Source organism: Amborella trichopoda, chromosome 12 (assembly GCF_054954075.1).
Source record: "Amborella trichopoda isolate Santa Cruz 75 chromosome 12, AtrichopodaSantaCruz75HAP2 v2.0, whole genome shotgun sequence".
NCBI classification, from domain to species: domain Eukaryota; kingdom Viridiplantae; phylum Streptophyta; class Magnoliopsida; order Amborellales; family Amborellaceae; genus Amborella; species Amborella trichopoda.
Genome location: NC_142347.1, coordinates 8,735,307 through 8,807,395, shown reverse-complemented (window position 1 = coordinate 8,807,395; position 72,089 = coordinate 8,735,307). Strand labels below are relative to the sequence as shown.

At 37.2% G+C, this 72,089-nt stretch overlaps 1 protein-coding gene and 1 long non-coding RNA gene across 13 annotated transcripts; one reads left to right on the top strand and one right to left on the bottom strand.

The window, feature by feature from the left end:
• Positions 1–7,584: 7,584 nt before the first annotated feature.
• LOC148779423 (uncharacterized) lies at positions 7,585–10,829 on the bottom strand. Its single transcript, XR_016045147.1, has 2 exons — positions 10,750–10,829; positions 7,585–8,827 (listed from the first exon to the last, which is right to left on the bottom strand). It is a non-coding gene; the product is annotated as an uncharacterized LOC148779423 (long non-coding RNA).
• Positions 10,830–27,750: 16,921 nt separating this feature from the next.
• Positions 27,751–63,713, top strand: PAPS1 (poly(A) polymerase 1). 12 transcript variants are annotated; one of them, XM_088853451.1, is made up of 14 exons: positions 27,751–27,950; positions 28,586–28,647; positions 28,833–28,910; positions 28,999–29,106; positions 36,940–37,002; positions 37,100–37,261; positions 57,396–57,509; positions 57,729–57,791; positions 58,131–58,460; positions 59,227–59,391; positions 59,485–59,703; positions 62,002–62,550; positions 63,283–63,356; positions 63,494–63,713. In XM_088853451.1, the coding sequence occupies exons 6-14, from the start codon at positions 37,127–37,129 to the stop codon at positions 63,537–63,539; spliced, it is 1,695 nt and encodes a 564-aa protein (XP_088709577.1). In that variant the 5' UTR covers positions 27,751–27,950; positions 28,586–28,647; positions 28,833–28,910; positions 28,999–29,106; positions 36,940–37,002; positions 37,100–37,126; the 3' UTR covers positions 63,540–63,713. The 12 variants fall into 12 exon arrangements, 10 of the variants coding, with proteins under 10 accessions (XP_088709577.1, XP_088709581.1, XP_088709579.1 ...); XM_088853455.1 differs by having other exon boundaries at positions 63,245–63,356; XM_088853453.1 differs by having other exon boundaries at positions 28,999–29,126.
• The last annotated feature ends 8,376 nt before the right edge of the window (positions 63,714–72,089 follow it).

Here is a 72,089-nt window from a genome sequence, read left to right as displayed (position 1 = left end):
TCACTCACTGTTTGATCTTAGATCCGATGTCTCAAAGTATTTTACTTTTATTTGTTTTATATACAAATTGTATGAATATGAAATTTGGTATGTGCCATCTTCTCAAGTGGGCGCACCTATAAAAAATATTAAAAATAATATTTCGATAAAATATAATGACCAAAATACCCCTTGAATCTTTCAGGGGTATTTTATCATTTTATTTCATTGGAAATATGCTTTTTTATTTTTCACTAGTGCGAGTTTAATAGAGGATTGGACATCCAAAATTTGGTGTCAAAATAGTTTATAAAAAAATTAAAAATAAAATAGTGTAGAGACGTGACATTGTGATTGGGGCAATCATAGCCCTCCACTTAGAATGGACGATTGGATAAGGGGAAGTGTATAAGTTTTACATTGTAAGGGAAGCATAAAAAGCTTGCCCGTTAGAAATTTAGTTTGAGATTCGAATTTTTTAATTTGCTTAAATATTTTGTTGGTTTTTGTATTAATAGAGAATTTTTATTGTTATTTTTTGTTTCATGCCGGTTGGACTGCATTTCTACAATATGAGGTTTAGAGGTATAAAGCATCCATCTTAAAGATGGATGCAAATAGGTGGTCCATCTAAAAACAATTGTGACTAATTGTTCAAATGTTTTCTTAATATAATTATTATTTTTAGTTTTCAATTATATTTTTTTCATATTCATGATCTCCATATTAAAGATTATATATACTCTAAAAATTAGGATCAAATTATATTTAAAATATATAGTTATCGCCAAGCTTGCATTTCATCAATATGTAGGCTGGCCACATAGATACCTTGTCCTTTATTTTTTATTTTTTATTTTTTATTTCATTAGTGTCTACAACATAGCATTTTGGATGGACCACTATTTTATATATTTGGGCCTTTGTGTTATTTTCTAGTTAATTGCAATTCTATATTGATTATCTTTTTCGTTTCTACCTTAGAAGAATAATCTTATACCTTGGGTAACAGTTCTTGTTATTTACTAATGTTTAGTTCTTGTGTTTAATATTGTTATTGTTGTTTCGTAATATACTTGCAGTAAATCCATGATATGCTTTGTGTTGTGACAATAGAGTAATAATGATGGATTTATTGAAAGTTTAGACAACAATTTGTCGCCTCTAATAATACTAGGTAAGGATATAAAATTATTGTTCAATGGCTTTAATGTATCTATACAATAATTGTATATCATAATCCTATATTGTGTCATTTTTATATATCTGATTTTTTCACTTCCTTTTTTTGAGCAAAATCTAAAATATTCATGATTCTTTAACCCAATTTTTGGGCCTCCTTTTTCGAATAAAACTGATTTATTAGCAAAGTTTTGCTTTATATTATTATTCGTCGACTAGTTAACTATGGTATTGACAACCGATAGGTTCTTGCCTAGATCACCCGATAGGATTGGGCGATCTATCTAGTAGAATTGGTAAATTGATCTACAGTTGGATCAACCAGATCAATCCACCAATAATACATTTTGGCAACCACTTTTCCCCATTATTTACAGCTTCATCAGTGTAAAATTTGGATATTTCGTTCAATAATTTCCCTAAATTACTCATTGATTAATCTATATAATGCAAGTATAATGCATTCTTTTGGTCAATTCGCTCTTTTTTAGAACAATTTGAGAGAAATTGATCAATAAATAAAACACATTTTGTACTCTTTCAACTAAATCTGCTACAATGTTGGTTTCTTTCACGATTTCGATACAAATCTCTTTTAGGTATTTTGAAGATCGAATCATCAATTTAAGTAAAACATGCTGGGGTTTGTGGCCTTTTAAAGGCTTAGAGAGCTCGTAAATAAAACCCTCTAAAGTGATTTGTGCATTTTAATGGGAGTAAAATATGGCTGACTGACCTAGATTGGGAGGTCTATGAGCCTAAGTTATATCCAAAACCTATACCCTTGGGTTTGTGGTGCTATTGTTGAAGGTTTACTGTGGGCTTTTCACTTACTAAGGTCAGAGAGATACTCAAGTATATTGGGTCATCTCTTATTAAGGTTAGAGAGATACTCAAGTATATTGTTTGTAGGCTAGAAGAGTTGTGTGATCTCCTGTTTGCGATAGAAGGCCTTGTGAGAGTATAGGCCAAATCTGCAACAAAAATTTCACACGACATGTATATATGACAACTGTATTTTGGGAAGTAACACTATATAGAGGGACACGTGTACATATGTATAAAGAGAGTAACCCCTAACATTTGACTTGCTCTTAGAGGGGAATTTGGAATCCACATACTGCGATTGTAGTTCTATTATTTATTGACTAACTTTAATGGGCCAATTTGAGTTAGTTTGAGAAGTCAGTAGTAGATCATGGATCTTGGCACTGGTGGATTGCCCTGATATTTGCTTGTTTTGAACTATTAGATACCTATCCACTTCTAAATTGTATTTTTGTGTGTTTTAGATTTTGTAAAACTCCAAAAATAATATTTTCAAGAAAAAAAGTGTTGCTGTAATTTTTTAGAATTTTTAGATTGTAAAAATAAATTTTAAATATGTAAAAAGCCTAAAAAAGTATTTTTTGAATTCTAAAATCTCAAGGGTATTATGAAATTTTTTATAAATTGTGTGGGGCCTAAGTTGAGGGGCTAAGGGCCCAACCTCACATATGTGGGCCCCACTATAGGGTATCACGTGGAGCCTAGTAGGGGCCACACATCCCATTATTTGAGACGGCCACATGTTTTTTTGGCAATCATGTTAAATTTTCTTATTATGTTTTTTAAAATATTTTCTTAGTGAAAATATTCTTCTTGATTAACAATACTTTAAAAATTATCTTAGCAATTTTCTCATTATCTAGTTAGCTTTTACCAAATTTATATTATTTGATTTCCTAATTATCTCTCCGTAAGAAAATAGGATTTCAATATTATTATAGATTGTTCTAGATAATTCTAGATAATAAGTTCTACGAAGTCAAAGTTCTAAGTATATTAGAAGAGGATATAGGTCAAATCTTAGGAGGTACTCTAGATCATGATGGCCGGTCTTGAAGATGATTGGCTCAGATTAATCTCTCACTTATAGATCACCTAATAAATTGTAAATAATATTGAACTCCTAATTTGACTCGGACTCTTAGCCCTCAAGGCCTACAAATAGGGGGATCTTTCTCTTATTTCAATACACAGATCTCTCTCTCTCTCTCTCTCTCTCTCAAGGGTGGCATGCCACACCCCCACCCCTCCCATAAGCCCTCCCATAAGTTCTCTCTCCCCCCCCCCCCCCCCCCCCCCCCCCCCCCCCCCCCCCCCCCCCTCCCCATAAGTGTAGGGGTGGCAAGAACCTCTAAGAAGAGTTAAGGTGGGGGCACACCCAACCCTCTTGGTTTTAAAATAGAGGCACTAGTTGTGGAATGCCCTAAGGTAGAAAAAAGATTTTTAGCAAAATCCTAATTGTGACCCTAGCTTTCTTGTCTCATAACTTCCAAAAAGGGAGTTCTATAGGTGCTTCTCAATTTCAGATTGGTGGATTCAACAAGTTCTAGGATCAAGTACACCATTGGTTAGGTGATTGGGCGTAGGGTCTGCAAGGCCTTAAGGGGGTAACCTTAGATAAAAGTCAGTAGGTCTTTCCATTTTTTTTAATTATATTTAGCATTTTTCTTGTTTATTTTACTTCCTTAAGTTGTTATATTTTATTCAATTTGAATAAAATTTATTTTTGGGAGTAAGGTATTAAAATCCTATATTGTAGTAGGCCTATTTTATAGGAAAACGTTTATTACAATTGTGAGGCTCTAAACAATCAAATTAAGACATAAAAATTTCACTAGAAGAAGTTGTTTTGATGCCAAAATATCCTCAAATTGACCATCTCGACCTCAAGATGCATGGACATGAGAAAAAAAATGGATTTCAAGTTTTCGAAATAATGCATCTTGTAATGCATTTTTAAATTGTCAATTTTCAAGTTTTTCAAGTTTTCATAGATCTGCTCGATCTACACTATTTTTTAACCGTTAAATTTTAAAATTAGAGATAAAAATATATTTTAAGGCTATTTCAAAGATTTTCAGTATTAAAACCACATTTCTTGACACTATTTGAAGGTGTGTTTTACTTTAATTGTTTAGAGCCTGCTCTATACAAACCACACCCATTAGTATAATTGTGGCACTTATCAGTAGAATTTTCAATAATTAATTAAAGAAAAGAAACAAATTTTAGAATTTACAGTATGGAATTCTATATTGCCAATACTTTCAATAAACTCCACATATTCAAGATATCGAACCCAAAAAAATTTAGGATTTCCTTGGATTTTTGGTTCTTGATTTGGAGAAACACTTTTTTTATTATGATATTCTTCAATTTTCAGTCGGTTTTTTAGTGTACATATCCCTAGAAATAATTTGAAATAGGTAATATTTCTTATTTTATATTTTATTTATGGAATAACTAAATCTCTTCATATTTGATTCAAAATAATCCCCACTCATCTTTCTTCAACATTATGATTTGATACAAAGTACAAAACCCCAGTTTTATGTGGATCTACCAAAAATTGGGCTTTTTCCCCCTCTCGTTTTGGGGTTCTTGAAAGTGTTTATTTTTTAGAAAATATTGAACCAAATATGTTGGATTTCATGCTACGAAGGATGGATGTACTATTTTGATTTTTTTTTTCTTTTTTATGATTATACTTTAGGAAAAATTACATATATATCTGTTATAGTTTCCATTATTACTAAAATACCAAATAGTTTCGGTTATTATTGGAATGTCCGTTTTTTTCACTGCATAAAGAAAATTTAAAAAACAAGACTTTTTTTACCTTTTTTGGTCTTTGAACAACCGAAATGGCTGGATTTTTTGTTGTTCAAAAATTGAAAATAAGCTAATTTCGGTTCTTGAACAACTAAAAATAGCAGGGCTCGTTTAATCTTTTGGAATACGTAGGTCTATTTTCGGTTGTTCAACATCTGAAAATATCATATTTTCGGTTGTTCAACATCCAAAAATGTCCTATTTTCTGTCCAAACTTCTGTCCTATTGTTCAACATCCCAAAATATCCTATTGATCAACTTCTTAGAATACAAATTCCAAACTTTTGTCCTATTTTGGGTTGTTCAACAACCGAAAATATGACATTTTTGGATGTTGAACAACAAAAAATAGGACTGCATATTCCAGAAGCTTGCTGGAATACACAATCCTATTTTCGTTTGTTCAACAACCGAAAACAAGACATTTTCGGATGTTGAATAGCCGAAAATATGACTGCGTATTCCAGAAGATATTTTCGATTGTTCAAAAACCGAAATTAAAAATGCAAATTCCAAGCTTTTGCCTATTTTTGGTTATTCAAAAACCGAAAAAGGGTAAAAAAGTCTTTTTAAAATTTTTTTGTTATGAAGTAAAAGAAACGGACATTTCAATAATAACGGAAACTATTTGGTATTTTAGTAATAACGGAAATATAAATAATATATACATAATTTTCCCTATTTTTTATTTTTATTTTTTGGAGAATAGCTCCCATGTGTTTTAATGAGAATCTATATATATTGATATTAAATTGTGCAAATGTTTTTTTAAGAATTTTAAAATAGAAGGTCTCACCTATTTTTTGACTTATTGTTTTTCAATATTTACTTTGTCGTCCTTAGAAAATTCTAATTTTCATAAAAGTTTCTTTGGAAAATAATCATTTTCAAAATTAAATTATGAAGATAATTGTGTTACTTCATAATTTCCATATAGGAGGTCGTTTTCTTACGTTTGTTTCTATGTTGTTTTATTTTTCCTTTGAAAATATACCGACAGGTTTAGTACTTGTATAATTATGTAGAAATATCAATTTCTAAAAATTATAACTATTTAGAATTTTGTTATGAGCAAAATTGATTTTTCTTTAAAAATAAACAAAATTATTTATATGTCAAAAATAGAAATAAATACAATTTTTAACATGAAATTTCTTTATTATAATTATATAAGAAATAAAAATAACATTGTTTTATAATTATTAATAACTACTATTTATTAGATAGTGATAAAATTTTTTGTGATTGTTATATTTATGACAAATTCACAATTGAATGTACATATTTTTTTAAATAGTATTATCCTCTAATTTTTATGTTATTTAGAATAGAATGTATATAATAAAATGGTTCAAAATAACAAATTTATTTATTAAATTAATATGTATAAAATTTTAAATACTAATATTTCCTTTAAATTTGTTACAATATAATTTATGCAACTTTCTATCCTGTTCATATCTGATTATAATAAGTTCTCTTTTCGCAAACTTGGTTTTATTTGCCTTAGGGATTTAGTTAGTTTGCCCAAAACTGAACCATTTGGGTTCTACCAAATTTCCATGTTGATTAGGACACATGCACAATATGAGTCCTACTCTAATGCCTATTTTTCTCTCAAGAATAACTCACAATATGAGGAGTCTTACTCTCACGCTCATTTTTCTCTCAGGAATAACTGCCTATTATTCTCTTGTATATTATATCTCATATATATTTATGTAGCCTCGCATTGGTCCCACACGCAAAATGCTCATGACAGGCCTACTAAGGGGCCGTCCAAGTCTCTAGGAGACTATACTCCATGGGTCACCCATGCATCATCATCATCATCAAAGCTATTTTTTTTTTAACTATTTGGCGTGGCTATACGAATCATAATTCGCCATTTTATTCTATTAAAGGCCATATCCTCAGTGGGGCCATAAGTTCCCATACATTTCCTCACTACTCCCAATCATATCTTTTTGGGATTACCTCTTGTCATATTTTAGCCTTCTACTTGAACTAGTTCGTACCTCCTAACAGATACTGTACTGGGTTTGCACCACATATGGTCAGCCCACCTAAGTTTAGTTTTTGTCATCTTATTGCCTATTGGTACTACATCTAAATTCTCTAATCTTATCGCCAATTGGATGACCCATGCTTCGTTGAACGACATATGTTTGCATTGGCACCAAAGTAACCATTTGCATATAATTGATGAATTAATCCAGATGTCTAAGTACTCTATTTGTAGGTTCGAGACCCTAGGATATAGATGCGTTTATTACCCCTCTTGCTCATATTCATCAATTTGCTCCCACTAAAATCTTTGAAATAACCTCGGGGCAAAAGTAAAAGTGCTTTAATCCCTTCAGCAACAAAAGTTCTTACCTCTCTTTAGACAATAATAATGAAGTCAAGTAAATTATCTTGGGCAAGCTTTCTATGTTTCCCATATAGCATAAACCTTATGTACTTTCTCTTATCCAACCGTCTATTTTGAATGGAGGGTTAAGATTGCCCCAATCACAATGTCATGTCTCTATTCTATTTTATTTTTAATTTTTTTCTATAAACTATTTTGACACCAAATTTGGACATCCAATTCTCTATTAAACTTGCACTAGCGAAAAATATTAAAAAAATATTTTCAATTAAATAAAATGACCAAAATGCCCTTGAAATTTTCAAGGGGTAATTTTGGTCATTATATTTTATCGAAAAATTATTTTTAATATTTTCTATAGGTGCGCCCCAATGAAAAGATGACATATACAAAACTTCATATTCATATAATTTGTATTAAAAAATTAAAAATAAAATACCTTGAGACGTCAGATCTAATATCAAATGGTGAGTGGCTCTCTTGATCAAAATTGGATGGCTGGATAGTAGGAAAAACATAGATCTTCTATGCTGTAGGGCAAGTATAGAAACCTTTCCCAATTATCTTATCTCCAATTTTAAGGGTTAGTGATTATGAAGTACTCTACATTAACTATATTACTATATTACAATTCATCATAACGTAGTTGACGCACAATCTTGAAAAATCATTTTCTTAAAAAGTCGGGGCCCATGATATGGTTGCCACGAATGACAAAAAATTCATGGAGATTACTTAGTCATCAATCTTATTTAACACACAATCCCTTATTGTAAGCTTTTAGGTAGTGGTGATGGCTGTTGCACAGTGGAAAACCTAACAAACTGTCAAATGCTTGAACGCACGGTTGATAGTTTGAACGCACGACCGATGGCTTGACGCACGGTCGATAGTTTGAATGCACAATCGATGGCTTGAACTCATGGTCGATAGCTTGAACGCACGACCGATAGCTTGAACTCACGATCGATAGCTTGAACGTACGACCAATAGCTTGAACTCACGGCGGATAGCTTGAACACATGACTGATAGCTCAAACTCATGGTCGATAGCTAGAACACACGACCAATAGCTTGAACTCATGGTCGATAGCTTGAATGCATGACCGATAGCTTGAAGTCATGGTCGATATGCACGACCGATGGCTTGAACTTAAGGTCGATAGCTTGAACATGCACTCGATAAATTTGACTGCCGCCTCATAAGTGGAACTTACACTCAATAAGCCTTGCACTAACTCACATCCAGGGCAAAATTCAACAACACCTCCTCTATACCGTGAAAGCTTGGATTGTACCAGAACGCTCCTAGTACCAGTCGGACTATCATTGAAATCGGAGCAAGATTCAAAGGTTATATCTAGAAAAACAAAGTACTTCTAGTAGCAGTTGGATTCCCGTAGGAATCAAAGCAGGATTCAAAACTAAAATACTCCTAGTTCCAGTCGGATTCCCGCAGGAATCAGAGTAGGATTCAGAGGTTATATCTGAAAAAATTAAACATTTCTAGTACCAGTTGGATTCCAATAGGAACTAGAGCAAGGTTCGGGGGTTATACAAGGCGCAACAAAGATCGGGATCTGGAGGCACGATAGGAGCTCGCATTCTTCGAAGTGTTGATCACCCCCCTTACTTGGTGCAAAACCAAGATGCAATACGGTATTTGGTGAGCACACACCCAAGATACAGTCAGATCATAAACAATCAGAGTTTCTGAGTTGCACGCTCAGAAAACTCTCTAAAAATACAATAATAATTGGGAAATTATCATAAATATACATTAATTTTCGTCTATTTAGAAAAAAACCTTTAACTTTCATAAACCTCGTCCACACCCTTTTTCTTTAATTTTGGCATTTTTTTGCCTAAAATAACTTTCACGGTAGTCATATTACCTTGAAGCACAATTACGGTACTTAAAGTACTGTAAAACTAAAATATTATATATTATTTTAAGAACCGTAAAAACTAACCCATGTTTTACGGCATTTTAAGTACCGTAAAAACTAACCCATGTAATACGGCATTTTAAGTACCGTAAAAACTAACTCATGCAATACGACATTTTAAGCACCGTAATACGATATTTGAAAGGCCGCAAACCCTTTTCTACTGTTTATATTTATCTCTTTCATCCTATTTATATTTATCTCTTTCATCTCTCTAATTCTTTTTATGTTTATCTATTCTTTCTCATTCTAGTTCTTTTTAGGCCAGTGATTTCATGCAACGGTTGTATCATAGTATAATGCAGCCACACTTCTTAAAAACCATGTTTCTAGTATTTGTATGACCCAAAATTTTGCATACACACTCTCTTTATGTCAATAATGAATCTTAAAAAAAAAAAAAAAGTTCGATTTTAACCCTAGATATGGTCAAATGAGTCTCACTCTAACAACAAATCTAGACCATTCATTTAGTGAATTTCAAGATCTTAACCTTTACAAACTTAAAATTATTTTTTTATTCTTTAACATTGTTCATCTAATAATAATAAAGCCATCTAAAAAAATTGGAAAAGAAAAATTCCTTCTAAGACCTAGATCTAAGCATCTTATCAAGATGGATGGCCTATGTTAATTGGGCAAAAAAAATATTTTCTAGGTTGTGTTTTCAAAATTTTCTTTTTTGTAATTGTTCATTAGAATTAAAAGAGTGTATATTTTAAAATTTGGATCAAACAAATAATATTAACATGATTTTTGAAGATTGTTGCATTATACTATGATACAACCGTTGCATGAGATCACTACCCTTCGTTTTAATATTTATCTATTCTTTCTCTCTAATTCTTTTTTAATATTTATATCTTCTTTCTCTCTCTAATTCTTTTTTATCTCTTTTTTCTCTCTCTTTCTCTCTTCAATGAGATTTGTATAACAACCTATGTGTACCTTACCATCCTCTATAAAAACTCCCTTCAAACCCATCCCCTATGGAAATTAGATGGTGTTAGATTTGTATATCGTTGGAATCGTGTTTGTTGAGATGATGAAGTAAGTAGAGAAAGAAAGAGATTTAGTGAGAGAAAAGTTTTAGAGAGAGAAAGAAGAGATAAATATTAAAAAGAATTAGAGAGAGAAAGAAGCGATAAATATAAAAAGAAAATTAGAGAGATGAAAGAGATAAATATGAATAGGAGAAAAGGGTTTATGGCATTTTGAGTGCCGTATAACATGGGTTAGGTTTCACGGTACTTAAAATACCGTATAACATGGATTAGTTTTTACAATATTTAAAATACCGTATAACATGGGTTAGTTCTTAAGGTACTTAAAATGTCGTGTAACATGAATTAGTTTTTACGGTAATTAAAGTACCGTAATTGGCTTCACGGTAATACGACTACCGTGAAAGTTATTTTGGTAAAAAAAGATCCAAATTGAAGAAAAAGGTATGGGCTAGGTTTATGAATGTTGAAGGTTTTTTTTTCTACATAGACAAAAAATAATGTATATTTGTGATAATTTTCCATAATTAAACTGATCTTATTTAAAGGAAAATGAAATATCAAGAAGAAATTTTATGAGTTCATTTTTATTGAAAAATACCTCAAATCCCTCTTCAAAGTGTTGCTGAAAATTTCCATTAACTTCACTTCCTTCACTCACCCAAATTCATATACCTCCATATGCTTTCTCTCTCTTGCCCAAGGCTTATATAGTAGAGAAACAATATAATATAAGGAGGGTAGAGAAGTGGCAACTAAAAAGAGAGAGAAAGACACATGAAGAATGTGTAATGCCAAGTGCATGAGTGTGTAATGCCAAGTGCATGGACACTTGTCCCCCATGAAGGCAAGGAGGTGAGGTCATCATCATCAAGTAACAAATAAAAAGCAAAAAAGACAGTACAAAAAGGTGGGAGGAAGAAGTGATCGTCCATGCATACTAAAAGAGCATGATGGACCATCACCAATATTAATATTATAAAGAATTTTCAAACTCCAAAACAACACCCCACCAGTTTCAAAAACCTATCAGATGAGAAGAAAAGAAGTAAGATCGAGAAAGAAGATATATAATTGAAGGTGTCATTCAGACTTGAACCTCTACATAGTGTTATACAAAATACTTATCAGGACAGTGAGTGGACGAACCTTGAACTTTGTTCATAAAAGATAAGCCTCCATATACCACATATTTCCTTTCAAAACTTGTGATTTTCTAAAAAGGTTGTGCATTAAAGACCCTACGCTCTACCTGATTTTCATGAGCGCTCTAGGGAATGCCCAGTTCCCATAAGAAGCAACCTCCACTTCCACACTCATATAAGTGAGTCCATGGAAGATGTTTTGCAGTGCAACATCCCAGCCTAGGCCTTACATCATCTAGAAAAATGGAATCATTAAGATTCGTACTCAACCTCTCTACTCATTGCAATAATTGTACCAACAGTAGGGATGATGCAGAAATTAATAAATTTTCATTAAATAAAATTTGGTACAAACATCTATCACACATCACATGAGTGACTTATTCCCTTTGAACCTTAGACTCGGTACTACCTTGTCCTTAGGTAGGGTTCCCCTCACACTACAGAAAAATGCTAATAGGCATCAATCCCATCCCTCTAGTTGTCTTCTAGAATTGGTCCCCTATAAGGCCTTTAGTTAATAGATTGGCCAAGTATTAGTTTGAGCGAACATGGAGTATTGAAATAACTCCATCTTCTAAGATAAGTATCAATTAACTGTACCTCAAGCGACTATATCTGGATTTTCCATGATAAATTTTACTTTTTGCTCGATATATTGTAACTTCACAGTCACATCGAATTGAGACTACAGGCGTGGGCTCAGAGACAAGTGGTACGTCTACCAATAAGTTCCTTAGCCACTCAGCCTATTTACTAGCAACTTCCAAGGTTATTAACTCTGATTCCTTCATGGATTTGGAGATACAAGTTTGCTTTTTGGAACCCCAAGTGATGGCACCCCCACCATAGGTGAAGAACCATCCACTAGTGGACATGGATTCTTTCGAATCCGTAATCCAATTTGCATCATTGTATCCTTCCAATACGGTGGGTTCACCCACATAATGTAGGCCATAGTCTATGGTTCCTCTGAGCTATATTAGTACCCTATAGACTGAATTCCAATGCTCTTGACCTGGGTTACTGGTATATCTACTCAGTTTACCCACAACAAAAGTTATATCTGGTTTAGTGTAGGACATTGTATACATTATACATCCAATGACTCTGGCATAGTCCAATTGGGAAACAGGACCTTCGCGGTTCTTTCTGAGTTTAATGTGAGTATTATAAGGGGTTGAAACTAGATTGGAATCAAAGTGATCAAATCTTTTAAGTACTTTCTCTATATAGTGGCTCTGGGTTAAAACATACCAAGTTGATAGTCTCACTATTTTAATTCCAAGTATCACATCAGCTAGCCCCATGTCTTTCATATTAAATTTAGAAGACAATAACTTCTTTGTGTCCTTAATGCATGCATTATTGCTGCTTAGTATGAGCATATCATCTACATACATGCAAATTATAACTCCTGCACTATCATAAATTCTAGTGTAAACACATGTATCAAAATTGGTGATATGAAATCCGTGTGAAGTAACAATTCTATTGAATTTTTCATGCTATTGCTTGGGTGCTTGCTTCAAACCATATAAGGATTTTACAAGTTTACAAATTTCGTGCTCTTGTCCCTCAAGAATAAATCCCTCTGGTTGCTCAACATAAAGTACTTCATCTAGTTCACCATGAAGAAAAACTGTTTTGATATCCATCTGATGAATCTCTAGATGGTATATTGAGGCCAACGCTATGAAAACTCGAATGGTAGTTATAAGAGCAACTGGTGCATAGGTATCAAAGAATCAACACCTTCCTTTTGTTTAAATCCTTTCACAACCAGTCTTGCTTTAAAATTTTCAATTGTACCATCTGCCTTTATTTTCTTTTCGAAAATCCATTTACATCCTAAGGGCTTAACATCAAGAGTTAGATAAACCAATATCCAAGTGTCATTCTTCAATATTGATGTCATTTCATCGTTGACTGCCTCCCTCCAAAAAGGACTGTCACGTGAGGACATGACATCTTTAAAAGTTTTAGGATCTTCTTCCAAAAGATATATCTAGAGGTCAGGACCAAAGTCAGTTAGTTTACTGATTCTCTTACTTCTCCTGAGTTCTAAGTGCTCGGGGATTTTACGCTTACAATGTCGAGCTTCATATTCATTATCTCTCTCACCAATAAATGTGTATTAAAAAACTTTTGTATCCCTAGACTCTATGATTACATTTGACTCTAGGTCCAAAAGTCTATAGGCTTTGATGTGTTCAGTATAGCCTACAAAAACATGCTTTATAGATCTAGGTCCAAGTTTGGGCCTCTTAAGGTCAGGGAGACTTACCAAAGCTACACATCCCCAAGCCTTAAGAAAATCCAAATGAGGTTTCCCACCTTTCCAACTTTCATATGGTGAAGCACTAGAATTCGGATATGGCATACAATTTAAAATGAAACAAGCAGGCATAAGGGCTTCTCCCCAAAGATCAGCAGAGAGTTAGAACTGATGAGCATGGCATTGACCATGTCCATAAGTGCGATTTTTCTTTCAGCTAAGTCATTCTGTTGTGGTGTGTATGGGGTAGTAACTTGGTGAATAATTTTGTTTCTTCACAATAGTTATTAAAATAAGTGGAATAGCATTCACCACCTCTATCACTTCTAAGAACCTTAACTTTATAATTTAGTTGGTTCTCAACTTTTGTTTTGTAAAATAAACATAGGTGCATCTGGAGAAATCATCTATGAAAGTGACAAAATATTGCTTCCCGGCACGAGTTTGTACCCCTCTTAGATCACAAACATCACTATGGAACTGCAAAATTTCTGCACATTGCCAGTTTTGCCACAAAAGAAGCATACCAATGGTTTCTTTCCTTTATCCTGGGTTGTCTTTGGGTTTACATCTTTGGTGTCTTTCTTTTCTTCTTTCTGTCCTTCCATCTTGATACCTTTATGAGTTGTTGATTTCTTTCTTCTCGGATCTTCAACTGTGTGAGCTCTAACGACCATATGAGATTTGTATTCTTTGGCATCTCGGAGTTTGTTATCTTCTTCAATTATCAGATGGGTCATTAACTTCAAGGCTAAAGTCTTCGCACTTATGCATCAATGTATTTATGTAGTCTTTCCATTAAGGAGGCAATTTGTCAATTATTGCCCCGACATGGAATGCATCATCAAGTTTAATATCATTCGATGCAAGTTCATTTGCTATGATATGAAAATCATGAATTTGAGCCAAGATCGGTTTTCTTTTTGTAATTTTAAAGTTTATTTGCTAATGAGATACTTCTTTCTGCCAGCATCTTCTTCTCTATATTTACTTTCCAGAGCTACCCATATATAAATCAAACAACGAATCACTTAGAGCATTTAGGATATGCCTTTTATAAATATAATCATTTTTGTCCCACGTTGTAATTTCTTCAGTAATCCGATCTGCAGAAGTTTGAACACCGGTAGGTGTCAAGGAAGTACTTGGAGCAATAGGACGTGGTTCTCTTAGCATATATTGTACTTTTAAGGTCTTAAGTTTTCGACTGCCATCGTCTGAAATTAAGTTCATCAAAACGGTCTAATCTAACAAAATCCTCATAGCTTGAAGAGAGCTTCCAACAGCCATCACTTTTGATCAACACTTCGAAATTGTTAGCTTTTGGGTAATGGTGATGGTTGATGCATGGTGGAAAACCTTGCAGACTGTAGAAAGCTCGATAGTTTGAATGTACGACTGATGGCTTGAATGCAAGGTCGATAGTTTGAATGTACGACTGATGGCTTGAATGCAAGGTCGTTAGTTTGAACGCATGGTCAATAGTTTGAACGCACGATCGATGGCTTGAACTCACTATCGATAGCTTGAACGCACAACTGATTGCTTGAACTCATGGTCGATAGCTTGACCATATGACCGATAGGTTGAACTCACGGTCAATAGCTTGAACGAACGACTGATAGCATGAACTCACGGTCGATAGCTTGAACACAAGACTGCTAGCTTGAACACAAGACTGATAGCTTGAACTCATGGTCGATAGCTTAAACGTACAACCGATAGCTTAAACTCACGGTCGATAGCTTGAACGCACAACCGATGGCTTGAACTCATGGTCGATAGCTTGAACATACACTCGATAAATTTGACTTCCACCTCATAAGTGGAACTTACGCTCGATAAGCCTTGCACTTACTCTCATCCTGGGAAAAATTTGGTAGCACCTCCATGAGACTGTGATAAAGCTTGGATTGTACCAGAACATTCTTAGTACCAGTCGGACTCCCGTAGGAGTCGAAGCAGGATTCAGAGGTTACTTCTGCAAAAAAAGAAACATTCCTAGTGCCAGGGAGATTCCCGTAGGAATCAGAGCAGAATTCATGGGTTATATAAGGGGGTAATAAAGATCGGGATCTGAAGGCACGAGAGGAGCTCGCTTTCTTCAAAGTGTTGATCACCCCCTACCCGGTACAAAACCGAGATGCAATAGAGTATCTGGTGAGCACACCCTTAGGATACATCTGGATCATAAACAATCAAAGTTTATGAGTTGCGCGCTTAGAAAACTCTCTAAAAACACATTAATTAAACTGATTTTACTTAAAGGAAAATGAAACATCAAGAACAAATTCTATGAGTTCATTTTTCTTGGAAAATACCTCAAATCCCTCTTCAAAATGTTGCTGGAAATTTGCATTAACTTCACTCCCTTCACTCTCCTAAATTCATACATCTCCATATGCTTTCTCTCTCTCACCAAAGGCTTATATAGTAGAGAAATAATATAATATAGGGAAGGTAGATAAGTGGCAACTAAAGAGAGAGAGAGAGAGTGAGAGTCAGGGAGAATGTGTAATATGAAGTGCATGGAAGGAGGTGAGGGCATCATGACCAAGCAACAAATAAAAAACAAAAAAGACAATGCAAAAAGGTGGGAGGAAGAAGTGGTGGTTCATGCATACCAAAAGAGCATGATGGATCATCACTAATATTAACATTAAAAAAGATTCTGAAACTCCAAATTTTTTTAAATAAAAGTTAACAATTATCCAAAGTTATCACAATCTTAATATACTATGTCATGGGAGCAATCACACCAATTAAAGCCAAGTTCTCATTTTTATGGTTTCTTTTGTCCTCTTGAGTTCATGCTATTAAGGTCAATAAATCTTTGAGAACCAGGCTTTAAATGTTGCCATCTTTTGGCCTATCTCTTTTTTTTTTTTGGGTAAGTAAAAAGTGGTAAGTCATCAATGATTTGGGCTTTTGATCTTGACATAGCATGCATACTAAACTTCGGTTTTTGAAAATAGTGAAAATAATACCCCTTTCAAGAAAAATATTTTAGCTAGCTCAACACAAAATGAAGATCACCGAATGCCATTCACCATCACAATCCATATATAGGATGTGACGAGACCTAAGCATCACAAATTTTACCATAGTTTGAGAATTTAATCCTTGACTTCATGGCACATAACTATTATTTGTCATTTTGGAAAGCACACAATAAAAATATGGGGTATTACATGTCTCCTCAAGGACTAACCATTAACGCTCATCCATTGATAATACCGAATATCCATGTACAAGGTTCTCACATCACACATTGTTCATACATGATCCTCGTATGGTCCACACATATGCTATTTGCTTGATTTAGCTATACCTTTTTGTTTTCTGAAGCAAGGATAATAGATTTAGAGTCAACACACGTAAGTTTACTCCTAGTGTCCATCACATCATAAAAGGATTGTATACAAGCTACCATATTTGACATCAAGTGTATATTCATATTTTATATCAAGTGTATATTATTCATAAGCTTATAGCGTATGAAATTTGTCTTCACCTTTCCAAAATTTATAACTGTTTATTTTATGCAAAGATATTAATCCATAATATACTCTAATGATACATCAATTTTGAAATCAAAATTGTTTCTCTTAGTTTTGTGCTCATTAAGTCCTCTTTGTTTATTTTACTCTAGAATCATACATAAAGGTAAGAGATTATACCTCTTGGTCCTCCAATGTTGCACTGTGAAATACCATACCTTTGATTCTCCATCCACCTTTTTCTTTCATCCTTTGGGTATTTAGAAATCTGTTGCAACCGAAATATCACGTTGGATTATCTAAAGCGATCGGAACGTGATCAGAAGAAGAAGAAGAAGAAATAAATATGAACTTGTCTGATTCTTTTTTTTTCCTCATCAGGAGTCCATTCTTTCAAGAGTGAGGATGAGTTTGTTTACTTTGAAAGGGTCTATCTTTTGCTAGGTTTTTGGTAGGACCGTTTGTTTAAATTCAAAAGAGTTTGTCTTTGAGTTGGTTTTAGGTATCTTTTTGAAAACTTGCCTTTGGTAAGATAAGGAGACGTTTTTAGTATGATAATTGTTTAAAGAAAACAAGAGAAGCTATAAAAGGAAAAACAAGGGGCATCCATTGTATGGAGTTGTAGACTATGAATGACTGGAAATTGCAGTTAATGTGAGAGAGAGTGGAGTTTTAGACTGTGAATGAATGGAAATTGCAGAGAGAGAGACTGTGGTTTTTGTTTTTTCTTTTCTTGCTCTTATAGTAGTATGTGTTAAGAAAGAGAGAATGAATTGTGTAGAGCATTATTTCATTCTTTACCCTCAACAGTAATTCTATATATATATATATATATATATATATACAAACCTTAATTTGTAAATGGTTTGTGTGTTGAATGAATGAATGAATATGGGTGTATCCTTTTCTCTCTCGTTCTCTCTCTGTCTCTCTAGGGTTTCATATTCTATCATGGTATCAAAGCATTTGATCTTCTACTTCTCTCAATAGAGGTGTAATCTGTAAGTGCCTCATCTCTCTCTATAATATTGTTCTTTCTCTCTTCAGATTCTCTGTCTATTGATTCTCCTCTCATCAACCTGTAAGTGCCTCATCTCTTTCTATGATATTGTTCTTTCTCTCTGCAGATTCTCTGTCTATCGATTCTCCTCTCATCTATCTCTACAAAATTGTTTCGTCTCTCTCTATTTCTACAAAATTTAGATATGTTTTCTCTCTTTATTTCTTCATAGATTTTCTTGCTACAAGTAGCACTTTCTACTTCGCCTCTACCCTGTCTTGTCCTCTTCTATATTTCTCTCTCTTATATTTCCTTGTGGATCTACTTTGCCTTGTCCTCATCTTCAAAAGCTTGGCCTTATCCTCTCTTGGTCTTGTGCTCATTAGTTTGTCTTCATTTGGAGGTGTAAATTGAATATCCTATGTGAATTGAAAACAATGCCATCTTTATGTAGTGGCACTCTTGCAGTCTTTCTTTCTCTCTGTCTCTCTTTTCACCCAAGTCATAGTTCGACAGAAGTTCTCTGTTTCCTCAAGTAATAGTTTGACACACATAGCGTCGAAGTTGTCTTTATTTCCTCAAGTAATATTTCGGCACACAAGGTGCCAAAGTTGTTTTTGTTTCCTCCAGTAATATTTTGGCACACACAGTGCCAAAGTTGTCTCTGTTTCCTTCAAGTAATAGCTTGACACACAGCACCGAAGTTGTCCCTATAGTGCCAAATAGTAGTTCGGTACTCGATGTTCTGAAGCAGTCTCTGAAAGTTGTTTCAAGTGCTAAAGTATTTTTGGAAATCATCTAAAATCATCTTCTTGGTCATGGCCTCACTAATTTTTTCAGCCTTTATATCCATTAAACTAAGTAGAGACAACTACTCAAATGGAAGGCTAAAGTCTAGAATTTATTGAAGGCTTAAATCTTGATGGTTGTTGGGTTAAGTCAGCTACAAAATGAATTTATTTATGAGGAACCAAAAGATGATCAAGGATCTAGAACCATCAAAGAACCCCAAATTTCTAGAATGGAGAATGAATGATAAAACACTATTGAGTTGCTTGCTTTCTACTCTCTCAAATGACTTGCTCACTGAAGTGATGCACCTGCAGACAACTTAAGAAGTATGAGAGACGCTTTACAACACATATCAAAGGGAAACATTTGTCAACGTTCTTCAACTTAAAATAGAATTGATCAGTTTACAAAAGGGCTCTTAATTAGTGACTGAATACCTGAACAAGTTCAAAACTATATGTGACCATCTTGATGTTACTGGTAGCTCAGTAAGTGATCAAGATACGGTCATATGTACTCTCAAAGGTCTGGGTCTAGATTTTAAGTCATTTGAGACCTCCCTAATGGCCAAACCTTCATTACCGTCCTATTCAGAACTTTGATCCTCTCTCCTCACATGTGAAGCTTAGTTTGTATCTTCATCGGCAGTTGAAAGTAATCCTCAAGCTTTGGTAAACACATCATCTGGGCACAAAGGGGGATATGGTCGAGGATGTAGCCGTCTTGGAGGTAGAAGAGGTAGAAGTTACAGCCAATATCAGCAAGGGGTTCTTGGAGCCAATCCATCTTATCATCAACCTCCTCGCCCAAGAATGGGTATGCTACCTCGAGTAACTTGCTAGTATTGTAGGAGATATGGACACATTGCTAAAAACTGTTTGGACATTAAAAATGCTTCATCATCTCATGATGCGCTAGAGCATGATTTCAACAATCTATCAGTCAATGCCCCAACTGATCGTTCCTGAGTTATGGACTTTGATGCAACTGCTCTTATGACAGATGACGACTCTCAATTTTGACGTATGATTCCTTACCACGGTCCTTGCATGGTATTTACTAGAGATGGTATTGCCTTAACTATAACTCATATTGGAACTGTGTCAATTTCCACTACCTTTGGTCCTTTAAATATCCTTAATATTTTACTTGTTCCCAGACTAAATAAACAACTCATGTCTATATCTCAATTTCCTAAAGATTGTAAGTATTACTGTGAGTTTACTCCTCATGGTTATTTTGTGAAGGATTTACAAAGTGGGACGGTGATTGCTGAAAGGGTGATGAGAGGAGGCTTGTATGTCAACATGATCCACTCTACGGGCGTGGTACGACTACTCCAAAGGTAGAGGATAAGCTTTTATTTTGTGTCATGAGTGCCTAGGTCAAGTTTCACCTATTGTCAGTCATCTTGGAAGAGAGTTATCTCTACCAAATTTTATTAATGACCCATCTCCTGATTCATTGTGCTCTTCTTGTCAGTTAGGAAAGCCACCTGAGTCTACACTTGACCCAACTAATAGAAAATCTAATTGTCCTCTTGATTAATTAAGAATGATGTTTGGGGTCCAACTTCAGTTACTTCCTTATCTGGTTCGAGATTTTATGTTATTTTTGTAGATGATTATACTGTATATACTTGGATATATTTCTTGAAGCAAAAATCTAATGTGTTTAATTATTTTGTTAAATTTCACACTTATGCTGAGCGTCAATTTCCTTGCAAACTCAAGGCCTTTAGGTCTGATGGTGGAGGGGAAGTCACCTCTCATGGTTTTAAAGAATATTTGAGTCTGCATTGAATCTATCATCAATATTTATGTCCATACACTTCAGCACAAAACGGTGTTGTTGAGCACAAGCACCATCATATTGTTGAGAGTAGTTTTTTCATTATGTATGTAAGTAGCCTACCACAATTCCTTTGACCAGAAGCCTTTTCCACGACAGTGTATCTCATTAACAGATTGTCAAGTTCTACATTATCATTCATATCTCCATTCCACGAGCTTTTCGTACTAAACCAGATTACTCATTTCTCCGTGTCTTTGGTTGTGCATATTTCTTATATCTTTATTCTTCTCAAATAAATAACTTTTCTTCTAAGGCTCATGAGTGTGGGCTTGTTGGCTACAACTCATAACATAAAGGTTATCGATGCCATGACAAAGTGCCAAGATGCTTCTTTATTGCAAGATATGTAACATTCGATGAAACTAGGATTTCTTTTAGAAACCAGCATTCCCCAACTAACACAAGTCATGGCATGCCAAACAATGTGTCTCTACTTATTTCACTGCTTTTTAATTGCAGGAAAAAGCACACTCGCAAACTCTTATCTCTTATGAGGTTACAGATGAACCATCTCAGCAGCATCACCCTCATTAGTCATCTCCTCACTCTGACAGGTCTGATCTATAACCTAGTTCCTCAGCAGACATTTCACCACCACCTTCCCTCTCTCATACTCCAAACTTAGATGCATCTTCCACAGTACCACATGATTTATCTGACACACCCTTAGAAGTTTCACCTATACCCCCACATCGTACCTCTCGCTCATCACAACTCCCTAAGAATTTGTCAGACTACCATGTCTACTCTGCAACCATTCCCTCTCCTGAAACTACCTCTAAGCTCATAAAAACAAAATATGATATTAAAAACTTTACATCAAAAAGACTATCTCCCATTCAGCAAGCATTTGCCACACAAGTTTCTCAAATTTCAAAACCAACCACCTGTGCAAAAGCTCCCTCTAACACTGGGTGGCTGACCTTAATGAAAGAAGAGATTAATACACTTAAAAAGAATTATACCCGGGAGTTAGTGTCAATACCTCGAGGAAAAAAATGTTGCAGGCTCAAAATGAGTGTATAAAGTTAAGGCCCAATCATATGACTCAGTTGAAAGATTAAAGTCCAAATGGGTGTATAAAGTTAATGTTCAATCAGATGGCTCAGTTGAAAGGTTCAAGTCCAAACTAGTGGTAAGGGGTTTAGTCAAGAATATGGCATCGACTATGATGAAACTTTCAGTTATGTTGTGAAGGCACCCACTATTTGATACATCCTGGCTCTGTTATTTATGTGTAATTCGAAACTCCATCAATTTGATGTCAATAATGCATTCCTTCATGGTGATTTGAAAGAAAAAGTGTACATGCAACAACCCAAAGGGTTTGAAGACCGCTTACGACCACATCATGTTTGCAAATTAAAAATTGCTATTTATGTACTCAAGCAAGCTCTTAGGGCATGGTTTGAGAAATTCAATTATCTATTCCATCGTATTAGCTTTCAAAGAAGCAAGGTTGACTACTCCCTAGTTTTAAAACGATCATACTCAGGTATTATCCTTCTTCTGATCTATGTGGATGACATTATTGTTACTGGAAATGATATTCAAGGCATTGAGCATATCAAGAAAGAGTTGAAATTGAACTTTGAGATAAAAGATTTTGGAGAATTGAAATATTTTTTGGGTTTTGAAATTCATCGAACAGAAAAAATGCATTGTTCTCACCCAACACAAATATTTTGGACTTACTCTGTAAAACAAGGATGTTGGGATGCAAGCCTATTTCCACCCCAGCTGAAGTAAATAGAAATTTAATGACAAAAGAAGGGCAATTGTTATATAATCTCTGCTTGTACAGAAGGGTAGTTGGTAGCCTGCAACATCTCACATTCACATGGCTTGATATTGCTTATGTTGTGAATACAGTATGTCAGTTCATACAAACACCTTGACAACCTCATTGGGAAGTCACAAAAATGATTTTGAGGTACTTAAAGGGTTCTATACATGATGGTTTATTATATGATTCCTCTAGTTCACCTGACCTCAAAGCATACTCTGATGCTGACTAAGCACGGTGTCTTATGATCGTAGGTCCGTTATAGAATTTGTATCTTTTGAGAAAGATTTTAATTTCCTGGAGTAGCAAAAAGCATGCCTCGGTATCAAAATCTAGTACAAAGTCAGAATATAGAGCAATGAGTATTGTCACAACAGAAATTACTTCGCTATGTACGCTCCTCAAGGAAATTGGTGTTTCCACAATTAAGTCCACCATTCTAGCTTGTGATAATCAACGTGCTATACGACTAGCCACTAATCCTATCTTTCATGCTCGCACTAAACACATAGAAGTTGACCATCATTTTATTAGAGAAAAAGTTCTCTCTGGTGCTTGGTTAGATTCCTCGATCTCGCCCTCTAGATCTGAGTGATCAGGCGGCATGAGGCTCGGGTTTTAGGGGAGACCTGGAACTTTTGAGATCGCTCTCTTGCAAACCTCATTCGAGAACAAGGGCAGGTATTTACCAAGCGACGAGAGAGGAATTTAAGGTTGGCTCGGGACTTACTTGGGCTGGCTCGCCTTAGCGCCCTCTTAGATCACAAAGAAAGTCCCCCCAATAATAAAATTGGTTCGGAATCGCCTCCTTGGGCTTGTATTCTCTTGTTTTATACAATCACACACATATGAAAAATATTATAAGGCAGATGGGTCAACATACCTCACCTTGCCTCTTTGGTGAACGTACACAAGCATACACGTTCAAAAGAAGAAAAGAAGAATGAAAGAAGAAAGATGGGGAAGAGAAGAATTTGACCATGCGGGGGGATCAACACAGTGACTAAGCTGGTGGGTAATTGGCCTGACGTGGTAGTAAAAAGGGTTCGGTAACTCAGACTAGCTCAACAAGATTATTACTAGACGTCAATATTGATACTTACTAGTTAGACACGATGGTTAGTCGATCATGGCGATAAAGCGGGCATAGTAATTATGGCACAACAACATTAGAGTTAGACAACAGGACTACCATAATAGGCTAATCTCAACCCTTCTTAATCAAATGAAAGGATAACAGAAAGAATGAAATCATAAAGAGAGAGTAAGAAGTAAGAGAATAAGAAAGAGAAGAGAAAGAATAAAAGGAAGAAAAAGAAAGAAGGAGAAGAGTGTGAGAGAAGAGAGAAGGAAGGAGAAAAGAGGGTGAAAGACACAGTCGACGCTAGGCATCGCTAACTGTGTTGAAGAAAAGAGGAGAGAGAAGACAAAGTCGGCATTGGGCATCGTCGGCTGAGTTGGAAAGAGGAGAGAAAAAAGACACAGTCGGCACTAGGCTTCGTCAGCTGTGTTTAAGAAAAGAGGAGAGAGAAGACACAGCCAGCGCTGAGCATCGTCAGCTGGGTTGGAAAGAGAAGAGAGAAAAAGGACATAGTCGACGTTAGGCTTCGTCGGCTGTGTTCACGAAAAGAGGATAGAGAAGACACAGTCGGTGTTGGCCATCACTGGCTGTGCTAGTCAGAGAAGAGAGAGAAGATGCAATCGGCGATAGACTTCGTTGACTATATTAGATAGAGAAGAGAGAGAAGATGCAGTCGGCATTAGGCTTCACCGACTGTATTAGACAAAGAAGGGAGAGAAGATGCAGTCGGAGCTAGGCTTCGCTGACTGTATTAGTTACAGAAGAGAGAGAAGATGTAGTCGGTAGTAAGCTTCGTCGACTGTATTAGAGGAAGAGAAGAAAGAAGACACAGTCGGCGCTAGCATCGCCGGTTGTGTTTGGAAGGAGAGTGGGGTGAGAAATAAAGATGAGAAGAAGAGAGAAAAAGAGAGATAGAGATGAGAAAAATGAAAGAGAAAGGGAGATAAAGATGAGAAACAGGAGAGATAAAGAGATAGAAATGAGAAAAAGGAGAGAGAAAGGGAGAGAGATGAGAAGAAGAGAGAAAAAGGGAGATAGAGATGAGAAGAAGAGAGAGAAATGAGAAAAGAGGGGAGGAGAGAGAAAATTACTATACTAAAGGGTGCCAGCCCTTTTCTTCTCTCTCCTCTATCTCTCTCTCTCCAAGATGCACCCACGAGCTTAAGCAAATATGAAATCTTTATTGATTGATTAAAGAAATGAATCCAAGGTTTTTTACATTTTGGCTTTTCATGCTTATATAGAATTGGGCCCAAACATGGGTGGACGCCCAAAAACTATCTAAAATTGAAGATAATTACAATTTTATTGAATTAAAAGAAATTCTAAAAATGGGTGCAAAATGATTGTTTTGCCCCTGCCTAACAATGTGTGGAAATCTAGAACAGTCCCTACTGCTGCCTGAGAACTTGGGAGATCTTCCATTACTGATCTGGGGTTGTTCTGATGCTTGTTTGATTGAAAGATGATTATTTTCTTGTAGGACTCGGCATAGCGATCGATTTGATACCAACTTTGAGCCATGGATTGCGTTTTTAACCCACAACCATGAGACTTGAATTTTGGATGAATTTTGAAAATTTCGGATCGTTAGTGTGCTCATTCATTGATGTTTTTCTTCTTTTTCTTCGCTGAATCACTCTAAGCATGCCGTCATGATCACGTTGCAACAAACGTAGCTCGATTTCGTGTCCGGATGAAGATTTTTTCGTCTTGAGTTTTTTGCTAGAATCTTAAAATTCGGCAGCCGGAATTTATAGCAGCTTCGACCCCTTTGTGTGAAATCCAACCGTTCATCATATGCGGCATTCGGGCTAGAGATAGCCACATACCTTATGCACATAATACAATTACTTTCATGCCGATCGAGTATCTGAGCATTGTGATTTGGTCGCTGGAGTGGGGTGTGCTGCTGCTGAATTTTGCAACTTTCTTCACTGATCAGCAACTTCTCTCTAGTTTTTCTCCTTACTCGGGCATCGTCACGGGCATACCACATATTGAATCGCTCGTCTTGACGAGACGAACACGCTCACCAAATTTGAGTGTGATCTGACTTAGATTGAGTGAGATATAGGTCCCAAAAGTCACTACCTGTGAGTGTAAAAATAACCACCTTTAATGGTGTTTTGGTGTAGGGTGGCCACACGGGAATAGTATGCGGCCTAGCCCTTTTCGGTATTTTACCCATAACTTTGTCTTGGAGTGCCCGATTAAGCCGAAACTTGACCCATAGGGATTTTTGACCGTGCTAGATCTATTTATGGAGTCCCACAGCAATTTGACCCACCAAAAATATAGATCTAGTTATGGGATCTATTTCAGGGTGCTAGAGGCCAAAATTTTCGAAATTGTTTCTTTGTGTTCATTTTCTTATACATGTCTAATCATGCTGAAACTTGACAAATGGCCTTTTAGAGTACTGATGAAGATCTTGACCAATTCTGGAGCCATTATGAGACTGTCGAAATTTCCACTGTTTTGTAGGCTTTATTGATCTGCTTCCTCTTTATTCCGCATCAAGGACCAAGGTGCTGAAAAATGTGTTCAAACAATATTATTTCCATGTCATTTGTCCCTTCGTCCATCAGTTGGCAGACTTGTTTACCAAGCCTCTAACATGGCCAAAACACCATGAGTCTACATACAAGCTCTCAATGCACAATATGCATGCTTGACTTGAGGGGGGTGTTAAGAGAGAGAGAGATTGAAATTGTCTTTAGTAATATTGTGTAGAGCATTCTTTCATTTTTTATCATCAAGGGTATTTCTGTTTATTGTATGTGTATATATATAACTCTTCCCAACGTCTATAGGCGAAAATGAACAGTGATTTCACTTACCCTCATCGCCATCCAAACTTCATCGCACGCTCACAGTTGTCTGGTAGTGTTCCAATTTTAATTGTTTTTCTACAAATCCATATTACTTGAAATTTGGATCGTGTGTACATCTTAGCACTTAATAAAAATATGAAAAAAATAATTTGTAAAATATAAATTGACCAAAATAACCCTGAAATTTATGAAGGTATTTTGGTCAATTTATATTTTACGAATTATATTTTTCATATTTTATTAGGTGCGGCTCACTAAGATGTACACACGCTTCAAATTTTAGATTATTCTGATTTGTAGAAAAAAGATGAAAAATGAAACACTACCGGACAATCATGGCCGTGCGATGAACTTTGGACGGTGACAACCGATGAAGTTGTTTGAGAAACTTTCATTTTGGTGAATCCCACACTTTTTAGTTATAAATGTGCCATGTTTTCATATGTCTACCATTACAAAATGCTCATCGGAGGCATAGTAGGAATGCTCCAAATGTGGATGATACCGATAGCCGATAGCCCTCTAGGACTGCGTTAAGCGATTGCTAATCAAATGTGGTAATACTCTTGAAATAGGCACTAGGTTGTGTTAGTTTGTAAGTTATCTATCATATGTTTTTGAAGAAATTGACATTTCATGATTATGTAGTGGTACTGAATTTTATTTTTTTAGTAGTAGGTTGTGATTGAAACATTTGCAAATCTCTCATCTCTTTACCGGCTGTGCATGAATTATTTGCTAAGGACGGCTCTCTCTAATCAATGGAGTCCTCGTACCAAGATGTGAGATGTTATTGTGCGGTTTAATTATTTCAATTATTGTAATGGATATTATTCTATACTGCTAGTATTTAAGATCTCATTCTCTTTTAGAAAGTGAGAGAGAGAGAAAGAGAGAGTTGAGTCGGGAGAAGAGAGCAATTTTTTTAATTGAACTTCATTCTTTTTCTCTGTATTTGAGAGAGAGTGTTTATCAGGGAGGGAACGAGAGATGATTAAATAGTGGTAAATTAAATTAAGTTTTATTCAAAGATTTGTGTAAATTATTCCACACCAACTAAACGCTACCAAACATCCGAAATTTGTTTACACAATGATTTTTAAATGTCCTATCAAACATGGTAAAAAAAAAATGCATAAGCAAATATTTACACAAATAAAATGTTTACATATGTAAATATTATGAACCAAACGTACCCTAGCATTCCATAGAAAGGAGAATTGGGATATATAAGACCTTTCTAGAGAAGGTGGGGACTTTTTCAATAATTTTCTTCCATGCTCCAGAATACGCCATTTTAAAACCGCCAATTTTGCGGTCACCATATTTGCTCTTGCTGCAACTCTAATTCGATGGGGACTCGGCGAGATAAAATGTGCCGAGTCTCTCTTACGCACTGTGCTTCTCTCTAAGCATTGAAATTAGTCTCTCTCTGCGCACCCCTTTCTGCATTTTTTTGCGATTTCAACCCATCTATTAGTTGCATTTTTCCTGCAACTTCCTTTAATCTGTACAAGTTTTACCCTAAGGTATTTTTGGTTCTTCATCTTTCCTTGTCTCTTTGTTTTGTTTTAGTATTCAATTGTATAGGTGTTAGTTGAATGATCGGCTTTGGGTTAAGGGAAGGGAATTTTCTCTGGATCGACGAGTTCGTGATTCATCGGCAAGATTAATGCAGAGGATACGCTTGTTGTGTTGTAAATTTAGGGTTTCTCGTACCATTTCATCCGCTTCTGTATCTGGTTCTCCCCAAGCAATTGTGAACCCTAAAATTGGGAAGTGTATCACTTGATATTCAGGGTCCATCTCTAGAGGATCAGAGATAGAGTTACATAAGTAGATTTGTAGGTTTTTTTTTTTTTTGGTCTCTTTAATATTTCATGTAGCCGCTGGCCATGCCCGTGCTCTCCTATTGAATGAATGCTTTGTTAATAAGAACTCTGAGAACTATAGTATTCCAATATGTTTTTTCTTTCTATTATTTTTTATTTTTAAATTTCGTCTGGAATTGATGCCTTGGAGTAACAATATAAAAGGAAAAAAAGAAAATCCATTGGCGGAGGCATCTCCTTATATTGATAAGTTGGTAAGTTAACTTCTTGAGGTCTTCCTAAATTAACAAACGGTCTCATGGCTGGTGCCACTCGGATTCTTGGGGTGACAGAGCCGATTTCCTTGGGTGGGCCTTCTGAGTTTGACGTTTTGAAGACCCAAGAGCTTGAAAAGGTTGGTTTTTTGTTGTTGTTTTATCTTTTAATTTACCATATTTGCCTTGGAACTCTTCAGTGTTTTTAGTAAGTTACATGTAGATGGGGTGAGAGATTGACCACCATAGTTACTAATGACAGTTTGTATATAATAAAAAACTATATGGCAATTTAGAAGTCTGAACCAGTTGATGGTATGATCAGTTTCTTGAAGGTGCTGGATTGTATGAAAGTCAAGAAGAATCTGTAAGCCGAGAAGAAGTGCTTGGAAGATTAGACCAGGTGAGAATGTGACTTTGGAGTTGGGGTTTCTTTTGGTTTGGGACTTGGGTCTGTTATTCCTAAGTGGTATCAACTGCTTAATTGACAGATTGTAAAGGTTTGGATCAAGAAGGTGAGCCGAGCCAAGGGATTCAATGAACAACTTGTTCAAGAAGCAAATGCTAAGATATTTACATTTGGTTCCTATCGTCTCGGGGTAACTACTTTCAACTTCTGGTAGGGATCTTATTGGGGTTTGCCTAACTTCTTTGTCAGTAATATATGCCTGCTGTACTCTGTACTTGTGATTGTTGCAAATGCTCCTGCATATTGCGAAGTATTGCTAAGGTGTACGGGCCTAACCATGACTCATTTTGTTCAATTCTGGTTTTGCAAGATACAAAGATGTAGGTTTCCTCAATAAAATACATTAAGCAGGTCAACAATTGATCAGGTTGCTGGAATCATGATAGGGTGCTATCTAGTTATGCTAGAAACCTTTGGAATCGGAAAACTGCCTTTTTGATAGGCTCTGACTGGGCTCAAAGTGTTAGAACATTATGAAACAAGGGGCACCATATTTCCTGCTATCTGAGTATTTTTTAGACTGTGCCTGATGATTCATATATTGCCACAACCTTTCTGCTTACGTAGCAAGGTTTGGCTAATGTGGAACAGTGGAAGTATTCTCGAAACTCCTTTTGTGCTATTGGCATGTCCTTCTTGATGCATTTCTGCTTCATTCATGAGGCAACCATTGTCATGTACCTCAAGAAGTTTCGTGCTCCCTTGACAGGAGGCTCAATCCTCTTCATGGTTGTCTCTCTTGTGATTACTTGATTCTCGAGGCCAGTCATTAGTTAGAGGGTTGATGACATCTTCTGCGAGGTTCCTAACTCCTCATTTCAGTGTCTTGGAGCCATGCATGGTGTTACTTCACTCTTGACACACTCAGCCCCTAAGAAAGGGGTGGGAACTGCCTTGGCCATATCCAAGAATTCTTTTCTTACTTGGACAACAAAATCATCAAGGGTAACCATTTTGAGGCGGTTATGCTTGACAAACTACTAATATGCTGCTGCACTCCCTTGGTCATATTGATAATATTTTATATATGTTTCACTGCTTTCATCTTCTAGGGACCTTTATAAAAGTTAAGTCCAAGCTTCTTGGTCCCCGCAAAGTTTATGTGGCGCTTGTGTCCACCATCTCCTTCATGGTCATTGTAGTGATGGTTACATCTTGCATATTTCTTTTATGCTTTGGTGCTTTGCCTAGTTTTATCACATGCTCTTTGATTGAAGTCATCAGGATTAGATCTCTTGTCTTAGTCTCTTATTCTTCTTCCTCCTCTAATTGCTTTAGGAGAAAATATGAGGCCTCCTTCTTAGAATTTTCCCTTGCCGTGTATGGGCAAATACAAATTGGTGAGTAATTTTTAACCCAATCTCGTTTCTACCCTGTCCCATTATGTTTACCTCTCAATCGTTCTAGTAATTAGGTGCCACCACCTCTTTAGGCTGCTTCTCTCTCCCACATTTTCCCTTTTAGATGTGTCTGGAGATTTTTGACCTTGGACACCCCTTGTCCCAGTCTTTCTTCTATCATACTCCTTTAAATTCTTTTCCAATAGCGTGTCTGATGTAGCTTTTGGACTCCATGGTGTTGTACCTTGCTTTGTCCATGCAATGATGTCCATGACTCCATGTTCCCTTATGAGGCCTTTCCATGTTTGGATTGGGCAAGTACCTAGCCTAGTGTTGCCATACTTTTGGAATCATCATAATCTTGCATCATTGGAGACATACATGGTCATCATACGCAAATTCTTATCCTCAAGCCTCTGTGCCTTTTGTGTACAAGTTCATGCTTCTCTAATTACAGGGCAAGCCGCCTTAATCATTGGGTCATTTGAGAGATATATGCTAACAACAAGTCTTTTCTCTCAGGTCAATCCTGAAGTGCTTCAGGGCACTATTTCATGCTCCACAAGTTCTCAAATTCCTTGGCAGCTTTGGTGTCTTAGCCATGCATGTGTCTTTAAGCCATTGTCATCTCCTTGCTGCCTGTGGGAACAGCCCTCACCTTGGATTTTGAGCTACATGCCATCCTAATGAATGCTTGATTATTAATTTTCGATGTGAGACTTGTTCAAGTCCAATGAACTCTTCAAGCTGTCTACCCTTGCTTCCAACTTTGCAAAACATTACTTTGTGCTGGTGGACTACAAGAAGTTACTTAACGTACTAACGGGTCATGATGTTTTGATGTGGTTCTTCCTCTACGTTGCTAGCATCTCCACAAGCTACGATATTGGCTTTCCACTTTCTTCGATTAGCAAACCTTTGTTGTGATGCATACCGCCACGATGCACTTGACTTGTGTTCTTTAACAATTCTGAGTTAAAATTCTAGAGTGGTTGTGCTGTTGGCAATGTTGGAAACTTCGCCGGCCTAGGCCTTGGCAGCCAGAGGTCTTGGTGCATTGTCCAAGCTTTAGTCAGGCGGGATGGTGAACCATGTATCAGTGAGGGCGCCTGCCTAGGCAGGCCATCTAAGCGGCCGCGAAAATTAGAGAAAGAGGGGTAAAAATGCCCCTCGGTTGGGGGCATTTTTGATCGTTTTGCCCCTAAAAGCTTTGTATTAAAAACATGGGGTTTCATTTTTAACCCCCCTGAACCCCTTGGAGAACCAATTCCAAGCAAAAAACATGCTCAAATTGGGATTTTTTGTGAGAAATCCAAGAACGAACGAAAATCCAAAATTTTTGATTTCTTATGATATTGAAAGGTATTTGTGCCCAATTTTTTTGGGGCTTGAAGGGATTGTGAAAAGAGGTATTACTAATGTATGGGTTATTGGGTATATTGTTTGGTCTCCTTTTTTTTTTGGGGTGAAATTAGGTATTTTAACTCGTATCCAGGGCAGTTTGGTATTTAACCAAAGCCTAAAAAGAAATTGTTTTGACAATTGGGCTCCCATGTTTTCCAACCTTGGCTTTTGGTGTCTTGGCTCAACAAACCACGTATGTACTTAATAGGGCAACTTGCTCCTCAAGTGTTGGTAGCTGTGACAGAGGGGCAAATTTCAAACAATAAAGTGTAGGAACTCTCAACATATTAAACTCAAAATGCAAGCATACACCTTATTGGAGATCTCACACTTTGCGGGGTATCCCCCACTAAGGGATCTAATGGATGGTTTGAGGGGTATTGCCCTCTTTATGCAGATGAAAGCCATTGGCCAAATTTCTGACATTGGACAATCTAAGGATCATTCCTAGGTCTTCTAGCATCTGTAAAATATAGAATTTCTGGCCCTTTTTTTTGCATTCTTGTTATGTGCTACATATTCAAGAATCTTGTCATTTTTTGGGAGTTTCTTATCTTATCTAGAATTACCTAGGACATTCTTCTTTTTCTCAGGGAATTATAGATGGATACCTCGATGGAGAACTTAGGTTTCTAACATATTATGACCTATCCATCTCTAGAGTCTTTTAGATAACACCTTGGACTTGATAAAATGGGTAAACAAACCTCTTTATAGAAATTTTAATGTATATTTTTTTTGTGTGGCGGGGGGGGGGGGGTTTGGCTGAAGCCTGGGCCTGGTTCGCTATAAAGCCTGGTTCGCTATAAAGCCAGCCTGTCCCTTAAGCCATATTATGTCTCGTAGGCCCTAGTTTTTCAGCAGTCGGGCCGAACAGGCCTGGCTGCCTGGCCTGTTGCCAATTCTACATAGTTCATACTTCATAGACTCCAATCTCCATACACATTTCAAAATCCAAAATTTCAAAGCATAATATAATCAAATCATTGACTTCGTCTCAGGCACCTGCTTCCCAGTCAAGGCCATCATCATTAGAATCATCACCGTCTTCAACATAATGGTCGTTCTCCTAAGTTTCTTCTAAATTGGCCTCATCATCCTGATCTTCTATCTCCCTCCTCTACAATCCAGGAGCAGTGGTTGTCGACCTAGTGACTCCTCGGGTCGTAAGCTAGCTGTGAACATCATATGTGTGCCATCTTTATAATTAGTTTTTTTTTTTGAAGAGTACAATCTTTATAATTAGTTCTAAGTGTATAACTGTAGAACATCATATGAAACTATACATTATGAAAGTCGAAACTTGAAAGAAATTTATTCAAATCAGATAAATTACCTGAATCAGATTTGGTCCTTTGTCTCATCTCCATTTCCTTCCCAAATGATTTCAGTGCACCTTTACATAAAATCAACTTTGTTGCAGGTATCTTATCCTGGATATCTTTATTTGGAAGAAGCGTCTTAAGGCACTCATTAAAGGCCTCCATAATTGGATCAGTAAAAAATGTTTGGCTTTAAAAAGTAACCAGCTGCATGCAATGCTTGATGAAGCTGCATATCCCATTTTCTCTCTACAATCTGCCATATTGGGCGATAGTTATTCTCATCATTGTCGAAAGCCTTGGCTATCTCTCTCTTAGCTCCATCTAAATGCATCATATAGAAATCCCATAGTGGGCTTCACCACACTATCAACCCATGTGCCTTTGACTAAGGGCAGAAATGCTCAAAGTGAGTACTTCAACCCACCCCATAAAGCCTTAGACAAAACAATATCACATGACCTCTTCCTGCTGTGATCCTTGGCCCACTTGCATTTAGGCCAGTCCTTTGAAACGAACATCATTCTCAAATTGTTTCTCGTTTCAAATATGCTTTGTAGACTTAGGAAAGAGGTGGCAAATCTTGTGACCCTTGGGCTAACCCAACATAGGATGGCCTCAAAGCCATTCTACTACAAGGGAGAGGTAGGCAACCTTCGGTAGTTTCTAAACCATGTTGTAAACAAAGCTTTAAATGTACAGGACACTGCTGTCAAGCACCAGAGCAGTTTCTCTCTGCAGTCTATGTCCAAAACTGGATCACTACAAGGATAACTTCTCCACTACTACTTCTCTAGATGCTTCCTAAGGGGCTTAAAATGTAATTAGGTGAGCTAGAGAGAAGTATCTGGATCGTTGGAAGTTTGCCAGTTGTCTTATTTAGAGATATTTCTTGTCATCAAATGTGGAGTATGATGCTAAAACTCAGCTGAGTCAACTCAGACTTAACACCTTCCCTAGTTGAGCTCCTTGTACGAACTTGATTGTAAAAAAGTAAAAAAATATATTTTGTACTGATTTGTGAGTTATTTTATCATATCTATATTTTTTATTTTCCTTATTTTTGGATTTTTCTGAATTGGTTGCAGCTATAAATCAAGTTCTTTTTTCAAATTCGCTTTTTATAGAGTTTTTCACTTCTTGTTAGACTTTTAATATTATTTATAATTTAGTTCACTTTTACTTTTTTTTTTTTGACAATTTTTATTCAATTTTTTAGGCCTTTGTTTGGGCTGGGACACTTCTCAGACATGTCCAAGACTCACCCAAGTTACTTGGCTTGGGCAGGGCCCAGATCCTGAGCCTGAGCCTAGTGATTGAAACTTGATGTGGAGTAAGAAGTACACTACAATATTTGCTTCAAAACGAAGTTGTAAAACGAGATCCATGTCCAAAGGTTTGAGCATGTATTGCATAATATCCAAACAAGAGAGAGCATGCTGCAGTCCTCATAACTATTGGAATTCCATGATCTGTAATCATTAGATTATAGCCGACCAATCAATGGTTTGTTGGTGAGGGGAAAGAGAGAAAAGAGGGGGGAGGGGGGGGGGAGGGGGGAGGGGGGAGGGGGGGGGGGGGTGGGGCGCTGAGGGTGGGGGGGAGATGGTGAGAGGAGGGAGGGAGATGCAGAGGGAGACTGGGGAGGGAGGGAAGGAGGGAGAACCATTAGTTTGGATCGTGTTGGCAAGTCTCACTATGCCAGGAGGGAGGGACAACCCATTGTTTTGGATGGTGTTTGGTAGGTCTCACTATACATAAAACTATATGACTATTTATTGAATGGTGATGACCCTGACTGGTTGGAAAATATTCTTAAAACATCAAATTCAGAGTTGTTATCTTGTTTATTGTTCTTCCAAGTACAGGGTATATCAGTATGATGTAGATATTGATAATTGAGGCCCTTATAACTATGTTCTAATCTTGACATGTAAGATTCGATGAAGTTGGAAAATTAGATACATGTCAAAAGTGGGAATTATGTAGCACATAACATCTAAACAAAGGTAAGTATACTCTAATGTTCATCAATTTTGGGCTTCCATACACCATTGTCATGAGTGTATCACTGTCCAATCAGAGGTTGGATGGTGATGGAGAGAAAGACAAACCATTGTTATCAGGTCATGTTCAAGTGGATCCCGTACTCTTCCCAATATTGTTTTGACTATTGGTTGGATGGCGTTGACTCTTATGACTTTAGATTTTCCATAGTCACGAGAAATACTTAAACCTTGATTGAGAAGCCACTGAGTGTAGTAGTTTGATTTGAGCATGTAGGCTTGATCTTTATTCCCAAGTTCATACTTCACATCATTTTTATAAGCTAGGGAAAATTACGTACGGGCCCATTTTATTTACCAGGTTTACGTTTTTGTTCTAGTTATCTGTAATTTTATGCCGAGATCCTTTTTTTTAATGTTTTTTTTAGTTCTAGTTTTGCCCATAGTATGTCGTAATCTGACCAGTTTTTTATTTTATTTTATTCAATTTTTATGAACTCTAGGGTCGTCCATTGCCCCAGATATTGGACCAACCCATTTCTTGAACCTGTTCAATGTCTCCAGCATAGGACCGCATTCTAAATTAAAAAAAAAAAGAAAGAAAAGAAAATTAGGCAGGTCTGATGTCTGTAACATCAGACATGCCATTTGCTTGAGTTTTAAATATTGAAGCTTATTGGGTTTTTTATGGGGTTCAGAAGAGATATTATATCTTCAAGTACATATCTAAGGACATCAAATATCACTTGGAATCGTTGAGTTTGCTCAATAGGAATTTGCACCAAGTATCATTAAATCATTGATTGTGTTGGCTTCATAAAAGAAGTATGTTTTTAATTGCTAGACGTTATTAGCCTGTCTGATGTTAGAGGTACCCAACCGGCCTAATTATTTGAAATGCGAAGTACAATAAAAAAGAATGCAAATTATGGCGTATTTCGATGTTTCTAATAGCAAACCACCCCAGAAATGGGTTTGTCCAATATCTTGGGTATCATGCAACCCTAGAGTTCGTAGAAAGTGAAGAAATTTAGAATAAAAACACATCAGACTGGGGAAAAACTGGAATAAAAAACCATGGAAAAAAGGGACTTGGCGTAAAATTCATGGAAATTTGGACCAGATTGTAATTCCTGTACAAAATAAAGAAAAAGAAAACTGCTCCGTAATTAGTTTTTCCTATAAGCTAGTTCTCGGGGCTTTGGTTTATTACTTGTACCCAAAGGGGAAATACGAGAAATGCAAACTAAAGTAAACTACCAAAGTTGGTGTCTTTGTCTAAACAAATCTACCAAAGTAGGTATCCTTGTTTATGACAAATGGTACCCTTGCCTTGCGAGTCTGAAATGCCTTTGCAATGCCCCAAACTGATACTTATTGCTTGAGTGATGTTTTAACTTTGGAAATTGAATTTGCACATTGTTCACAGAGAAATCGAGAAGCAATTAAGAAAATTTTAGATATAGAATAATATGATCTAAGAATAAAAATGTACAAAAATGACTGCTCTTAGATGGTTAGTTTTCTGCAGGTTGGAATTGTAGAATTCTTGTGAATTGTAAGATTCTTTCGTCAGATATTTACTTTCTTTCCCCGTGAATTCTCCTCTTGGGATTTGTTCTATTAATTATTCCAATAGGTTAAAGGCCAAAACGTTTCTCAGTCTCCAAAGCTTGGATTATCAACTCTTATTGAATCCTCCAAAGCCTAGATTATCTTCCTTCTTAGTGCATTTGAATACTAGGTATCCCATTGCATGCATTATTTTTACTTGCTTAGCTGTACTTATTCAGTTTCTGTTGTTGGCTTGTCTCTTCTTATTCCAGTGAGAGTTCAAATTTACTGAGCTTAGTAAATCTCATTGAGTATTCTTGAACTGGTTATTATTCAGGTTCATGGCCCTGGTGCAGATATTGACACTCTTTGTGTGGGTCCAAGACATGCAACTAGAGAAGTATAATCTACATTTGCCTGATGACAGTGAGTCTTATGTGTCTTCTATCTTGCAAATGAGCATACTAAATTTCTCATCCTTCTGATTATGTTTGTAGGAAGACTTCTTCCAAGAACTTTACGCAATGTTGGTAGAGATGCCCGAAGTAACTGAGCTGCATCCTGTACCTGATGCTCATGTCCCTGTAATGAAGTTCAAGTTCAATGGGGTGTCCATTGATCTTCTTTATGCAAAACTTTCCCTTTGGATTATTCCTGAAGTAAGTATTATATTGTGCTTCTTTTTAAGGCTTAAAATCATGTGGAGCTGCACCTTTTTGAGCATTTTAGGGTAGGGTATGGTTCTGTCCTCGCCCGTTGCAAGGTGCTATATGTGGAATTCTACACATAATATTTTAGATTATCTTCTGTCTTTAGGACCCATGAAGGTTTCTATTTTCATGTTTTCCTCTATTTTTGGTGCAAGGAGGTGAATGTAGAAGAATGCTTTTGATTGGGCTGACTATTGATCCTTAACATTTTTTTTAATTTTTCAGTTTTTATTTTATTATGAAAAGCAAGAAACTAAACTGAACCCTCAAGTAGCTTGGAGTCATAGCTGTTTTAGTGATTTAAGTAGGTTATAAGTTTTTATCTGTTGGCAATTGAATCCCTAGGCATGCGCCACAACTTTTCAATATGAGTAAAATACTTGCTTGCTTCACAGAGACAAATCGGTGATATGCTTTCATATTTTTGTATAGGCAACTGGACTGAATATTGTAAGTTTTCAGTTGCATTTCATTTATGTATGGTTTATATTGGATAGGGATGTATCTTTATAGGAGGCAGCCAAGTTTTCCTTCATCGGTTGCTCATCATGAAAGAAAGGTTGGGGGTGTTTGTTTATGTATTTGATGAAAATCCTAGTGGGTTTTTTTAGCAAATATTTTAAACTAGTCGTTTATTCATGATGATCATATATGAGAATAGACAGATCAGATGCAATTGGCATGAATGAGTTGGGAATCTCCAACAATATTGTGAAATATGTGAATTGTCTATGATCTTCAAAACTGGAAAGGGAACATGTGTTTCGGGATTGCCCTGTGGGGACATAAAACCTATTTTTGTCCTTTGTGGGTTTTGAAAAGGTGAGCCATCAATTTGGAATGAATTGACTGCCTACATTAGCTTTAAGAGAAGATAATTCCTAGTACAAGCGATCTTTCTGTCATAAGATAACTTTCACTCTATCCTTTTGTCTAGTTTTAGGTAGACAAATTTATCTTTTTCTCTTTCCCTGTTGAGGCTAAACATAATACAAGAATGATGGTTGTAAGGAACTAGGCAGCCTACTTTTGGTATTAGAGCAAACAACAATCTGGAGACAAATAGAGAACTTGCCATGTATGGCGCCGACCAACTACAACACCTGTTAGGAGGTACAAATTAGTTCAAGTGGAAGGACTGAAAAGGGCTAGGGGGTAGGCCCAAAAGGATGTGGTTGGAAGTAGTCCGAAAAGATATGGGGACTTATGGCCTCACTGAGGATATGGCCTTTAATAGAGTAGAATGGAGACTTGTAGCCGACCCCAATTAATTGAGAACAAGCTAAAATGATGATGATGATTACAAATTTTCTCACAAGAAGTAAGAAGGCAGCCCACATACCGGGCGGTCTGTAGAACAATGAAAACAAATAAAAAAGTTGAACTATATAAAAACATTGAGTGTAGGTGACCCACATATTGGGTGATTAGATGATATATCTAAAGTCATCAGTGAAAAAGAGAGGAGTAGGAATCGGGAGTTGGGTGGTCAGAGGAGGTAGGGGGATGGGAGAGCACTAAGCAGAGAAATGAGAGAGAGAAACAAAAAGATTTTCACAAAAATGCCAGAGTGCAGGCAGCCGTCCACAAGTTGGGGCTTAGAGTCTTAAAAACAGCCCACCTGTTACAACTGTTTCCAACTTTAGAACTCAAAAAAAGGTTGGAGAAGGACAGATGATGAAAGAGAGAAAAAGATGTGTAGTTAAGAGAAGAATAGGAAGAAGAGAAGAGGAGGGCAAAGTTGTAATAGAAAGAAGAGGGAGGAAAGAGGAAATCTTGATCTTAGAAATGAAAGTTCAAAAAAAAAAAATGCCATGGAGATGATGGGTTCATGTATTGGTAGCACGCTCCTAAGCTAAATCATCTGTTGCCCCTTAGCATCTCACCAAATATGACATAAGATGACTCGAAGATGTCTGCAGAGATGGAACATGCGATAAAAAATATGAGAGACGCCAAGGACATTGACTCCTATTGGCCCAACACACACACACACAAACCATCAAGGATCAAATCTTTGTTGTCCTTCGCCCCCCCCCCCCCCAACACATACACACACAAACCAACAAGCATCAAATCTTTCCAATCCTTCCAAAAGTGCATTGGCCTCTATGGAGTGTAGTCGCTAGTGCCAAGGATGCCATGGAGTACAAGACATTTCTATTTGAATCCTTAAAAATTCGCCCTGAGCCGCAATATCCTAGATTGCCCAAGAAACAACTGTCAGAATTCAGTTTAATGGCGCCCTAACTTGGGGTGATTCATAAGGAAGAATGTGGAGGCTTTAGGGGGCCTAAATTTTATTTTATCAGAGCACTTTAAAAGGAAATCAAACTTTGATAAGTGCTTAAGAAGTTTACAATTTGATGCCCCAAAGATCACAATTTTTTTGGGGAGACCCTAGAATGCCCAATCTTGTCCTCTGCGTTCTTTGAAGGTCCTTGAGTTTCTCTACCCCATATTCTCTAAAGAGTGGCATGTGCAGAAGCTTGCTAGAGGAAAATGCCAACTTTTGGGTTTGGGGTTGGGGGGATTATTAGACTAAGAATTGTTTCTTAGTGGCCTATGGGGTTCACACATGGCTTGTTGAAGTCTTTTAAAGTTGTCTAGAGAGCTGCAACATAACTACAATGCAGGAAGAGGTGGCTATGAATTTCCTTTGCTTCCAAACACATACATCATGGGTTCGAGACAGGTAAGCCTCTTCTTTGTAGTTGATTAGTAAAGGATCACGAGACAGCTAAAGGCCTAAATTTTGGGGGGAATAGGGGAAATCTGAACTTCATTTAGGGGGGGTGGAGTTAGGGGAAGTCTAGGAGGTGGCATGGTAAAAAGAAGAAACATTGATAGTACTCATTTAGGATTGTGTCCAAGTGATTTTGTTAGGTCTAGAGTTGGAAAATAACAAGTCAGCAATAGATTACAAAGGACATGAAGGTCTTTTGTTTCTGTGCCAGAGAGTGGTCCCTTGAAGGTGGGATTCTAAATACAAGTATTTTGGAAAAAAACTCAAAACATTTTGAGACCGTGGCATTTGGGAGGCGGGTGATTGGGAATAAATTTGGCCACATTTTTGAGGTTTCAGACTACAAAGATACTCGATCTCCTCAGTTCACCTTGGATCCAATGAAAGCCAAATTGTTGACGCCATGCATAGATACTTTTATAATTATAGAGTACTGGGTTGGCCTTCTTTAAGGAACCAACAAAGTGGGTCAGATCCATATTGGTGACAGAAAACTGCTTGCTAGAGGAAAGGGTCAAACCCTCTTTGTTTAATACCCCAAACCCTTTCCCCCATTTTTCGGGGGGTCAAAACATCCTAAATACCCCTGCCCGAGGGGTCCATTTTCATAAAAATTGGCGGACCGCATATGCGAGATTATGCACCGTATGTAGGATGTGGCCTCCTATGCAGAGATTCTTGGCATAATCGGGCGCATCTCTCCAAAGTGCATATGCGGGCATTTGTGATGTGTAATGCATAACGCCTGATGCGGCTGCAATTTCAATCACTGTTGGCAAAGCGCCATCACCATTTCTCCAGCAGTGCCAGGTTCATAAAGCTTGGGTTTCTGATACCTAAGCTACCCAAGTATTTAGGTTGGCAAACTTTGTTCCGGGAGCTAAGATGCATCTTGTGCTTGGAGGTGTCACCCGACCACAAGAAGGATTTCATGAGACGATTTAAGGATAGGGTCCTAGAGACTTTCGAGGTTTGTGTAGGCACTAGAGGAGGATGAGACATTTGGCTGGTATAGAATTGTCCACATCCAAGCCTAGAGGCGAAAGCAAAGATGGGATAGGGGGAACTGCATTTCCCATTAGTTTAGATTTAGCCGGATTGACCTTCATCCCTGTGGAAACTTTGAACAATGTTGGAAAAGCCAAAGATAGTTGACTTAAGAAATCGTAATTAGAGGTGTTGGCAAAAGACACAGGGTATTGTTTGCATATTGGAGATGGGAGATCACTAGATCTAGAAGGCCCGAAGTTAGAAAGAATGGCGCACTAATGAAGCTTGGAGAGGAATCCACTGAAAAACTCGGCCACAATTGCAAATAGAAAGGGCAAGATGGGGTCTCCTTGGTAAGGAGCTTTTGAGGAAGAGAAGTGGCCCTTTTGAGAACTATTAAAGAGTATAGAGAAAAAGGAAGAGGATATTCATCCAATATATATCCAATATCTCCACTTCTCACCACAACCCATCTTTACCAAAACTTGGTTGAGGATCGACCGGTCCATTGAATCATAGGCTTTCTCGTAGTCTAATTTAAGAATCAGTCATGGAGTTTTCATGAGATTTTTGAAATGGATTGAGCTGTATATGTTTCATCAAAGAATAGGGAGATTGTTGATAAAACCACTTTGCTTAGGAGAAATAATGTCACCATGGGCCGACTTGAGCCCAGTAGCTAGGACTTTGGTTAGAAGTTTGTAGGAAGAATTGAGAAGGCTAATTGGTCTGAAGTCCTTGATATCGCTTGCACCCTCAACTTTAGGGTTAAAGCAATGAGTATTTAATTTCTTTGCTAATGATGCCTCTGTGGTAGAATTCTTTGGTAAAAGCTAAAAATTTGGGGGTACGGTATGCTAGGATTTGGAGAAAATGATGATTGGGGAATAGTCAGGTCAGGAGGTTCAATTTCCTGGGAAAAATCTTTTGGTTTGGAGGTCTTTTGAGCCAATTGGCTTGGTATTGGGAGATGGAAATGGAAAAGAGATTTGACATAACGGGGAGGGAACCGGGTTGAGTTGAGAAGAGGGTTTGAAAAAAGGAGATGATGGTAGTAACAATTGCCTACATAATGTCTTTCTTACTAGAGATTTGGCTGATAAAGTTTCCTCTCCATCTTGAACTGGCGAATTTTTGGAAAAAAGGCCGTGTTTCGGTCTCTAGCTGAAAGTCATTTGACTCTGAGTATTGAAACCAGTAAATCTCCTTTTTTTTTTAGGAGGTCTTGGAAATTACTTTGGACCTTTCTTGGAAACTACTTTGGACCTTTCTTCTTCCTAGAGGATTTGGAGGGGTAGGGAGGTCTCAACTCTTGAAGGGAGTCAAGTTTACAAATTCCCTAAAGGAGTATTTCGTTGGATTGAAATTTGCTGGGATGATCTTGCTTTGTTGTTTGATTGTTTGTTTGAGAAGGTAAAGGTTTTCTATTGCTTGAAACCAAGCCAGGACACTTGCCATGATCTAATCAAATTATTGAAGTCAGGCAATTCCAACCAGGCCAGTTTAAACTTGAAAGATTTAGGCATAGAGAAAGGTGGCTTGGTATGCAAAAGGATGGGTTTGTGATCCAAAGTAGGTTTTGGAGGGTGGAATGGGAACCAAGAAATTATCTCATTTGCGGGAAATGAGGTAGCTGTTTGAGTTTAGGCCATTGAGAGGGATATCTAAGAGGTTATTCTGGGCAATGAAGTTTGAGAAGCCGGTCATTCGAGCTTGTGATTCTGGCGTGGCTATTAGTTTTGTGAGTCCATCTAATGGTGTTGAAAGTTTCTTCAAACACCTAAGGGCTTGGTGTGGTGGAGGCAACAACATTGAGTTGGTTATGAAAGTTTCTGTAAGTTCGGGTTTGTTGGGGACATAGCGGTGAATTTCCAAAGAAAACCTCCAAAATTTCTGTCAAAGATAATGGATACCAAGTAGGATCCAATAGATTTAGTTTTAGGAGTGTGAAAGGAAGGGTGCCACATGACCTAGATTCTAACTAAGGCACCAATGGACCAAGGGTAGTCCACTGACAAGGGCGTCCACCCCAAACATTGTGGATATCAAAGAGGGCAGGTTGGGATGATTTGGTTTCAAGATGGCCAAAGCTTCAAACGAGATTTAGTGGGGAAAGGAGATCTTCTTGAGGGGGTCTCTAAGACCTCTAATGTACCATATGAAGTACTTCATGGTTCCGAATTGGAGGGATAAGTCAAATGTCCGGGAAACCGTCTAGAGGAGAGGTGGGCCAAGAATTAGGGTTGAACAGCTAGATAGGAGGGAACTGGAGGAGAAGCATATTTGGGGGAAGGTTGAGACGTGAGAGGGGGGCTGAATGTTTGGTCAAGTGGCGGAGGAAAAAGTGGGGGAGGTTGAGGCAATGTTGGAGGAATTATTTGACAAAAGAGATGGGTGGGTTTTTTTTTGGGTGGCAGTGGGGGTGGGCAGAGGGAGGTATGGTACCCCTCTCTTTCTCAAATAGGATTCACCTCCAGTCCAAAAAAGAAATAGGAACCATGAGCATTGGATGGGCTTTGGTTTTTGAGAGAGACAAAGGGGAGAAGGAGAGGGGGGCTTGAGGGTGGGGAAGCCAAGTGGCTTGAAGCATAGGTGGCAATAGCTGGGGTAGGGTCATTTAATGTTTCCTTGAGTGAGTGTAGGATGGGATGTGAGGCAGGTGACACTTGCCTTTCTGTGCAGGTTCATGGTGCTGGTGTGGATGGGGACCAGGTGAGGTGAAAGAGCATGCTCCTCATGAAGCGGGGTCTCTCGAGCAGCTGCCACATAGTTTCTAGCCTTACCTATACTAGGTGCTGACTCCCTAAATGCAAATGTAATGTAGTATGAGGAGGGCAATGGGTGGCCTTCAACAAAGACAACCATTGATGATGTGGATGGGGAGACAAGATGAAGAGGTGTTCTCGCGGGACCTAGGCTGTCTGCAGCCATTGCCATGTTGTCGCCATTGTTCTTGTTACATGCGCTCAAAGCAGAGTTATCACTAGGTGAGGAGGGGGATGGTGAGAGAGGCAGAGCAGCTTGCAACGAAGGAGAATGATGTGTCCCTCGGGAAAGAGGAGATGGCTGCTTGCTATGTACGACAAGAGGAGCGATAGACAGATGCCACTTAGGAATCTTCATGCGTTGATAGGTCGTCAGATCATAGTTATGTGGACGGCCAAACGGGATCGAGGGTGGCTCCCGGATTAGAAGTGGGACTGTGGGGATCGAGGCAGGCTCGAAGATCCGTAGATAAGGAATCAATATCTTTACATCATGAGATAAAGGGATCGAGTTCCCCAACATTAAGGGAGTGTGATCTAAATTAGTCCTGGAGTGACCCTATGCTATATAGGAACATGATCCGTCAAGCTTAGGATCGAGTATTCCAGAGTTCACACGACTATGTGCTCTACTTTGGGAACGAATTCCATTGAACGATATGATCAATTCTATCTGATTTTTTTTTTAAAAATAAGTATTATCACTTAATAGAAGAACCTTGCCTTTATAATTCTCTTTGCCTTGTTGTTATCATTTCAGAGGCGAAACTGAAAATCGAATAGGAGGATTTAAATATCTAGTCCTTAGGCATGAACAGAGCTCAGTGTCCTTTAAATTCCTTGATGGGGATGTGATCTCTCTCTCTCATCGACAAAAATAAACTCCCCTACTGAAGGTGAATTGAAATAGTTGAAATGACAGAATGAGAACAACGAGGAAGCATTTCATAGTGACCATCATGTCCTTTCAATATACTTAACCTTTTTTCAGCTCAAATTCATACAATACACATCCTGTGTGGTGTAATACACATGTAGTTATCAACTATATGTTATTAAGTTGGACAGTGGAGATGAATCATGTTTTTGAGTGATTTCAGGTCCTTGGAACTCAGCTATTTTTCAACCGTCCTTGAGGACAGATGGTCGATGCTGGGTTAGTGGTACAGACAGGCACATACCAAATGCAGGTTGTGTTTGATACTACATTTGGATTCCCATTTGAATGAAGTTTTTATTGTAATCATTTGCCCACATTATTTGGAATCTAGGTTCCCATTACTCATGGAATCATGACTTTGAAAATAGGGATCTGTATCCCATTAACTTGGGATCTAGATCCTCAGTTTCGTGGATCAAGATCCTAAATTTCACAGATCGAGATTCCTAAATCAAAGGAATGCCTGGAATTGAGATCTCGTGTCTCGGAGCATCAGATCGAGCATTGAGAGTGGGATCAACCTTCAAGTCAGATGGATTGAGTGATTGGGAATGGGGAAGGGGTGACAGTTGGGCTAGTATGAAAGACGACAAGAGGTGGAGCACCACTAAAGGTCGCATTAAAGGATGTGTCAGACGATTGATTGGCTAGGTGGAGAGGGGCCTCCAATAGAGGGTTGGGTGTGGGGTCAACTGTAGGGAGACTTGTAGCAGACCGACCACGTGCTCTATGATTCCATGTAGCATTGTGATCCAAGCCACATGAGCATGGTCTGATGGATTGGAATTGAATTGGTGATCCTCTTGAGGCCTAGGAGTAGGATAGTGGAGATGGTTTGCAATGGCTGGTGCATGACACTGGGTTTCGCTTCTTGAGACTGAACCAATTTGATGTAAGAATGACCACCATATTTGAGAGAGGTGGATTGGTTAAGAAGCTCTAGCAAAGGAGATTGGACTTGGAGAGTAATCGAGCCAAGGGGGAGTTTTTGAGAAACTCAATTGACACTCAAGAAACCTCCACAGAGGTCTTCAATGGCCTTGTAAATGATAAAGTGACTAGAATGGATAGCTATAACCTAAACATGGATCTAGACTTGGATGAGGATTGATTGTTGAGAAGGCAGGGCACTAAGGCTTGAGACTAAGGTTACCTATTAAAAAAAATCTTCGCTAGCTGTTCCCTTAGCTCCTTGGAGGGGAAGGACAACCGGTCGTCTCTATTGGAGAGGGGTTGGCAAGTGATGAGCTTGGAATTCCAAATGGAAGCCACCCATATCTGAATATTCTTGGAGTCGTGCCTAACGAGGTTTAAACCCATCCATGAAGGAAATTTTTAAGAAATCTAGCTTGTGTTGCAAATGGCTACCCTAAATATGGATATGGCATGGTTTAGTTGAATACTGGATGAATAGGGTTGAGTATTGGATGTATAGGGTGAAGTTGGAAGGATTTTGACTATGGAGATCATTGGCTTTTGGGGTTTCAAGGGGGACTAGTTTGAGTTGGCAGTTTGGGTGTTGGTTAATGTTGGTCTTGGTGGAATGATGAGTTTTATTAGGTGGGAATAGCTCTATATAAGGGAGGTGGAGGAATGTGATTTAACGGCAATGGGGAGGGTGAAAAAAGGTGGTGGAGATTTGTAGGGTTAAGAGGGGATGCAGGGGGAGTTATGGTTGGCCTCTTAATAAGTTTTTAGAATTTATGATATAGCTGTGGCAAACGAATATTGGCTGGGTTGTATTTATGATTTGGGAGCTTAGCTGGGGGAGGGGGATTAGGCTAGCGTGATTGGGTTGAATTTAGGAACATAACATTTGTCGCAGTGATGGGAAAAATGGGTTTGTTTCGGATGAGGGGCTGGGACTTGAGGTGATTGAGTGTAGTAGTGAAAGCAGGGGAAGTGGAGTAGGAAATTCTTGGTGTCTTTCTCAAAGCATGGAGTTAGTGAAAGCAGGGGAAGTGGGGTAGGAAATTCTTGGTGTCTTTCTCAAAGCATGGCGTTACAAGTTTGCATTGTTAAGCAACAAAAATAAAATAAAAAATTCTAACAATGCAAAAACCTTTTCCCTATTATTTATCATCTTTCTTGAAAATTAAAAAACAAAAGAAGAGAAAGATGACTGATGGTAGATAGGTATTGGTCTCCTGAAATTTGTATATGTTTCTGTATGTCTGTGCGTGAATGGGGGAGTGCATGCACTTGCGTGAATGGAAAAAGATGAGTTATGCGCACTCGCATATTTGATCTTGTACACACAATACCCAAATTGAATATGGGTGTTGGATGGTCCATACATGTTATTTTATTTTTTCTTTTTTGCTTTGTTATGTTTACTGCAAATGATTTTTACATGAAATTTGGGGGCATCCTTGCATCAAAACTGGTGCACACAAATAAAATAAATGAAAATTATTTCAAATGGCACACACAATTAAAATAAATGAAAAATATTTCAATAAAATTGATATATATATATATATATGGGAAAGGATGGGGTAGGCCGGCTCGTCTATTGTGTTGAAATAGGCCCAACGGCCAGAATTTTGAAGGAGGCCATCTGCAGTTGTGGTGGAAGCTTGAGAAATTCATGGTTTTAAAAAGGTAAAACCTGACAGCTGACAAAATTTGACCTCAAGATTCCTCTCTCTAAACCCTCTGCCAAATCTCTCTAAACCCATCCATCTCTCTCTTCCTCACTTTGTCTCTCTCTAAACCTCTGCCATATCTCTCTAAACTTCGCCATCTCTCTCTTCCTCACTTCATCTCTCTCTCTAACCCTCTGTCATATCTCTTACCCATCTGCAACAAAAATTCCTACCCATCTTAAGCCTATCTACAGCTCTCTCTCTCTCTTTCTCACTTCGTTTCTTTCTCTAACCGTCCTCATATGGTGTACCCATCTCTCTGAAACAAAAAATTCTCTCATTTTCTGATATCAACCATCTCACTGCAACTCTCATTTGCTCTAACCCTCTTCAATCTCTCTCTCTCTCTCTCTCTCTCTCCCTAAAGCTCTCCCATGCCATTCACCTTTTGGGTCCGAGCAACTCAAGTAGTTTAAATCTGAGTCATGGAATCGTGTTAGATTCGTTGTATTTCGGTTTAAAGGGTCTTCAGCTTTGGGTTCAAAATTGAAAGCTGAACTGGAGCTAATGCCACACATTATTTTGGAAACATTGGTAAAATATAGGGAAAACTTTCAAAATATTGCCAATATTAAAAACTATATATAAAAGTAATTTCCTGTATTCATTTTTGATTTTTTGTTTGAAAAATAAACCAAGTTAGTCCTCTCTGAATCAACCATTTTCTTGGACATACAAAAATAGCGTGGCCTTGAACCTCGGGCAAATGTTTTACACGGATGAGATCTTAGGAATTAATGGAACGTTCTATTTGCTGCATTCACAACACAAACATAATTTAGGAGGTTTATTGTTCGTATCACCGTTTTGATGCGTTCTGAAATGCCTCAGTTCTCATGACTATCATGTGCCAATGCAGTTTCTCAAGTGTTGGGTGATGAAGTATTTGCTTCTATGAATCTCCCCAATTAGGGCAATACCTGAACTGAAATCACAGGCTGGTGTTTGGGTAGGCATAATGCCTTTGAAAAGTTCCACATTTAATCACTTAAAGGCAAGAGACCATTCTAAAAGGTTAGGATGGATATTTGGATAGAATAGCTTGAACATATTCTCATACAAATTGGAGAGGTTTTTGTTGCAGAGGGATGGGTGCACCATATGTGGAGGGTTAGAGAGAGACGAAGTGAGGAAGAGAGAGAGAGAGCTGTGGATTGGCTTGAGATGGGTAGGAATTATTGTTGCAGATGGGTAGGAGATGTGGTACAGGGTTACAGAGAGAGAGAGATGAAGTGAGGAAGATGGAGAGAGACGGATTGGTTTAGAGAGATATGGTGGAAGGTTTAGAGAGAGACGAAGTGAGGAAGAGAGAGACGGATGGGTTTAGAGAGATTTGGTAGAGGGTTTAGAGAGAGAGTTATCTTGATGTCAGATTTTGTCAGTTGTTAGGTTTTACCTTTTTAAAACCACGAATTTCTCAAGCTTCCACCACAACCATAGATGGCCTCCTCCAAAATCTTGGTCGTTGGGCCTATTTCAACACAATAAGCGAGCTGGCCTACCCCATCCTTTACCTATATATACATATATATATATATATATATATATATATATATATATATATATATATATATATATATATATATCAATATTTTAAAATGTGGGATGCAGCCATATGTATTGGGAGGGCTGATGCGATGATGGAGGTCAATGCTGGTGCATCGTCGTTTAGCGTCAATAAATATAAAAAAATTCAAAAAAATATAAAAAAATAGATTAATGCATAGAAAGACATATGGAGGTGATATATGTGATGGTAGGTATTTAGTTTATTCATTAACTCCAAAACTATTAGTCGTTGGATATTCTGTATCTACCCTCCCTTGATAGAAACTAGAAACTTGAAACTAGCTTCATAAAACATTCAACAACCATAAGCACTTTGCAAGCACAAACTTAAAAGTTACAAAATACCTATAAAAAATCTATGAAGATTAAGGAGTTCAAAAGTCAAACTCAGGAGTCAATACAATCATTTATCATCATCATTTCTCAAGTCTTGAGAGTAGATTCTAAATTTCAAATCACAATCAGAAAAATTATCCTGAGAGGCTCCATGTGCATCACCATCACTATCATTCTTGGCGGTTTCCACGTATTCTTCTTCCTCGGTCTCCTCTATGTCAGCCTCCTCCTCCTTGACCTTAGGAGCTGATATGCGATTAGACCCAGCTCTACTCCTTTGTGCTCTACTGTTAGGCGGTTCTTCTTCATTAGCCCCTGTGGATAGCTCGACATCAAGCCAAGTAAGATCCTCACCCTCTAACACATGTTCTAATGGTGGATCCGTGGTCCGCTCACGTGTGCAATCACCATCAGTTTCATACAATTCCATAGGGTTGAGTTCCATGCGCTTCTGATACTTCTCTCTAAGCCGCTCATTATATCGCACATAAGCCAAATCATTCAACTTCCTCTGCTCCAACCTTTTTTTTTTTTTGGTATGGAGCTATGGTAGAAAACAAAGAAACAAGCAAAAGTAAGAAATGCTATTTTCTTGTTTCTACGTTTACACTTCTTAGATAAGTTAAGTTTAGGAAGTTGAAATCCAAGAAATAAGGATTGAGGACTTATATGCTCAAATGCATTCCAATGATGTTCGCAAACAGATGAGCTACATGTGATACTCAACACTCGAATAGCGAGATGTAGATTTGATGTTTCGCTTCCCTATAATGCCCACCATGTGACTGTATAAATATTTTATTATTTTTATAAATGGAACTCTACTTAAACTAGTAAAAAGTTGTAAAGCAAACAAAATAGAAATTAAGAAGGGTACTTTTGGCCTTTACTTGGATCTGTAGATTCCCTATTTCGAGTAGCAATCTCTCTCCCAAAGTTTCTCAAGGCTAACTTGAACTTAATCAATTCGTGGCTCTGGAACTCATCTTGGATATCTTTTTCAGGGACCAATATTTCAAGCACATCTAAGAACCCACCATTTATTACACGATCAGATTCAATGGATACGTGCTTGTAGTGAAGAGATGGATTTAAAAAGTAACTGGTTGAATGGAGGTGCCTGTGAAGCTGGTTATCCCATCTCCTGTCAATAATTCCAATTATAGTCTTGCATTTATTTTCATCATCCTTTAAGGACTTTTCTCTCTCATCTTGCTCTAGCCGTTGCCTCATGTATGTAGCCCATGATGGGCTTCACATCACCATCAACCAATTGAAGCACTCTCACTAAAGGGCCGGCCACCTCCAATGCAAGATATATTTGATTCCAAAAAGATACATTCAAAATAATTTATTCAGTCTTTCTCCCATCCCGATGCTTTGACCACTTACTTTGACTCCATTGCTCTGAAGCAAACATGGTCCTCAAGGCATTTTGATGCTTGCATAGGCTTTGAAGAGTGGAAGATGTGGCAAATCTAGTGATACCCGGTCTCACTAATTCTCTGTTCTTTGTAAAAGTCCTCATCATGCTAAGGATTATGGTGTGATCATAGTTACTAGAATCTCTCCACCGACCTCGCGTTTCCGTTTTGAATTCCGTATTTTCGTTAAGGAATCTCCACGAAAACCTTGTTTCGGAACCAAGGAAACTCGATTCCTTAATTTCGGAATCTCGAGTCGACACATCTTTAGAAACCTTTTTATGGAACTAAGGAAACTTGATTCCTTCATTTCGGAATCTCGATTCAACACATCTTTAGAAACCATTTATTGGAACCAAGGAAACTCGATTCTTTAATTTCGGAATCTCGATTCGACACATCTTTAGAAACCGTTTATCGGAACCAAGGAAACTCGATTCCTTAATTTCGAAATCTCGATCCAACATATTTAAAACTTGAACCCATTAATTACGGGTAGAAGTTTCCAAATATATCGAATTTGGATTCTAGCGAGGATTAAATCTTGATTCCATGTTAATTGGAGTAGAAATCTTCCTTCAAATGCTTCTAGTGGTTGCAAGGTTTCATTATTTTACTTGTGCCACCTTGGATGGCCTTTACTTTAAATTTTAAATATAATTGGTAAATACAACACATACAATTAAAAGTAAAACCATGACGTAGGGATAACCCTATTTTGTCTTTATAAGAATGAAGCCAAAATCAAAATTTTGTATATAATGACCATAAGTTCAATAGTCAACACAATCACTTTAAAATTCGATAAACCTTCTAATAAAAGACATCCAATATAGTTTCTAAAGTTGATGCTCAAGATGTGCTTGTGGCTTCCTTCTCCATAAAAATGAAATCTTGATTCCTAGTAGGGGTCGTCAAACGCATTCCACAGTCCATGTTATTGTGAATCTCAATATCAAATTGGCATGGATCTCTGATTTATATCCTTTAAAGACTTGATTCCAAATATGTTAGAATCACGATTCGAAACAACAACATATCTATGTTCCAAATATGTCAGAAACCCGATTCCATAGATGTCGAAAACTCGATTCTACATATTAAAGAATCTTGACTCCTGGAGTGTCGATTCCAGGGGGATGGGAATCCCGATTCCAAGGAGGACAGAATCTCGATTCCATAGGTGGATGAAACTTGGATCTATTTCGGTCAAAACACGATTCTAAAAAACTAGGAATCTCGTTTCTAGCAATTCCTATTGTACCGACAACGATTCCTAAGACAAGAATCTTCTAGCCGGCCAAACAATTCGGGTTCCCAGGCGTTCCAACAACTATGGGTGTGATAATAAATAAATCCAACGACAAACTCAACTTTTGAAATCACCCCACTAAGTAAAGATGTTGTACCCATGTCCTTAATCATGAGATTAACACAATGAGCTGCGCAAGGAGTGCAAAACATATGCGTCTTCTTCAAAATAAAAAATGCCCAACTACACTATAATTGGCACCATTGTCAGCGACAATTTGTGCCACATGTTTCTCTTCAACAAACTCTACAATCTCATCCATCAAGCCACATAAGTGTATAGCATCATGTGACTTGTCTAATGCATCAACATACTTAACAAAAAAGGTACCCGTTGGACAGTTAACGAAAAAGTTAATGAATGACCTCGACTTCCCATTGGACCATCCATCACAAATCATAGTGGCCCCATACTTCTCCCACCCTTCTCTTTGAGAAATCAAAATTTTGTTAACATTAGATGCAACATCCTTCAATAAGGGCTCCCTAATCTCATAAAGTGAAGGAGGATTAAGTCCTGGGCCAAATTGCCCAATTGCTTGGACCATACATGTAAAACTATCGAGGTTTATAGTACTAAAAGGAATGCCGGCCATGTAAAACCACTTTGCGATGTATTTACATACCTTTTTCCTCTCTTTTTTCTTATATAGATTTTCAATTGTGGTTGGTTTTGTTTTTTTCCTCCTCTTCTGACCCAAAATTTCGGGTTTAGGGGTGAAAAAAGCATCCATTGGCCCTTTAGAGAGGTGTTTTTTTTCCAACACTACCACCAATATTTATAACCCTCTCTCTTGAGATTGGAGTACCCATTTGCCTCATTGCATCTTCTGATATATCCTCCTCATCATTATCATCATCAAATAATTGCATTTCATCAATTAATTCTTCTTTTTCCATTTTTTTCTTCCCGTCGTGCTTTTTCAAGCTATCCATGTATTCCGTAATCTCCTTTTTTATCTCTTTGGTAGCTTGTGGGCATGCTCTTACATTCCCAGAAATACTGGCTAAGTGTTCTTTTGGCCGAAAAATCCCACATATATAAGTATTCCATAAAGCATACAAATCACACATTCGATCTTTCGGATTTTTAAGTTCAGCATATTTCCATGGCGGATCCTTATTACTTGAAGATTGGGAAGAAGACATTGCCCCAAAAAAAAAGTATTACTGTAGAAGGAAAAAAAGTTACCAATTTGTTGTCAAAACTTCGCCTAAACTTCCTCAAATCAACAACCAAAACAAACAAATCAACAAACAAACATCAAACAATTCAAAAAGTGAAGAATTTCACCCAAAACAATTTTCACAAAATATTGTTTTTTAATCGATCGCATTCAAGAAAGCCATGGATGTGGCTGTATTTTGTTATTTGGTGGTTTAATACCCCGTAAACCCTTTCCCCCCACTTTTGGGGTTCAAGAGGTCCAAAATGCCCCTGCTCGAGGATTTTTTTTTTTCACAAAATTGGCGAGCCGCATATGCAGATTATGCGGTGTATGTGGGATGCGGCCCCGTATGCAGAGAGATGCGACACATATGCAGGCACTTCTCTCCATAGCGCATATGCGGGACCATGCGATGCATTGGGCAGCGCATATAGCATTATATGTCCGCATATGCGTTGATGCAGCCACATTTTAAAACCATTATTATCACCACCATTATCTTGTTTAATGAATAATATATCTACAGATATTATTTATTGGAAAAGCTGGGATTAGCCCACTAGCTCATATGAATATATGAGCCCAACAACCTATATTGAATTTGGGCTGATCTGACGATCACAGATGTCTGGTAGTGTTTGAATTTTATTTATTTTTCTACAAATCCAAATCACTTGAAATTTTAGGCATGTGTTTATCAAAAATAGGTGAATCTTTGAAAAATATCACAAAAATATTTTACATAAAATAAATTGACCAAAATACCGCCGAAAAGTATCGGGAGGTATTTTGGTCATTTTTTTGGCAAATAAGGTTTTTTTTTTGTTTATATTTTTATTAGGTGCGTCTTGATGAGAAGAACACACACCTAAAATTTCAAGTGATTTGGATTTGTAAAAAATAAAATAAAATTCAAGCACTACCGGACATCTGTGATCGTCAGATCGGTCTAGATTCAATCTGGGCTGTTGGGCTCATATGTTCATATGAGCTAGTGGGCTAATCCTAGCTTTTTCCTTATTTATCAATATAGAAATGTATAAAAATATGGTTGGTATCAAATAAAACCATGAAAAATTATTCTTGCTTCTTGTGTGAAAACATTAAATATATAGGCTAATTATGCTTGTTCACTTGGTCTGTAGTACAATAGTATAATAATGCTAACTCTCTTATTTTTACATACCAAAACAACCTAATATATATCGAGACAACCAAATTTTTACTAAAGAATGGAATCAAGCAGTTGAGTTCCCACTATTGATCGAAGTTAACATGAACAAAATATACGGTCACCATTGGCCAAAACAAGCATAAACAAAATATAGACAATATACACCATCATCATGTACATACTCTGTTCTTCGTTTAAACCAACAAAATATCTAACCACTGGCTCACATCCTTAAAGAGGGACCCTTAGATTCGATCACTAAGATTATAAACGACCACGAAATTTGGGATTCTGACCTATGTGACATTAGATTGTGAGGGTGTATGATCTTATATAGAGAGGGAGTGGGTGTTTTATGATAAAACCATGAGAGAGAAAGAGGTATTGATTCTACATTAAGACTGGGAATATTAAGACTTATAATAGACAGATGGGGCATCTCTAATAGCAATGTCCATCAATGCAAAGGGACAGATTAATTGGCTTTTGATTGAGAAGTTCATTATAAGGGCATGCTGTGAATGTTGTGATTAATATGATACTGCAAATGCATATAGCGCTCTGGCCTTATTCAAAATTCTCCATGGGTGACTCCCATAGGTCTCATTAGTTGTATTGTATGGTTTGTGTGGCTTAGTCAAGTGGAATGGGAAAGTTGGTTACGTTGGATATTCCCTGCTCTCTTGTTTCTCGAGACTTACCATGGTTTATCGGGGCTTGTTGGTGAACGAACTGGTATGTTGGAGTATTGAGGTCCTGTAGTGTCTGTGTGTGGGACTTTTCAGCCTGATGGTTATGACTTAGGCAAGCTTCCGTGACTTTTGCCTCTTTTAGTCTTATGGAGCTTGGATGCTGTTGCCAATATCTTGAGATGGCACACACGACTTTTCAATTAGTAGCTCAGCTACTGAGTTGTGATTATGACATTTGTCATGCATATAGTATCTTAGAAACAAAAATACAATGGGCAGAAAGGAGTAAGGATGTTAGATCCTTCATGGGGTTGTTATGAAGTTTATGGTCAAAACAGTTTGGGGCTTGAAGAGAGAGAGAGAGAGAGAGAGAGAGAGAGAGAGAGAGAGGAAATGTTTCTCTTTTCCTAGAGTTTTGCAGAGATTCCAAATAAAGAAGAGAGGCGAAATAAATCTCTCTTCCTAAACAATCAAAGAGATGACTCACGTGGGATCTAATTCTCTAGCCTTCATCTCCTAAAATTATGAGGAGAAGAAATCCCATAAAATAGGAATAGTCATAGATAAATTTTAAAGCATCTCTCTTTCTAAAGATTTGGAGAGAGACCAAATTTAGAAGAGAGAGGCTAAGTATATCTCTTCCTAAAACATAAAGAGATGAGAATAAGTGGCTCATGTGAAATCCAATTCTCTCCAGCCTTAATCTCCAAAATCATGAGGAGAAGAAATCCCATAAAGTAGAATAATAATAAAATATTAAAGATAAATAAAAAATAGATGGAAAAAAAGGAAAAATTATGGGGAGATAAGGATAGTGATAAGGATAAAATAGAAATTATTAACAAAAAATCTTTAAGGAAAAGACATGTGTCAAAATAATAAGGGGGGACCTCTCTCTCTTTCTCTCTCTCTCTCTCTCTCTCTCTCTCTCTCTCTCTATATATATATATATATATATATATATATATATATATATATATATATATATATACCTATGGAAAAAACTCCTGTACGCCCATGGGCTTACCGTAGAGAATGCACCCAACGGCCGATCTGACGCTCACAGATGTTCAATAGTGTTTGAATTTTAATTTTTTTTCTACAAATCGTATTGACCTGAAATTTTTTTTCGTGTGTTCATAAAAAATAGAAGAATCTACGAAAAATATCAAAAAATATTTTACATGAAAAACATTGACCAAAATACCCTTGAAATGTTTTGGGAGGCATTTTGGTCAATTTTTTCATGTAAAATATTTTTTTTGATATTTTTTGTAGATTCTATTATTTTTAATGAACACACGAAAAAAATTTCAGGTCAATGCAATTTGTAAAAAACAATTAAAATTTAAACACTATTAGGCATCCGTGAGCATTAGATTGGCCCAGATTCAATCTGGGCCGTTGGGCGTATTCTCTACGGTAAGCCCGTCGGCGTACTGTAGCATCTTCCTATATATATATATATATATATGGGGAGTGATTTCATGCAACGGCTATATAGTAATATATTGAAACAATCTTCAAAAGCTATGTTAGGGTCATTTGTTGGTCTCGAAATTTTAAATATACACTCTCTTCATTCTAGTGAACAATCACTAGAAGGAAAACTTTGAAAACACAACCTAGAAAGTGTTTTTCTAGCCCAATTAACATAGGCCATCCATTTTGGTGAGATGCTCTGATCTAGGCCTTACAAGGATCTTTTTTCCTTTCAAAATTTCTAGGTAACTTTATTATCATTAGATTAACAATATTAAAAAAGAAAAAATTGATTTTGAATTCATAAAGGCCTAGATTTTGAAATTCACCAAATGGATGGTCTAGATTCATTGGTGGAGAGGACTCATTTTGACCATATATAAGGTGCAAATTATTATTAGTTTTTTTGAATTGATTATTGCGATGAAGAGAGTGTGTGCACAAAATTTGGGGTCATGCAAATACCACAAACATGGTTTTCTAGAAATGTGGTTTCATTATATTATAATGGCATGGTGGTATATATATATATATATATATATATATATATATATGTATGTATATGTGTATGTATGTAACTGTTCTTGCTTTTCAAACAACCTTACTGTAATTTTAATAACAATATTTCCACACATCTAAGGAATAACATCCTATGAACTTATGCAACCCTGCAAACTTTATCTACTTGTACAATTGGGGTTAAGTGATGAAGCAAGTTTGCTTTGTAATTAACATCATATTTCATGTATCATAATTGCTTTAGTTTTTTTTTCCTGTGGCCATTCCTTGAAAGAATTCTTTATGAATCTTCTTCTTGAATTTGATTGCTTGGTGCAGGACTTAGATATCTCTCAGGACTCAATACTTCAGAATGCAGATGAGCAGACAGTTCGTAGCCTCAATGGTTGCAGAGTCACTGATCAGATCCTGCGTTTGGTGCCAAATATCCAGGTTCAATTTTTATCGATTTTTCATTTGTGTATTGTGCCAATTTATAAGAATACAAGCATGTGAGAAAAGGTGCGGTTCAGAGCAGAATGCAAGGACAAATATTATGTCGTATTTGTAATAGTACAAGCATGTGATAAAATTTCTGCTTTAGCGCACAAATTAATGCGTGGAATATACTTGGAGACAATGATACTGGTTCTTTCCTTTGTATCTAAACAGAGTTTCCGTACAACTTTGAGATGCATGAGGTTTTGGGCTAAACGCCGTGGTGTTTATTCAAATGTAAGTTTTGCTCTGTGAAGTGGCTTCCGCAAATTTTAGAACTTGGTCAAAATCATTTGCCGCCATCTTTGCTATATACTAGCTCAAACTGATAACACATTTTTATCTGGATAAATCAACCGAATTTGAAAACGTTGTGGGCTTTTTTTGGCATTTTCTCAAATTGAGATGATTTTGGCTGAAATTTGATAGTGGATGCAGTTTCGATTTTGGTCCTTTTTCCGTCTATTCTTTCAACCAAGAAACAAGCGCTTGAAGGCCTTGTTTTGGATCACAAGATTATTTGGAATCCAAGAATTTGAATCTTGGTGGGATTGCCATCTTTGTGTTCTTGAACAGGTGGCAGGATTCCTTGGTGGCATTAATTGGGCATTGCTTGTTGCCCGAATTTGCCAGCTATACCCAAATGCCTTACCAAGTATGTTGGTTTCACGCTTCTTCCGTGTTTACACCCAATGGCGGTGGCCAAATCCTGTGATGCTGTGTGCAATTGAGGAGGGTACTTTGGGCCTTCCGGTTTGGGATCCAAGAAAAAATCCTAGAGACAAGCTTCATCAAATGCCTATAATCACACCTGCATATCCTTGTATGAACTCAAGCTACAATGTATCTTCGAGTACTCTACGAGTCATGATGGAAGAGTTTCAGCGTGGAAACGAAATTTGTGAGGTTTGTAGCACATTCTTTTTTTTCTTTAAGTTATGTTTTAGGAAAGTGCCATTAGAAGGTATTCTTTTCCTTGCTGAAAGTGTGAATAACGCAATGACACTGAATTGAACTAATTATTAGCACTTCACCTTAGGGTGATTAAAATGGTAGCATTGAAATCAGCAAATCATGTTTGTTGAGATTTTCTCTTACTATGAGACTGATCATGAGTTTCCATGAATGTCTTTCTAAGTCCCCAGTAGTTTTTCATTAGAAAAATGAGGTTAGGACTTATTACAGAATCTGATTTCGCATGTCCCACCACTGGAAATTCTTAACTACTTCTACCAGTGATTTTGTGTGCGTATGTGTCCATTTAAGCTACTAACTATGTTTTTTGATTGATAATATTCTCTGGCTTTTATGCTTATAGGATGATCTCTGAGTCTGATTCTTGTTACAATAGTTTACTAGTTAATTTCGAGTGAGTAATTCTCTACTCGATAGATACATGAGGACGAAAAATAACTCTGGTTTATCAGGAGCCTCTTTCTTGCTAGTTTTGCTTTCCTTGTATGTTGCTTCTTTTGTATGGTTTGATAATTTAAGCCCTTCAATTTAGTAGTTTAAGAATTATTGGAGCTTCCACTGCCTTACCTCACTGGAATTTGATGCCCGATATGTACATTTTTCGTTTTTGTATGTTTATTACTGGTTAGTGAGATGAGAGAGAGAGAACGAGAGAGAGGCATTGAGAGAAGGATTTGATGTGGGGAATTCCCTGCAGGCCATGGAGATTAACAAATGTGACTGGAGTACTCTTTTTGAGCCTTACCCATTCTTTGAAGCATACAAAAATTATCTGGAGATTGACGTCACAGCAGAAAATGAAGACGACCTTCGGAAGTGGAAGGGTTGGGTTGAGTCTCGGCTACGCCAACTTACGCTTAAGGTGTGGTGGCTCCTTGATTCTTTGCTTATTCGTTGCGTTCATTGTCTTCCTTTCATGGCTCTCATGTAGTCGATATTTTTAAGTCAATAACAGATCGAGAGGGACACATTTCGGATGCTTCAATGTCACCCACACCCAAATGACTTTTCAGACAAATCCAGAACGTTCCATTGCTGTTACTTCATGGGTCTACAGCGCAAGAAAGGAGTGCCTATTCTTGAAGGCGAGCAGTTTGATATCAGGGCCACTGTTGAAGAATTTAAACACTCTGTAGGAATGTATACTCTTTGGAAACCTGGAATGGATATCCAGGTGAGGCTCACATATCATTTTTCTAGAATAGTGATTGAAAAACTGCTGACTGGGACTTGGACTTGCCTGAGTCACTTGGACCAACTACCTTTGCTGGGGGACGAAAAAGAGCACAAATCTGGTGTCTTACCAAGTCCATGTTTTTTACTTGATTCGGCCAACTCGGAATGTCCGACTTGGCCGAGTCAGTGGTAGTCTGAGGTTCAGGACCGAGCCTGAGTCCATGTTTTCAAATTCTGTTCTATACATATTATTTTTGTTGTTTCCTAACCAAAAGAAAAATATTGGTTTTGCTCTTTGGCTCGTTACCTTTGTGGTAAACTAAATTCCAACCATAGTTAACCAGCACCCCTCTCAGGTTTGCAACTGATTGTGCATATACCCTCCTCAGGTATTGGTATAAAACCGTATTATGGGTGTTTCTGGGAAAATATTACTGATTTCTGGCCTATTTGAAATGTTTACAATAGTTATTAGAAATGCATATGAATGCAGCAGAAACTCAGTGTTGTATCATAGAAACGTGTACAAATGTTCTATGCAGTTGGAGATGCAAACCCTATTCATTTCTTTTTTAATTTACATCTCTTAGTGGATTTGTACATTATTTCCTTGTATATGTAGTGCAATTAATTTGAAAGTTAATTGTTAAAAAATAGTGTAATTTATTGTATATATCGGTAATTTATTGTGAACAATTTCAACTAAAAAAAAAATTGTGTAATTTACCATGCAATGTGTATCTATTAATCAACGGATGTTATTTCTGAAACTGTGACAACACTTGATGTACCAATGGCATTGAAACATGTTAAAACTTTTCTTTCTAGTAATCATTTCAATATTGTTTCCCCCCTGAAAAGCACTCTTTAAACCTTGTGTGCTACCACCGGCACTTATTACTGATCCTCGTAACCTGTGTCAGTACCACCCTATCTCTTGTCCAAAACCAAGTCTCCTAATGTCAGGCCTTAGCTCCATTTTCTGTTTAGTCAATGCAACTAAACCATTTATTTACAGCGTTTTAAAATGCAGCCGCATCGCCGCATATGCGACCGCATTAGGCAGTATGCGGTGGTCACCGCATCGGTAAAGATTGCATATGCGGTTTAGAGGTATGCGGGCTCATATGCGCCGCTTCAGAGCCACGTAGCGCATCTGGTCGCATACTGTTTTGCGATGTTATTTTCAATTGTGCCCCTCGGGGATGGGCAAAATAGCCTTTTGACCATGAAAAATTGGGGAAAATAGTTTGGGGGTATTAAACCCCCTAAACGAGCATTTACGGCCACTTTCGTGGTTTTTTTTTAGGATCAAATCGAGCCAAAAAAAAAAAAAAGGCAGAAATTGTTTTTTATTGACATCTTGGATTTGGGGATTGTTTGATACTTGGATCTTGATTTGAACCTTTTGGTTGTTGATTTGGGGAAGCTTAAGTGAATTTGTGACAAGACATCGGGGGGTTCAAAGTTTAGGTGATTGTTTGATACTTCAAAATTGTCTCTCAAGATGACTTCTATGATGAATGGATGATTGTATTAACTATTAATTCTTCTTGAGTTTGACTTCAAAACTCTTTAATCTTCATAGAGACATGGACGTTTGGTTTGTAGTATCACTATTTTGTAACTTTAAAGTTTGTAGTTGTAAATTTGTGTTTATAGTTGTCGATTGTTGAATGTTTTATGAAGCTAGTTTCACGTTTTTAGTTTGTATCAGGGGATAACGGATACAGAATCTCCGACAACTAATATTTTTGGAGTTAACCATTAAACTAAAATAACTACTATCACATACTTCACCTTCATCTTTTTTTCTATGCATTAACCTATATTTTTAGATTTTTTAGAATTTTTTTATATTTATTGACCGCATCATCACGATGCACCCATATCCGGACCGCATCGGTCCCTCGACCGCTTTTGGTCGCATCCCGCATTTTAAGACACTATTTATTTACTTATTTTTTATATATTTTTTATCTAGTTTGTTTGATGGTTGAGAGGCAGGCTAAAACCCAAAGGGTAAAAAGGATTGAACTAATGTGTACTGCTACCAGCACTTATAACCAATTCTCATAGCCTGTATCATTACCTATAATTGTCGTTCGAGCCCTATCTCATTTTTAAAACCAAGTCTCCTGACCTCAGGCTATAGCTCCATTTTCTGTTTAATTGATGTAACTGAAACATTTTTTTTATTTTTTATTTTTTATTTATTTTGTTTGATAGTCAAGGGGCAGGCTAAAGCCAAAAGGGTAAAAAGAATTGAACTTATCTGTTTGCTTAATTGATCTAGGTCTCCCATATACGGCGTAGGAATGTCCCCCATTTTGTTTTCCCTGGAGGAGTTCGGCCTTCTCGCCCTCTGAAAACTGCTGGTGGAGAGGTTAAGAAAGTTGGTTCAAAACGAAAGGCTCCCGACCTGGCTCAAGGAGACAAGTCAAGTGTGGGTGTTGAAAGGGATGAAGTCGAAAATGGACCAATGAAAAATGGACCAATGAAGTTGAGACGGTTATCTCCCACAAAGGATTTCAGTGGTGTCAGCTTGGCCGTTAGACCAATTTCTGAGACCCAGAATTCATGCTTAAAAGATGAAGAAAATGTTGCCATTGAGAAGATAACCAGTGGTGGTCCTAATGGCCTGAAACCCATTCCAGAGGAGCTTGATGAGCTTGAAGACTTTGGATCAATGGGTCAATTGAAGGATTCACCAGAGGATTTGGGGAGCAGGCTTGCTGAACCTGTGGTTGTCAAGGCGTCTCCTGTAAAGAATTTTGGCATGTGTTCGCAATCTGCTCCGTTACTTGGAAGTGGCCTCCAAAATGGGATCTTAGAGGAGCTTGAGGTACCAGCTTCTAATTTAGTGGCATATTTTCTGTCATTTCTCTCGTTTACTTTCTTGTCAGGCCGGTGAAGTGCCGAAGTACACACACTCTCAATCTCTTGATCTCTCGATCTCGACATGCATACTAGCAAATGCAAATGCACATCCACATATGAGCGTAACGCACTTGCAAATTTACTTGTGTTCCTCATAATTGGTAAACAATGGAAGAAACCGGTGGGAACCATTGCTTGGTTATGACACAAAAACCAATAAATCTCAATGAGAAACATGAATTGAAAAAAAATAAATGCAATTGAAGTTCAAATGTAACAGTATGAATAGAGACACAAAAGAATATAAATTCAACGATGAAATGAGATTAAAAGACACTACACAAATAAGTAAAGAAGAAAAATGAGAGAAACCAAAAAACGTTGAATTGAAGAGACTTACAAAAATAAGCGTGCAGAGAGAGAGAGGATACAGGATACAAGAGACAAATACATGTTATTTTTTGTTCGAGTCATTATTACTTGCATATCAGCCGAGAGTGAGAGCAGAGGGGGTTCATACATTTAACTGCCATGACAGAACTTCTGGGGTTCACATGGCCCAAATTTCCATACTAAAAAACAAATCCACCATCATTGTCGTTGTATTACCATTAAAGGGACTTAATCAATTTGTGATATTCTTTTATTATACGTGATAGGAACATGGTATTGAGACACTTCTTTTTCTGGATAATAGCCTTCTGAACTTTCTGCTCCAGTGGTTGGCTTTTCATCTACTTCAACTGAAACCCCGCGTAAGCCATTGATAAGGTGAACACACTTCTTCGTATTGTTTAAAAAAAAGAGGAAGAAAAAGAATTTCTATGACAGTCTGTGTCCATTTAGTTTTTTATGACTATTTCGGTGTAAAATTTTGTTCATTTGCTAAATTTTTTATTTTTATGCAGGTTGAGCTTGGCTTCGTCTTTGAAAACAACTGCCAAAAGCACATAGCTCCCCACCCTTGTGCAGCTTTTGCAATGAATAGCAGTATTTGATGGCTAATGCGCGATTGCTTAAGTTACGTTCAAAATTGTGATGGAAGTTATGTTTTTTCAAGTAATGAATGTGCGTCTGTATTATACACAGTTGAGAGAATGCAAATAAGTTGTTTGGTGGTTCTAGTAATCTGTTTTTTCCTTCTAATCTCAAGTATAGCATGGAGCCAGCCCTGTAATTAAAACCTGTTTTGATCTGAATATCGAAGTCGCCTCAAACACACACACAAAATGATTGATCCAATCATCGGTTGCCAATTATATCGTAAATTGGAGAATCTGTAGTGCGTGTTGCCAAATTGCAATGCTTGCATTTCTTAAATGAATGGTATAATATAACGGAATGTATATAATGAGACTATTTACTCTGATACAAGGAAGTCATGATCGTCTTTGACCGATAGATTCGATAGATTTGAACTCAGGTGGTTAAGGAAGTGTTCAAGCTAGTTTTTAAAAATTTTACAATCTGATTTGGATTCATTCAATTCAGATCAAGAATTAATATGATCGTTTTAGATCCTGTAATATATCAGGATCTGGACAGTTCGAACGTCATGGAACGAGTTCTGATGTAATCTAACTGGTTCTGACACATGGAAATGTCACATTTTGTTTTTAATTTTTTAAACACGTCATTTTTTATTTGCTTATAATATTGGAAACATGTCATATTTTTTTATTGTGGATAAATTTTTTTTAGTAGATGGCCTTCACAAGCAATAATTGGCCCAATTGTAACCTTGTAAACTTTAGAAGCTTATCAAGCCTATACGTTCTCGACGAAAAGGTTAAAATATGCTCATTCAAACAAGGGAAGTTGGTCCTCACGGTTGGACGCCCCATGGCAAGTGTGAACCAAAATGGGAAAGAACTTTTGTGGTAAAGAAAGCAATTCTAGTGGGCCTATCTCCTGGCACAAAGCCTTGGACATGATGCATCTTGTAACTAGATGGTTCTTCAAGAAGTATTATCCATAAACTATGCATGCTCTAGAACAAAACCAAAGTGATTATGGCTACTAGACCTAAAACTATACGGTGTCTCATGGTCCTATTGCTTATTAGGATAGCTCCCCAGGAGGAATAAAATAAAAAAACAAAAGAAAAGAAAAGGAAGCAATTAAAAAAAAAAAAAGAAAGAAAAGGAAAAAAAGATAAGATGGCTAAAACCTAAAAAGGCGTCACATGCAAAATTCTCAAAATAAGAAGTTATATGTGAAGAAAGGTGAAATCCTTCATGGGCACCTACTTTATAGATAGATGTGGTGAAAACACGAAAGGGTACTATGGTTAAAACTGTCAAACAAATAGATTTGATGAAAATCACAATGTACAAACCCCAAAAGCGTCTTAGTAGCATGATGTTAAACAATGAGACATATGGTCCTTGTTACATGCCTTAAATTGTATGATGTTAAACTACTTGGATTGGGTTTTATCCTATAATTAACCACCCATGCTCCACCCATGGCAAGCGTTGTGGATGACTCAAAACATCATTGTTTATAAGTCAAATCTCATTAAATCTGCTTGGGCAATAAATGGTTAAATTTTAGATCGATAAAGGTTGTGAGGATCAGTTAAATTAGGGATTTAAAATAGGTTTTGATCTCAAATGATCACGCCTCTTTTAGAACCGTAATTTGACTAATGCCCACTATCTTTATCGATCTAAAATTTAACCATTTAGTGGACAAATCCGAGGAGAATTGATTTGAGGCTTCATATATAAATAGTTTGATGACCACTGTAGGGATGTTGAGTTGAGCCATGCACCAAACTAATCGTTGAAAACTTTCCTACGATTTCCATATTTTAGGTTTTAGCAAATAGAAAATATACCAGAAAACAATCCAGGGCATCCTAGATAGGATCCAAGGTTCAGAAAGTGATGCGCTGCGCGTTGGTAGGATATTTGGTTCCTGTGATGCACCATGCATCACTAATTGTAGAGACCAATGGTTTAAAAAACGGATCGGTGATCCGGATCGGGCTTCCAAAAAACCGATTCGGATCGGCGAATCGGCGATCCTGATCGGGAATCGGGTGAATCGGTCAGAATAAAGCTTAAAAAAAATTCGAAAAAATTATTAAAATTCATTATAAATATTGTTTTTTAGGAATTCAATAAAAAATGAGGGTACTCCATTAAGAATTTTCATGTTTTTGAATGAATATGCGAATATTGATATGTTCTTTCCCTGCATGAACCGCCATTCAGCATTTAATTTACAGTATTTCGTGCTCATCCCTACACTGTTGCTGTTGGGACTCGATATGTGAATAATATGGCTGGGATAGGGTGGCCTCAGAATCATCATCTCTCTCGTTTTCTCTTTGAATAATATGGATTAAAAAAAAAAAAAACAAATTTTCAAAAAAATCGATCATGGATTAAAAAAAAAATCACAAATTTTTAAAAAATTCTATCATGGATTACAAAAAAAAATTCGATCATGGATTAAACAAAAAAAATCACAAATTTTCAAAAAATTCAATCATGGATTTCATAAAATTCGATCATGGATTACATAAAATTCGATCATGGATTACAAAAAAAAACAAACAAAAAAAACAAACAAAAAAAAACAAAAAATTCAATCGTGGATTACAAAAAAAGAAAAAAATAGTTCGATCATGGATTACAAAAAATTCAATCATGAATTACAAAAAACTCTATCATGGGTTACAAAAAAAGCAAAAAACAAAAAATTCAATCATGGATTACAAAAAAAAAAACAAACATTTCGATCATGGATTACAAAAAAAAAACAAACATTTCGATCATGTATTACAAAACATTCGATCATGGATTACAAAAAATTCTATCATGGGTTACGAAAAAAAAAAAAAAAAAAAAAAAATCGATCATGGACTACAAGAAAAGAAAACAAACATTTCGATCATGGATTACAAAAAATTCTATTATGGGTTACAAAAAACCAAAAAATTCGATCATGGATTACAAAACAACAAAAATAATTCGATCATGGATTACAAAAAAAAAAAAAAAAAAAAAAAAAAAAAAAAAAAAAAAAAAACCGTACGGAATCGCCGATTCACTGTTCGGACTCGCCGATTCCGTACAGTGAATCGGCGATTCACTGTACAGAATCGTCCGGTTCTCTCTAAAACCGGACGATTTCCGATTTTTTGGGCAATCCTGTCCCTTTTCACGATTTTCGAGTCGAACCGGGCGAGTCCGGTTCGACTCGGCGTTTTTTAAAACGCTGGTAGAGACTAATGGAAAATTTTTGTGACAGCCTCTGTCCTTCAGTTATATATTCCTTGAATTTTCGTGATAAAAAAAAATCCTTTACTTTCTGTGCATCCTAGCCTGCTGTCATGTAGCTTGTTTTAGCACTTCCTTGCATCCACGCACGTGTGTTCGCCACGATCACCCTAAAAAATGTTATTTTCAAAGTTTTCTAAAACCCCCAATATTGCTATTCAAGTGGTGAGGGAATCTAGCTTTTGTGAGCAGGATGGTTGGGGATTGCACAACATTCACATGAGAGCCCCTCCATAGTTTTCTAGCCTCAAAAGCATCCCAAAGACCCTCGTCCCTCCATAGTTTTCTAGCCCTCAAAAGCATCCCAAAGACCCTCGTTTCGCCTTTCATTGGCTGCTTCGGACTTATGTGGGCACTCATCAAAGCCTAGTCTTTCTCTCATTTTTTTTTTTTTTTTTTTTTTTTTTTTTAAGGGTTTAGTGCTCAGGTCAACTGTTCACAGGGACTCAGACACCAAATCCACCATTTCATATTAGCCTAGGCAACCTAGAGGAGTCTATTGTAGCGTCCCTTGGACCTACATCTAGAGTCAACCTAAGCACAGTTTTGATGGGTCCGTAGTTTGTTATTCTCAGCTCAATGTAGTGAGCCTACTCTCACCTCCTCAAGGCAACCAAACCCACGAGGTCTGTGTCGCCCAAAGACCCTTAATAGCTAGGGCATTAGGCCTAGTTCCAGCTTCTAGTAAAAGGATATTTTGTCTGGTCCAAACCTAAGTCGAACGGGGGCATAGAAATTCACACCCTTTCCAGTAGCCCTGCTCCTCACTCTAAACCTGAAGGGCCTAGCGTGTGAAGGTCCTTCACTACCCATACCTTAGGTGGCATAGAACTGGGGTTCTACCCGTCAGAGCACTACCCATGGGAGAATGATCCCTAATTTCACCCTCACAACAGTTTAACCTCCCCCAACCCTGGAGCATGACCAGCGTCCTCTTCAGGCCCATAACCAACCCAAACGACATTAGTCAACCATGAGGCCTTCCTAATCCACTAACGAGTCAGCCCCTTCGGGTGGCTCGACCTCAATACAGTCTTGTACCTCAGCCTCCAACAGTTGCGGTACATTCTCGGCTCCAAGCCCAGTTGGTCGCAGCCAACTTTTTGGCCCAAACTTACCCACAACAGGCCTAGTCAGTCCAACCAGCACAAGCCACCATCCTTAGATGCAACATGGTTATAGGATTGTATGAGGGCCACTCTCAACGTATACAAAAACAAAATTTTTTTTATTACAAATCCATATATACCTAAAAAATCCAAATTATAGCAAGATTTACATAAATTAAAATTAACCGATTACATACACTCCATTGATCATAAACAATACCCCAAATTGTTCATAAGACTTGTTCCACTCTACCACGATTGAGATTGGCTTACACAACAACTCAATTTACATTACATGGCAATAAAAATAGCCATACACATTAGGCTTTTAAACATATGAATTTTATAGACATTAAACTCAAGTATTAGCCAATCCCATACAACAAACTCAACAAATAATTTTACCAAGTCTCAGGGAAGCTGAAATATGGATTAATTTTGCCCGGTTTGCAACGGAGGTCTTATGTCTATGCCATATGTATCCCCAACCTTGATAGCACAAGAACAATGCTCAGTTGAACTCTAGATTAGGAAACAAATTTAAATAAACCAACACTGGGTGTCTGATTTCTCTTTCTAAGAATATGATACTTGAAGTGAAAAGATAAAGCTCAAATGTGGTGGTGTGTGGTATGGTACTTTGGCAACAAAGATATGGTAATTGTTTTTATGGTCGTAGAGCTCAATTGGGCTTAATAAGGGCAACATTTGAAGTTTAAAAATGCTCAAAATACTTGTTGATTTAGTATAAAACGCAATAAATTTCAGCATCGAGAAAGCAAGCAAAATATAGTGTAAAAGAGTATTGAAACAAGTTGTACTGACGTAAAATGGGAGGCATGCAATACTAGATTAATTTCAGCAAGGAATAATAAAAAATAACAGACCAAGATAATGTTTTATCTAGAGGTAAATGACTGAAACAATGAGGAGATTGCCCCACGCGTTGAGCTTTATGGACCTCCTTTGATGCTAACATACCTCCACCAACGTACTAAACATTGGCACCAACAACTTCTAGATTTGGCTTTGTAGAAAGATTCTCGCTTACCCTCACTCTCTCTCTCTCAAATATTAGAAAGAGCACGTTTTTCTCAAGGAATGAGACTTATTTTTCTCGTACAAACGTGTGAATGAGAGAGAGAGTTAGGGTTTAATGATTATATACTTAGGTTAGTTGGTTGCATTTTCCTAAGTTCAACTTGAGCCTTTGATTATGAGGATCTATATAGAGAGAGCTATGAGCCTAGCCATTCATTATGTTATCAATAATGAGTCTGTATAAGATTATTCCACCATTATCCCGATTTAAAACAATTTCAAAATTTTTCATTAAATAAAATGTTTATATGATAATAGTATAAAAATCAAGCTTCTTCACATGACTAAAATACCCATCCAAATTTAAAAATTGTGTGAATGAAGTGTATGACAAAAAAAGGACCATATACTACATAAATAGGACAATGGTCGACTACAAAACACGATATTCGAATGTGACACTGCCGAACCCTTCTCAATGGGTGTTTGGCTAAATGGAGAATGCTCCTCAATGCGCCTAACATTGAATATGTCATAAAAAGACAATTAAGGGGAAAGCGATAGCTAATCATTTGGCAGAGCATGCACTACTTGACGAGACACTGATCAGCATAGATCTCCCCAACAAATATCTCTTCAACATCGAGGATCTAAATTGGGAGTTGTATTTGACGGTGTAAGAAATGAATATGGTGCGGGCCTTAACATAGTTCTTTTCTCACCAGAGAAAGTTTTGATACCAACTGCTATGAGACTAAATATTCCAAGCATAGATAACATGGCCAACAATGAGGCATTGATAACAGGACTCGTCATTGGCTTTCAAATCTGAATCAAACGATTATGGTAGTTGGTGAATCCTTGCTAATCATAAAATAGACCTAAGGGAAATGGAAGGTAAGGATGAAAATCTCCAACCTTAGCAACGATGAGTTGAAAGCTTGCTAAAACACTTTGAGGATATAGGCTTCTAATATGTAGCCAGAGCACATAATTGGTTTGCCAGCACCTTAGCTACCCTAGCCTCGATCGTGGACATTCCTTGAAAACTCACCATACGGTCCTTTTGCGTCAATCATAGGAACGATCCATCACCTCCTAAAATAGAAGAATTTGTGGATAAAATGAAAGAGATAAAAGAAGAGGAAGGGATGGAAATAGTTGCTTACAAACAGGCCAAAATGAAACCATGTTTCCACGGCATAGGCATTCTCTAAAAATAAGGCAAATACCTTGACGAGGCCATAAAGAAAGATAGATAAGCCTTGAGAAGATTTGCTGCTACTTTTGTGCTAACACGAGGTCAGATCTATAAAAAATCATTCTATTGCGCTCTATTTAGATGCATAGACCATGGTGAAATTGATCAAGTCTTGAGAGAGTTGCATGAGGAGGGAGGACACGCATGGGTATTACAGGACTATGATTGCAGGAACAATCGGAAATATGTCAAAAAGATGCCCAACATGCCAGTTTATGGAGATCTCATCCATGCACTATCCATGCCGTTAATTTCCACTCAGCCTGTGAATCCCCTTGCCATGTGGGCACTAGCATGATATCCTTGAAGGCCTCGAACAAACATAGTTTCATTATGACAACTACATAATATTAGTGGGTCGAGGCTGCTTCATTCATCAAAATTGAGGGGTCACATGTAGCTCGATTCATTAACATAATCTACATGTTTGGAGTCTCAGAGATGATAGTCATGGACAAAGGAACCAACTTTAAGAAGGGGAAAGTAGCCAAGGTGTGTAAGACATTCGACATAATTCAAAAATTCTCTACATTATATTACACCCAAGGGAATGGGCAGGTTGGAGGCCACAAATAAAGCTCTCCTTAAAATCATTTATCAAATAATAGAAGGTGGCAAAAATTGACATAAAAAGCTACATGATGCACTCAGAGCAATATCGAACTAATGAGAAAACTCCCACAAGAACGACCCTACGTGGTAGTTTATGATATGGAAGCTATATTGCATGTTGATATAGAAGTACCATTACTAATGGTTCTTTCTCATAGAGAATCTAACGACAAGACAAAAAAGAGATGCATGTCTAGCCTTCCTCGAAATCCTCGACGAAATATGTGAACAGACATCGTCATCTATGAGAGCATGTCACTGAAGGCATGAACAAGCATACCTAAAGAAGGTCATTGGTAGACAATTATGAACAAGCATACCTAAAGAAGGTCATTGCTAGACAATTCCAAGGAGGATACTTAATTCTCAAGGAAGCTTTTTATTCCAAGTATGCCGTAGTATGGCTCTAAGTTTCGATGGGAGTAAAAGAGTGACATGACTCTAGGATCTTGGTGCACATGGACCAAGAATCATGAAACCCTGATTAAGTTATGAGGAAGATTTATATATGAGAGGTATCGAGAGGGTTGAAGTTTACCTCTTTGTCAGGGTCGGTTGTTATATTTGTGCCTCATGATTAAGTGATGGATCAAGGAAATATGGTTTATGTGTGAGCTTGATGACAAAAGGCCCGATACGAGAAAGTTAAAGCCAATACAAGAATTGTATATACAATCATAATACATGAAAAACCGCTCTTACTGGGATCTACTGGTTAGAGCTATGCACATGTGTCAATAGAGGAACCCCCACACCTTGTATGTTCTCGAGGGCTGCACTTAAAATCCGCTTACACTTGGGGATTTAGAGTCGCTTATCGTTTTGGCTTTGATAGATTGAGATCATGAGCCCCTGATTATACGTTGTGGGTTATGAGTCTAATGGGTCATACCGAGAAGATGGTTTTGGATTTCGAGTGTAGCTGACTGGAGTGCTCCATTTCGTGATTTAACTCCAAGTATCCTAATTTCCCTTGTTAATATTTTTAATCATGCTAAAATGATTTAGTTTGATGGAAAATCATTAAAATATTTTTATGAATTTATGGAAAATTTTATAGACAAGAAAATATGTTTTTTTCAGAATTATTTGAAAGAAATGTCATACAACTCCCCCAAGGTCCACAAGGGATACCCAAAAGGCCAATGATGTCCACATGTTGGCTTGGGGGATCCCACATCCCCTCACG

Excerpts from the sequence above, each read along its gene's own strand:
- PAPS1 (XM_011629252.3), top strand. The coding sequence starts at position 28,552 with ATGGCTGGTGCCACTCGGATTCTTGGGGTGACAGAGCCGATTTCCTTG. Across the intron at positions 37,003-37,099 it reads CAAGACATGCAACTAGAGAA|GAAGACTTCTTCCAAGAACT; the intron begins GTATAATCTACA and ends TTATGTTTGTAG. Across the intron at positions 37,262-57,395 it reads CCCTTTGGATTATTCCTGAA|GACTTAGATATCTCTCAGGA; the intron begins GTAAGTATTATA and ends TGCTTGGTGCAG.